A 72089-nucleotide genomic window follows, 5' to 3' on the forward strand; every position below is an offset into this window, starting at 1 on the left:
CCTGGGGCTGAAAGATTTATTGGCAAAAGAGTTACATGGAATATTGGCAAAAGCCGTATCACCATCTCAGGTCCTAGAGACTGAGAAGGGAGATATGGAGATTTAAAGGAAGGAAGAAATGGGACTTTTGTTTGTTTTGGCAATGTACTATTTTTATTAGGGTGGAGTAAGTTAGTATCACTATTAAGTATGGATGTATTTTTTATTTAATTTATTTTGTGGTTTCAAACCGTCCAGTTGGTGGCGGCAATACAACTTTTGGATGTAGTCTGCCATAAAACCCACAGAAGAAGAAGAAGATGGCGCTGTTGCATTGTGGTAGTTGGGGAACAGGAACTTCCGTGTAGGCGCGCAACATTCTTCAGAACAAAGCAAACGACAGGACTGTGCTTTCCGTTTCTCTTTATTACTACAGGTATGTAATAGCACTTTTAAACTGCCTAATATCGAAATAACGTCAGAACATGTTAGATAACAAATCAGTAAAGGTATTATCACGTTTGGGAAAGGTTTTGTGTAATGTTTGTGTCAGTCTGAGTGATTGAAGAACGTGATAAAATATATTTTACAAGCACACTGCGCGGCGTCCATTACACGTTTTCAATTGTGAGGCTTTCCAGGTTCGTATATAGGTCAGTGCGTTTCGCCTGGGCATGTTCAGTACAAAAACGTTTTGGAAAGTTGCAGATAGAAATACCCCGAATAGAAGTGACATGATTCAATAGAATCAGAGGCATGTTTGCTCTACATAATACATTTGTATCTGATCGTGGCCAACGTCTCCGTCCTCCTGCTGGACGCAGCCCTGGTACCCGCTTGTCCCTATGTATGTGGAGCTAGTCATAATAATGATTAACCACAATAGTGGAATTTGCGGTTCGCCCTCAAAATAAAAGGCCCTCATTGAAAGTGATGCAAACTGATACAAAATATTGGAATCATGTCAAACGTTGTTACTTGATTTAAAATGAATTACAAAAACTAATTATTTTGAAAATAAACGGGGAAAAACGGTTGAAATCCCACTGTTTCCCACAATTCTCAAGAGTTTATACAAATATTAGCATCTTAGCTCTTATTGCAGGACTTTGACTGTGAAAAATCACCTTCCCAGTCAGTCTATTGCAGGGGTACTCCAGTACTATTTGAGAAGGTCCGGTCAAACAAATTTCCTAGGTGGCAAAGGTCCGGAGGGATATTGTCATTTATTGGCACAGTAACAAACCCCCAACTTGTGACCCCAAACTGTTCACAACCCTCTTGTTGGCGGAGAGAACATTTAGCAGTTTTAAAGCTAATATCCCGTAATTCTACACATTTTACGACAGGGCTGAGATGTTTTGTTGTTGCTGTTTTTAAGCAATTCTACATGTTTCCATGTCTTATGTGTGTTTATATGATACCAGGGGTTGAAGCCCAACCAAAACAGTATTATTATATAATTATTTTGTGACCTGTGGTCCATATTGACCCCGTTCTTGGTCCTTACCGCGTTACGCCAGTTGAGTATGCTGTTTGTATTGGACATTCATATTGCACTGTACAGCCCTACCTATGTATTGTTCAGCCTACTCAGTGACACCCACAGAACACAACTATGTAGAGTTTACACAAATATTAGCGTCTTCACTCTATTGTAGGACTCTGAAACCACTGTTGTCCGGGAGTTTAACCCTGTCAGCTAAATTGTCATGATAATCAGTGGTTTCAAGTTTGTCTCTGTACATTTTTGACGAGATGATCATAGCAAAAAATTAAATACTTCTGCATTTCCCGCTGTGCAAATGCATTGTTTCTCATTGCAAATAGGCTCAGGATAACTCCTGATAAAGTTGGGTAGCTGATAGGCCTTTTCAGAGCTTAAATAGCCAAAATGATTAGTCACAGGGCTCCCGAGTGGCGCAGCGGTCTAAGACACTACAGAGCCTGGTTTGATTCCAGGCTGTATCATTATCCGGCTGTGATTGGAGTTCCAATCAATTGGCCCAGCGTCGTCCGGGGTAGGCCGTGATTGTAAATAATAATTTGTTCTTAACTGACTTGGTCCAAACATTGGGTCAAACATTAGACCGGATCAAATCTGAACTAATCACTCAGACATTAGGCAGGTTTCCATTGACCCAGCTGCATTCGACAAAAGCAATGTTGCTAAAATAATCTTTGCGACGTGTAATGGAGACGGCAGAAATAGGAGAAATGTTCTAAAGCTCGACAACATTTTTAATCGTTTAACTTTTGTCAAAGTTTCTTTATTCTGAGACACAAGATAGTTACATGAAAACACACCCTAGAGGGCAATTGTTGTATCTATTTTCTATGTAAACTTTTTCTAAATGTCCAGAAAAAGAACACTGGACAAGTTATTGGAAACATAGCAACTGTTTCACAAGATTGGAAAGTACAGTACAGCAGAGTACAGGAAAGAGAAGTTTAGTTCAGTACAGTACAACAGTACAGAGGACAGTACAGTATAACGTACTGTATTGTATTCTACTTTAATGTACTATGTTTGGGCTGGGCTATATGGACTAAAAATCATACAGCTGTATCTTGAGTTTTTTTAAAATTCAATATACAGTGAGGGAAAAAAGTATTTGATCCCCTGCTGATTTTGTATGTTTGCCCACTGACAAAGACATGATCAGTCTATAATTTTAATGGTAGGTTTATTTGAACAGTGAGAGACAGAATAACAACAAAAAAATCCAGAAAAACGCATGTCAAAAATGTTATAAATTGATTTGCATTTTAATGAGGGAAATAAGTATTTGACCCCTCTGCAAAACATGACTTACTACTTGGTGGCAAAACCCTTGTTGGCAATCACAGAGGTCAGATGTTTCTTGTAGTTGGCCACCAGGTTTGCACACATCTCAGGAGGGATTTTGTCCCACTCCTCTTTGCAGATTTTCTCCAAGTCATTAAGGTTTTGAGGCTGACGTTTGGCAACTCGAATCTTCAGCTCCCTCCACAGATTTTCTATGGAATTAAGGTCTGGAGACTGGCTAGGCCACTCCAGGACCTTAATGTGCTTCTTCTTGAGCCACTCCTTTGTTGCCTTGGCTGTGTGTTTTGGGTCATTGTCATGCTAGAATACCCATCCACGACCCATTTTCAATGCCCTGGCTGAGGGAAGGAGGTTCTCACCCAAGATTTGACGGTACATGGCCCCGTCCATCGTCCCTTTGATGCAGTGAAGTTGTCCTGTCCCCTTAGCAGAAAAACACCCCCAAAGCATAATGTTTCCACCTCCATGTTTGACGGTGGGGATGGTGTTCTTGGGGTCATAGGTAGCATTCCTCCTCCTCCAAACACGGCGAGTTGAGTTGATGCCAAAGAGCTCAATTTTGGTCTCATCTGACCACAACACTTTCACTCAGTTCTCCTCTGAATCATTCAGATGTTCATTGGCAAACTTCAGATGGGCCTGTATATGTGCTTTCTTGAGCAGGGGGACCTTGCGGGCGCAGCAGGATTTCAGTCCTTCACAGCGTAGTGTGTTACCAATTGTTTTCTTGGTGACTATGGTCCCAACTTTTGTGTTTCTGCCATATGCGAATAATCGCACCAACTGTTGTCACCTTCTCACCAAGCTGCTTGGCGATGGTCTTGTAGCCCATTCCAGCCTTGTGTAGGTCTACAATCTTGTCCCTGACATCCTTGGAGAGCTCTTTGGTCTTGGCCATGGTGGAGAGTTTGGAATCTGATTGATTGCTTTGTGGACAGGTGTCTTTTATACATGTAACAAACTGAGATTAGGAGCACTCCCTTTAAGAGTGTGCTCCTAATCTCAACTCGTTACCTGTATAAAAGACACCTGGGAGCCAGAAATCTTTCTGATTGAGAGGGGGTCAAATACTTATTTCCCTCATTAAAATGCAAATCAATTTATAACATTTTTGACATGTGTTTTTCTGGATTTTGTTGTTGTTATTCTGTCTCACTGTTCAAATAAACCTACCATTCAAATTATAGACTGATCATTTCTTTGTCAGTGGGCAAACGTAAAAAATCAGTAGGGGATCAAATACTTTTTTCCCTCACTGTATCTTAATTTTGTTTTTCTCTAAGTAAGCATTGTACAATTATAGGTCAAATACACTGCATTTCAAACAGTCAGCTATAATCTAATGAATTCAGGGCTTTTGAAGTTATACCTAGGCTAAATATAAGCCATCCACAACCAATAAGACACACTAATTATTTTATAAAAAATAGTTTAACCTGCTTTTTTGGGGGGCATTAATCACTGATCTGGCTTTCAAGTTGGTCTCTGAAAATTCATTTTTTTGTTACAAATTGACTAACTTATTGTAGCAGGCATTAGGCCAGGGTTTTTCAATTCTGGTCCTGGAGGGCCGAAACACCTCTGTTTTTCATTCTCTCCTTCTAATCAGGGCCTAATTCAGACCTGGGACACCAGGTGAGTCCAATTAACTACCAGGTAGAAATAAAAAACAGAAGTGTTTCGGCCCTCCAGGACTGGAATTGAAGAACCCTGCATTAGGCTATAGAAAAATGAACACAGGTCTCATCAACAATCTCTCAAGCCCACGTGCTAGTGATTAACCAGCTAATCTTTATAATTTAAGTTTAGCCAACTTGGATCTATTTGCTAACAAGGATGAACAGTTGAGTTGTTATGAACACACCATTCTGTCTGTCTCCAACTGTTTGCATGTTAGCCTGTCCACTTTGTTCAGATGTTGAAATCAAGTGGCCTAGCTTATTTCTCAGAATGAGAACGAGTTGCCAATTCCTTACAGTGGATTCAGAAAGTATTCAGACCCCTTCCCTTTTTCCATATATTCAGACACATTCAGTTGTTTCTATCTTTATCTATAATTGTTACTATGGTGTGAACGTGAAATACAATTGGTTTGTGTTTTTTTACAGTGAAGATAAGGTTATTAAGGAAAATAGCTCATAGTGCTGCCTAAAACAAACTGTAACCTTGTCCTAAATAGTTTTTGAGTCATTTATTCATTTCTGCAGTTGCTTTGTGTCATTTTTGTGCACTTGTCTAATGTGAATGAATGTTGTTTTGTCATTGATTAGCTACCTGATCTGTTGAAATTAGGTAATTGAACAAGAAGAAATATAATATCTTTTTTGAGGATAAAGAAAGTTCCAGAACTGTCAAGACTGTTGTCTGTTTCTCTTTATTACTACAGGCCGACTAGGATTAAGTCTGAGGCCTGTAACATCAACAGTGAGGACAAACCCAGCCTTCCTCTCTCCTTCCACACTGAGTCCAAACCTACAGTCACTGGGTCCTGATTGACAGTCGAGTCCAGTTTGCACCGCAGGTACCAGAGATGGCATCAGTGAAGCTGGAAGACTGCAGTCAAACACTGGAGCTGAATGTCAACATTAAAGATGAAGAAGAGGAGGAGAAGATTGGGAAATCTGTTTCTCATGGTAAGAGCAGGTTCATTCCAACTTCCCACTGTGCATGAAAAGTTGCAGTACAACTGTTTCATTTACATTTTAGTCATTTAGCAGACGCTCTTATCCAGAGCGACTTACAGTTAGTGAATACATTATTTTTTTTTATACTGGCCCCCCGTGGGAATCAAACCCACAACCCTGGCGTTGCAAACACCATGCTCTATCAACTGAGCTACATCCCTGCCGGCCATTCCCTCCCCTACCCTGGACGACGCTGGGCCAATTGTGCGCCGCCCATGAGTCTCCATGGAGACACCAGTATAGTCTGTTTTGGAATGGGTGGCCAGTAATAAACTGGCCCTGAACATCTAAAACTAAGAGCATTGTATTTGGTACAAATCATTTCCTAAGTTCTAGACCTCAGCTGAATCTGGTAATGAATGGTGTGGTTGTTGAACAAGTTGAGGAGACTAAATTACTTGGCATTACCTTTGATTGTAAACTGTCATGGTGGGAGGCAAAAAAAAACATATACAGTGGGGAAACAAAGTATTTAGTCAGCTACCAATTGTGCAAGTTCTCCCACTTAAACAGATGAGAGAGGCCTGTAATTTTCATCATAGGTACATAATAATAATAATAATAATATGCCATTTAGCAGACGCTTTTATCCAAAGCGACTTACAGTCATGCGTGCATACATTTTTGTGTATGGGTGGTCCCGGGGATTGAACCCACTACCTTGGCGTTACAAGCGCCGTGCTCTACCAGCTGAGCTACAGAGGACCACATGTCAACTATGACAGACAAATTGAAGAAAAAAATTCCAGAAAATCACATTGTAGGATTTTTAATGAATTTATTTGCAAATTATGGTGGAAAATAAGTATTTGGTCACCTACAAACAAGCAAGATTTCTGGCTCTCACAGATCTGTAACTTCTTCTTTAAGAGGCTCCTCTGTCCTCCACTCGTTACCTGTATTAATGGCACCTGTTTGAACTTGTTATCAGTATAAAAGACACCTGTCCACAACCTCAAAACAGTCACACTCCAAACTCCACTATGGCCAAGACCAAAGAGCTGTCAAAGGACACCAGAAACAAAATTGTAGACCTGCACCAGGCTGGGAAGACTGAATCTGCAATAGGTAAGCAGCTTGGTTCGAAGAAATCAACTGTGGGAGCAATTATTAGGAAATGGAAGACATACAAGACCACTGATAATCTCCAAAATGATCATAAGAATGGTGAGCAAAAATCCCAGAACCACACGGGGGGACCTAGTGAATGACCTGCAGAGAGCTGGAACCAAAGTAACAAAGCCTACCATCAGTAACACACTACGCCGCCAGGGACTCAAATCCTGCAGTGCTAGACATGTCCCCCTGCATAAGCCAGTACATGTCCAGGCCCGTCTGAAGTTTGCTAGAGTGCATTTGGATGATCCAGAAGAGGATTGGGAGAATGTCATATGGCCAGATGAAACCAAAATAGAACTCTTTGGTAAAAACTCAACTCGTCGTGTTTGGAGGACAAAGAATGCTGAGTTTCATCCAAAGAACACCATACCTACTGTGAAGCATGGGGGTGGAAACATCATGCTTTGGGGCTGTTTTTCTGCAAAGGGACCAGGACGACTGATCTGTGTAAAGGAAAGAATGAATGGGGCCATGTATCATGAGATTTTGAGTGAAAACCTCCTTCCATCAGCAAGGACCTTGAAGATGAAACGTGGCTGGGTCTTTCAGCATGACAATGATCCCAAACACACCGCCCGGGCAACGAAGGAGTGGCTTCGTAAGAAGCATTTCAAGGTCCTGGAGTGGCCTAGCCAGTCTCCAGATCTCTACCCCATAGAAAATCTTTGGAGGGAGTTGAAAGTCTGTTGCCCAGCGACAGCCCCAAAACATCACTGCTCTAGAGGAGATCTGCATGGAGGAATGGGCCAAAATACCAGCAACAGTGTGTGAAAACCTTGTGAAGACTTACAGAAAACGTTTGACCTGTGTCATTGCCAACAAAGGGTATATAACAAAGTATTGAGAAACTTTTGTTATTGACCAAATACTTATTTTCCACCATAATTTGCATATAAATTCATTAAAAATCCTACAATGTGATTTTCTGGATATTTTTTTCTCATTTTGTCTGTCATAGTTGACGTGTACCTATGATGAAAATTACAGGCCTCATCTTTTTAAGTGGGAAAACTTGCACAATTGGTGGCTGACTAATTACTTTTTTCCCCCACTGTATATATATGTATGTGGGGAAAAAATGGGGGATTGGAAGTGATGCAGGCAATTAGATTGATGGAAGTTACAATCTATCTGCAATATTAAAGCTGATCTACCCCCACATAAAATAAAAATGGTATAAAAATAAATAAATAAAAATACCTATTTAAGCTGCAGCTGGCCCAGAACAGAGCGGCACGTCTTGCTCTTCATTGTCATCAGAGGGCCAATGCATGCCAAATTGTTTGCATAGTCAACTTACACACAGCTCTGACACACACACTTACCCCACCAGACATGCCACCAGGGGTCTTTTCACAGTCCCCAAATCCAGAACAAATTCAAGAAAGTGTACAGTATTATATAGAGCTGCTATTACATGGAACTCCGTTCCATCTCATATTGCTCAAATAAACAGCAAACCTGCTTTCAAAAACAGATAAAGCAACACCTCACGGCACAACGCCTCTCCCCTATTTGACATAGATCGTTTTTGTATGAATTGACAAGTAGGCTATGTGTGCCTTTTTAAAATGTTTTTATGTAGTTCTGTCCTTGAGCTGTTCTTGTCTATTATTTTGATGTATTATGTCATGTTTTGTGTGGACCCCAGGAAGAGTAGCTGATGCTTTTGCAACAGCTTATCGGGATCCTAATTAAATACCAAAGAACCAAAATACACAAATACCAGCATGTGTTTTATTAACTGGGCTATCTGGAGTGCTCAGAGAGTAGACTAAAGAAGTGACGTAGACAAACTGCCAGTAATTAGAACTTCTATGAAATTAGTCTGTGTAGTTCCTAGGCTTGGGTGGTATACTGGATACCAGGTTATTTGGAAAAAGCCACTGGATGGGTTTTCAGTACAGTTGAAACTGTTTCTTTGAAGTTTTTATTTATTCATTTGAATATTTGTAGCTACTTATTAAGTAAATACCTGCAGTCAACTTGTGTAATACGTTATGAGTTAAAGAACATTACGTCACATTATTATGTAGTTTACGGTAGTCCCCAGTCAACGAGAAGAGACCGGAGCCTTGTGAGTAACTCTCTGTCGTGCAGCATGTGCCAGGTGATCTAATTACAGTATGAAATTCACAACTAAATGTTTGCCAGCTAGATATCTTATAACTATTAAGTAAACTTTCTACAATGTGTTAAATGCTCTGCAGTTGCCCATTTGGTTTGCTAATTTAGTAGTTAGTTAGCTATCTAGCTAAGTGGATCGCTTCTTCCAAAATCAAGCATTCGCTTGGTAACAGCAGAGAAATCCCCTCCTGGATCAAGAGCCTTGCTAACAGCAGAGAATCCCCTCCTGGTTCAAGAGCCAAACTGTGAGAAGCATTTGAGTTACTTGTATAGTTGAGGTCAGCAACTGTACAAAATGTTCGCAATGCACTCGTTAGCATTTAGTTATCGTTCTCTATGATGTTTCCTTAGTACTAGTTAGCATTTTGTTAGTATTCTGCTTAGTAACGTTTTTTGGGTTTTGAATATTAGTACTATTTAAATAAAGACCTGTAGTCAACTTGTGCACTAGGTAATAGATAAAGCACATCGCGTTCATAATTTTGCCCGTTAGATAATTTTTCATTATGAACCTTTTTCATTATGAAGCATTCTGTTAAGTTCTGAACAAACTAAAACAGACATCTAGGAAAGCTCAAACTAAGTTTATTCACCCACAGGGTCAAACAGCTGCAAAGACAAAGCATGATTACACAAGCACATATATTTATAACCTCCTACTCAACTCCTTACATATCTAGACAGCCAATACATCTCTGATGCTAGTCAGGAACTTCATTGGTTCTTCTCACTGGTGTAGTCATGGCCCTGCCTGATGCTAGAACCTTCGTGGGCGTGAAAGTGTATGCGTGTGAGATTGGACTGTAGTAGGAGGGTCGTTGTGGTGGGCCCCTCTGGCCCCCCTCCCAGAGGTTTCTACTCACTTCATCTGTTGACATGACCTCGAGCCGGATTCCTTGCTCCTCCCTAGTTCCGCAACTGGCCTGCCTTATCAGGAACTGAAACTAGACTGTTGCCCTTTGCCTCCCTCCTTAGCAACAGAAGATTAATTCTGCACTTCCCCTTGTCTCCCTCAGTATCTTTACATACACCAAGTTCCTATCCATCCTTCATTGACCCCAACATATACAGTGCCTTCGGAAAGTATTCAGACCCCTTGACTTTTTCCATGTTTTGTTGTTATTTTGCCCTCGTCAATCTACACTACCCCATAATGACAAAGAAAAAACAGGTTTTTAGACATTTTAGTTAGATTATAAAAATAAAAAAAATGGATTCAGTACTTTGTTGAAGCATCTTTGGCAGCGATTATAGAGTATTTTTTGGTATGACGCTACATGCTTGACACATCTGTATTTGGAGAGTTTCTCCCATTCTTGTCTGCAGATCCTCTGAAGCTCTGTCAGGTTGGATGGGGAGCGCTGCTGCACAGCTATTTTCAGGTTTCTCCAGAGATGTTAGATCGGGTTCAAGTCCGGGCTCTGGCTGGGCTGCTCAAGAACATTGAGACTTGTCCCGAAGCCACTCCTGTGTTGTCTTGGCTGTGTGCTTAGGGTCGTTGTCCTGTTGGAAGGTGAACCTTCGTCCCAGTCTGAGGTCCTGAGCACTCGGGAGCAGGTTTTCATCAAGGATGTCTCTCTGTACTTTGCTCAGCTCATCTTTGCCTTGATCCTGATTAGTCTCCCAGTCCCTGACGCTGTAAAACAACCCGACAGCATGATGCTGCCATCACCATGCTTCACCTTAGGGATGGTGCCAGGTTGCCTCCAGACATGGCACTTGGCATTCAGGCCAAAGAGTTCAATCTTGGTTTCATCCAACCAGAGAATCTTGTTTCTCATGGTCTGAGAGTCTTTAGGTGCCTTTTGGCAAACTCCAAGCGTGCTGTCATGTGCATTTTACTGAAGATTGGCTTCCGTCTGGCCACTCTACCATAAAGGCTTGATTGCTGGAGTACTGCAGAGATGGTTGACCTTCTGGAAGGTTCTCCCATCTCCAGAGGAACTCTAGAGCTCTGTTAGTGACCATCGTGTTCTTGGTCACCTCCCTGACCAAGGCCCTTCTCCCCCGATTGCTCAGTTTGGCCGGGCGGCCGCTCTAGGAAGAGTCTTGGGGGTTCCAAACTTCTTCCATTTAAGAATGATGGAGGCCACTGTGTTCTTGGGGACCTTCAATGCTGTAGACATGTTTTGGTACCCTTCCCCAGATCTGTGCCATGACACATTCCTGTCTTGGGGCTCTACAGACAACTCCTTCGACCTCATGGCTTGGTTTTTACTCTGACATGCTCTGTCAACTGTGGGACCTTATATAAACAGGTGTGTGCCTTACCAAATCATGTCCAATCAATTGAATTTACCAAGGATTGGCTCAAATCAAGTTGTAGAAACATCTCAAGGATGATGAATGGAAACAGGTTGCACCTGGGCTCAATTTCGAGTCTCATAGCAAATGTTCTGAATACTTATGTAAATAGGGTAGTTCTGTTTTATTTTTAATATATTAGCAACATAAAAAAAAAAACTGTTCGCTTTGTCATTATGGGGTATTGTGTGTAGATTGCTGAGGATTATTTCTTTTTTAATCCATTTTAGAATAAGGCTGCAACGTAACAAAATGTGGAAAAGTCAAGGGGGTCTGAATACTTTCTGAATGCACTTGTTAGCAGTTGATGTTTTTCTTCAATAACACAGACCCCAAAGCAAATCAGGGGGAGAAAAATATATTTATTCAAAAAAGAACCAATCATTGTTATGCTGGAAAGTAGATTGTAGATGTTTATTCTTCCCTGTCCTCAGTGTTTTCTCCACCGAACATTTTTGGTTTCAAAATAACAAAGCAACTCTTGATTCATTAGCGTAAACAATAAATAAACCGTTCCATTTCGGAAATGTCATTCACGAATCAATGCAACTGTTTTTTGTCTTAGCTGTAATAAAGGCTTAACAATAAAACGTTACAACAGACTCTCTGGTACGCTTATCATTTATTTAGTATTTAGTTTGCTTCAACCTGTCAGACAAGCTCAGTGCATATGGTGGATTTGATTACCTGGATGTGCGTATATACTTCAGCTTTTGTATTTGATTTGATTTGATTAAAACACACCATTCACCCTCTGAATGGCACACATACACAATCCATGTCTCAATTGTCTCAAGGCTTAAAAGTCCTTCATTAATCTGTCTCCTCCCCTTCATCGACACTGATCTGAAGTGGATTTAACAAGTGCCATCCATGAGGGATCATAGCTCTCACCTGGTCAGTCTATGTCATGGAAAGAGTTCATAATGTTTTGTACACTCAGTGCATATCACACCAATTGACTTTTTTTTAAATGCTGTTCACACAGGTGACATTGAGACATTCTCTACATCCAGAGAGCAACAGCTGGAAGATCGCAGAGCTAAGAGGTCTCACCACTGCCCACATTGTGAGGAGATTTTCCCAATTCTATCAAAGCTAAAAATACACACAGGAGAGAATATGTATTGTGGAAAGAGCTTCACAACATCACAGGCTCTGACAGTTCATCAGAGAGTGCACACTGGAGAGAAGCCTTACTCCTGCTCTGAATGTGGGGCAAGTTTCTCTCAACCTGGCAACTTAAAAAAACATGAACGTATACACACAGGAGAGAAGCCTTACTCCTGCTCTGACTGTGGGGCAAGTTTCTCTCAACCGGGCTCCTTAAAACAACATGAACGTATACACACAGGAGAGAAGCCTTACGCCTGCTCTGACTGTGGGAAAAGTTTCTCTCAACTGGCACCTTAAAACAACATGAACGTATACACACAGGAGAGAAGCCTTACGCCTGCTGTGACTGTGTAAAATGCTTCACAACATCAACTGAGCTAAAAGTTCATCAGAGAACACACACAGGAGAGAAGCCTTACTCCTGCTCTGACTGTGGGAAGGGTTTCTCTCGACTGGGACACTTAGAAAAACATGAACGTATACATACAGGAGAGAAGCCTTACTTCTGCTCTGACTGTGGCAAGAGTTTCTCTCAACTGGCACCTTAAAATCACACCAACGGATACACACAGGAGAGAAGCCTTACTCCTGCTCTGATTGTGTAAAATGCTTCACAACATCATCTCAGCTAAAAGTTCATCAGAGAACACACACAGGATAAAAGCCGTTTTCCTGCTCTGACTGTGGAAAGATTGTATCTCAAATGGGCCATTTAAAAAGACACAAAGGTAAACATAAAGGAGAGAAGCCTTACCACTGATCTGACTGTAGAAAATGTTTTAAAACAACAGCTGAGCTAAAAGGTCATCAGAACACACAGGAGAGAATCCTTACTTCTGCTCTTAATATGGCAAGAGTTTATACTGATTGGGCAACGTAAAAACACACCAACGTAACATAAGAAGTGGTAGTGGATTGGATCAAATGAAGAAAGCATTTTAAAAAGACACCAATGTATAAAGGTGAAGTCCTCATCAGTTCTCTCAGACCAGCTAAGATTAGTCACTCCACTTAATTCTCATCTCATAAAATAATTGGCAACGTTGAATTGGATCAAATGAAGAAAGCGTAGGACACTATTGTAATCCTATTGTTTCTCACTGTGAGAGAACTGTGCAGAGGAAAGGGAGCGTTGTAGAATGTTAGCCTCTCTTTACTTTACTGACCTTGTCAGTTTTGCTGTGCTTAGATAGCTTCTTCTGACCTTGGATTTGCCCTTAGGGTTAAATCCTCTTTTGAGGCATCTTATAATGGAGTCTGATGGTTGACTGGGTGGTACTGCTTCCCTCTGCAGTTTTCTGTGGGAAATGAGCTAGTAGACACAACATACACTGAGTGTACAAAACATTAAGGACACCTGCTCTTTCCATGACATAGACTGACTAGGTGAACCCAGGTGAAAGCTATGATCCTTAATGATGTAGTTGTGGTGTATTTATTATGGATCCCCATTAGCCTTCAGCAGAAAACAAGAAACTGCCGTTGCAGTGGGCTAAGGAATGAAAACACTGGAAATTTTGAAAAACATTGCCTGGTCTGATGAATCCCGTTTCCTTTTTTAGTACAGAACATAGAAACGCGCAATTTTCACATATGTTGATGTTGGGGTGGTGCTGGAGATGATGAACATGGAGTTGAAACATTTACAAATGTCCCTATCAGGCAAAAACAAAAGGAGGGTGGTTGGTCGGAAAATGGACCAACTGGCTTGTTGGAGAAGTGGCATCCTATGACGATGCCACATTGAAAGTCAATGAGCTCTTCAGTAAGGCCATTCTACTGCCAATGTTTGTCTATGGAGATTTTATACACCTGTCAGCAAAGTGTGTGGCTGAAATAGCTGAATCCACATACTTTTGTATATATAGTGTACTTTGCATGTTAGTATGTTAATTAATGTTAAAAACAACAAATACTTTGCATGTTAATTAATGTTTAAAACAACAAATTGGAATTCGTAAAATATCATACATATCGCAAATTTGTAACATTGAACGAATTCTAATTCGTAAGATACTATATCCTAGAAATCGTATTACATTACATTGGCCTATGAATGTAACATAACATACTGTATCATACTATATTGAGTGGTATATTTTTTTGTAACATATAGTAAGTTTTTCTCTGACACCAAGTTGTCCCTCTGCAGTATTCTGTGGGAATGAGCTCATAGACACATGTATCAGATAGAGATGGTGTGATGATCAGTTTTCACCATTACTTTGGGTGGATTAGTTTTTACTACGTCACTTTTGTTTAATGATACACAGGCTATGAAACGACTACATGTGTTTATTAAATTGTCTTTTAAAACTAGATTCATTCTTTTTGTCATTGATAAATATATTTGGATAACTGTAATGAACGTAATTGATCTGGTAATGAAAAATAAACATTCTACATGAATTTGTGCTGGTCAACCTTTGTTTTTTGGTTTATCTATACAGAAAATACAATGGTTTTGTTTAATTCATGGCATTCAAAATAATGTACATGTCTATTATCTAGTCAAACACACCTTTACACATCACCATTGGGACAAGCCTATTTGCTACAATGCATACAAATAGATGTTTTGCAGTATAAAGGACTTACATATGTTTCTTATTAAATAACAGTGAAATAAAATGGGGGGAAAAGTAGTGTCATTTTAAAGTGTTTTATACGGTACCAAAGTCCAGGGACAGCATTACCACAACAAATCAACAATGACCCACTTACTATTGGGGAATGGAACCAGAGAGGAAGATTGTGTTACCTTTCTCACACCACAATAGTATTCATCTCAACAGACCCTTTCCATCCCCCATTGTTGGAGCTCAATATATGCAAAGGACTATATTGAGGGTCAGACTGTTGTAATGTCCAGTTGATTATGTAAATAGTCTTGTTACGGTGTAGTTACACATAAACCCCATAAAAGGAAGTGTTACCGAAAATAGTATTGTAGAACTCTGGTATTGATGGGCCATTTGAGGGTGAGTCATTGACATTTATGAACAGTAAGAGCTGTGAACTCACCTGTGATGGCCCACGTCTATCACAACCTTTCCTACTGTGTTAGTAGAACCACAGCATTTTAGGCAGCCATTGTTCCAAATGTGTTCATGCATACAGTACAATGGGAGGGGGTGTGGCATGCAGAGGGGAGGACCAGCAAGAAAAATAACACCCCAATGCCCCAGGGCATTGATTGGGGACATTGCCCTGTGTGCCGCCTTTCGGATGGGACGTTAAACGGGTGCCCTGACTGTCTGCGGTCACTAAAGATCCCATGCTACTTATCGTAAGAGTAGGGGTGTTAACCCCAGTGTCCTGGCTGAATTACCAATCTGGCCCTCATACCACCATGGCCACCTAATCATTCCTAGCTTCCAATCGGCTCATTCATCCCACATCCTCTCCGCTGTAACTATTTCACAGGTTGTTGCTGGAAATGAGAATGTGTTCTCAGTCAACTTACCTGGTAAAATAAAAAATATTTTACTTGAACATGAATGTGCACAGTTCAAAATATATCTCCAGTCAATGTTGTTGCTATCACTTGCCCCCAAAATAAAGCGTACCATCTGGGTTAACTTGGTTGAGTGTATGAAAACCGATCTAATACAAGTGTCTATGTATGAGGATGACTCAACACTATACATGTCAGCTACTACAGAGACTGAAATGACTGCAACACTTAACAAAGAGTTGGAGTTAGTTTCAGAGTGGGTGGCAAGGAATAAGTTAGTCCTCAATATTTCTAAAACTAAAAGCATTGTATTTGGGACACATCATTCACTAAACCCTAAACCTCAACTAAATCTTGTAATAAATAATGTGGAAATTGAGCAATTTGAGGTGACTAAACTGCGTGGAGTAACCCTGGATTTTAAACTGTCATGGTCCAAAAATATTAATTTAATTAACAGTAGCTAAGATGGGGAGAAATATGTCCATAATAAAGCGCTGCTCTACCTTCTTAACAGCACTATCAACAAGGCAGGTCCTACAGGCCCTAGTTTTGTCACACCTGGACTACTGTCACGTTTCAGTCGTAAGAAGCAGACCAAGGCACAGCGTGATATGCGATACATCTTTTAATGAGTACTTTACAAAATAACAAAACAACAAAACGATACGTGAAGTCCTAGGTTAATACACCAACACAAACCTTACAGAACAAGATCCCACAATTAACTGTGCCAAACAGGCTGCCTAAGTATGGTTCCCAATCAGAGACAACGAGAATCAGCTGCCTCTGATTGGGAACCACCCTGGCCAACATAGATCCACACGATCTAGAACATAAACCTAGAAAACTAAACATAGAAACTAACACCCTGGCTCAACATTAAAGAGTCCCCAGAGCCAGGGCGTGACAGTACCCCCCCCAAAGGCGCGGACTGCGACCGCGCCAACCAAACACCACAGGGGAGGGGCCGGGTGGGCATTCCGCCTCGGAGGCGGATCCGGTTCCGGGCGTGACCACCCCTCTCTCTCTCGCCCTCGTGGTCTGGCCCTGCTGACCGGAGCTGGACTGAACACCGGTGGAGCGGATTACTCTGGCTCTGGCGTGGAGCAGCTGACCGGTGCCGGACCAGGCACAGGTGGAACAGGCACGGACCGTGCCGGACTGACGACGCGCACCACTGGCTTGGTGCGGGTAGCAGGAACGGGCCGGACCGGGCTGACGACGCGTACCACTGGCTTGTGCGCGGTAGCAGGAACGGGCCGACCGGCTGACGACGCCGCACCACTGGCTTGGTGCGGGAGCAGGAACGGGCCGGGCCGGGCTGACGACACGCACCACTGGCTTGGTGCAGGAACGGGCCGGGCCGGGCTGGCGACGCGCACCACAGGCTTGGTGCGGGGAGCAGGAACAGGCCGGACCGGGCTGGCGACGCGCACCACAGGCTTGGTGCGGGGAGCAGGAACAGGCCGGACCGGGCTAGCGACGCGCACCACTGGCTTGGTGCAGGGAGCAGGAACAAGCCGGACCGGGCTGGCGACGCGCACCACTGGCTTGGTTCGGGGAGCAGGAACAGGCCGGGCTGGGCTGGGCTGGCGACGCGCACCACAGTCTTGGTGCGGGGAGCAGGAACAGGCCGGACCGGGCTGGCGACGCCGCACCACTGGCTTGGTGCGGGAGCAGGAACAGGCCGGATCGGGCTGGCGACGCGCACCATTGGCTTGGTGCGGGGAGCAGGAACAGGCCGGACCGGGCTGATGACGCGCACCACAGGCTTGGTGCGGGGAGCAGGAACAGGCCGGACTGGGCTGACGACGCGCACCACTGGCTTGGTGCGGGGAGCAGGAACGGGCCGGACCGGGCTGATGACGCGCACCACAGGCTTGGTGCGGGGAGCAGGAACAGGCCGGACCGGGCTGGCGATGCGCACCACAGGCTTGGTGCGAGGGACAGGAACAGGCCGGACCGTACTGGGAACACACACCACTGGCCTTGTGCGGGGATCAGGAACGGGCCGGACCGGACTGGTAACACACCCCAGTACCTCTCGCCGTGCCTCTACACTCTCCTTCCCCCTCATGACCAATGGCCCCCGTAACCTGGTGGCCTCCTCTCCTAGTCCACAAACTCGCCCTGTAGCTGCCTCCAGCAGCCCCGTCGTCCATGCCGTGTGCCCCCCAAAAAAATGTATTGGGGTTGCCTCTCGCCTGTCCGACGACGGCACGGTTGGCGCCGTACCTCCTCTCTCGCCAGGGCTTTAACTTTTGCCCATGGCCCTTTGCCCGCGAACATGTCCTCCCAAGACCACCATTCGCCCACCTGGGACATCGCCAACTTCTCCAGTTCCTTTCCCGGTGTCTGCTCCTGAACACGCTGCTTGGTCCTTCTTTGGTGGGATCTTCTGTCACGATCGTCGTAAGAACCAGACCAAGGCGCAGCGTGATATGCGTACATCTTTTAATTAGTACTTTACAAAACAACAAAACGATACGTGAAGTCCTAGGTTAATACACCAACACAAACCTCACGGAACAAGATCTCACAATTAACTGTGCCAAACAGGCTGCCTAAGTATGGTTCCCAATCAGAGACAACGAGAATCAGCTGCCTCTGATTGGGAACCACCCTGGCCAACATAGATCCACACGATCTAGAACATAAACCTAGAAAACTAAACATAGAAACTAACACCCTGGCTCAACATTAAAGAGTCCCCAGAGCCAGGGCGTGACAACTACTGTACAGTCGTGTGGTCAGGTGCCACAAAAAAGGACTTAAGAAAATTGCAATTGGCTCAGAACAGGGCAGCACGGCTGATTAATAATATGCATGTCGATCTCTCATGGCTCAAAGTGGAGGGGAGATTGACTTCATCACTACTTGTGTTTATGAGAGGTGTTGACATGTTGGGTGCACCGAGCTGTCTGTTTGAGCTACTGGCGCACAGATCGGGTCACCCATGCGATACCTTACAAGACATGCCACCAGAGGTCTCTTCACAGTCTCCAAGTCCAGAACAGACTGATCTCTCATAGTCTGTTCTGGACTTGGGGACTGTGAAGAGACCTCTGGTGGCATGTCTTGTGGGGTACTACATAGAGCCATGACTACATGGAACTGTATTCCACATCAAGTAACTGATGCAAGTAGTAAAATAAGATTTTAAAAACAGATTTTAAAAAACACCTTATCGAACAGCAGGGACTGTGAAGCAACACAAATATAGGCGCAGACACATGCACACACACGATAACATACGCACTATACACATACGTACACATGGATTTTTGTACTGTAGATATGTGGTAGTGGTGGAGTAGGGGCCTGAGGGCACACAGTGTGATGTGAAATCTGTGAATGTATTGTAATGTTTTTAAAATTGTATGAACTGCCTTAATTTTGCTGGACCCCAGGAAGTGTAGCTGCTGCCTTGGCAGGAACTAATGAGGATCCATAATAAATACAAATACAATTCCCAGATGAAGAATAAGACACTATTTCAAAGCATAGTACATGTAATGTTAGCCAAGTACAATGTAATTACTAGTTGTTATACAGGAATTAGCTAGTTAAAATGAAGTGTATCTTTAGGAGTACTTGTACTTAATGTGTACAGTACATTACCCATCCTGACAACCTGGCCCTCAATTTAAAGCTTGTGGAAGTGACATCCAAGTGGGAGAATAAATACACTAGTATACCACTGATAGAAGAATTTGGTAAAGAGCGTCTGCTAAATGACGTAAATGTAAATGTAATGACTAATTATTACACTTCGATTCTTTGTGAAATGTGTTAGAATCATAAAACTACAATCTGATAATGTGTTTAGCTTAGTTAGAAGTAAAACAAGGGCTTTGGCTTATTGTTATATCTATGCAAGCAGAATGCAACTGTGAAACCAATAACAGAAAACAGGATGTGGAACTAGACACTGAGAAGCATGTCCCCACCGTATGTGCCTGTATAAGATGCATATTTGCCCAGCAACAGAGTATTTGTGTCTTCTGAAACCAGTGTGAAATAGATCCAGGAAGAAACAATAGGTTGCTGTGCAGCTAGCAGAGAAATATGACAGTTGCCTAAATATGGGCTAGGAGCTTTCTCATTGGCCCACTTAGGGGCGTAGTAGAGGTATACAAAACGTTGTGCATTGTATGATTTTCAGAGCTCTCAATGAATAAAGAATGACCATTGCAGTAAGGGGTCTGTTGAATTTATTTAAACTAGAGATTTATACCTCTGGGAATTATTCAAAGATTTAAGAAGTGTTTGACTTCAACCATTGAGATAACAAAATTCTCGTGACAACCACAGAGTATCTGTATAGGAAAATCATTAAGAGCAAACTGTGCTGCCAATCACAGTGTAGGGCGCGACATTTTGCGGGTGAGGAGAGCTCGTTAGAGGATGCTTGCATTGAAGAGCTGGGCATTGTGTTATGACCTGCATTATCTGAATTAGGCCCACAGAATTATACCTACGGAGGAGCGGCTTCTATGGAGGAACTTTGAATGTCTTTGAACTTCAGAGTTGGTTTAACGTTGGACCAGAGCAAATGTTAGCTAGCTAGCTAACAACCTTGTTTGTGCAGTGCAGTGCAGCACTAGAATTAAAAACAGGTCTTACCTTTTTGTCGTTAATAAATCCAATGTGAAACGTGGTGACTATAGTATCCTTAACTAGCATTGAAAAAGTTAATCCATTCTTCTCAAATTAAACATATCTCCCTAATTTCTGAATCATGCTTGTAACATTGTCAGTAGGATACAGTAACCTATGCTTCAGAGGGGAGGAGCAGGTAGTTTCCACACGCACACCCACTGGCAAAGGTTTCCATTCCAGCTGGAAGGCAGAAACTGGAATACATTTCTAGAGTGAGCTTTCCCAGCTAACAAAATTACGTTCCAGGGCGTGACCAAAGTTATTTTAGTCCCTACATAAGTCATGATAACGTTATTGTGAAACGTTCCTTCTACGTAGCTGTGGTGTCCGCTTATGTCCCAAGTCTTTTCAGGACGTATAAATGTGGGGAATTTTAAACCGTTAAATATGTGTATTTTTAAGTGAACCTCATAATGTTGCTAATCGTCAGAAAGTACGTTGAGAGCCCCATAAAATGCAGTTTCTGGTAACCACTGGGAACGTAACTTTCGTACGTAACAGTGTGATGGGGACAAGGACATTCCGGCTGGCCAAACCCTCCCCTAACCCGGACAATTGTGCATCACCTCATGGGTCTCCCGGTCGTGGCTGGCTGCGACACAGACAGGTATCGAACCAGCATCTGTAGCAATGCAGCTGCGATGCAGTGTCTTAGACCACTGCACCACTCGGGAGGACCCTTAAGACACGTCATTTAATCTACCCTGAACATATACACAGTATCCTGTCGGTAGGTGTCCACTGACGAAATATGCAAAATGCCAGAAAATAAGTTATTTTTTTACATAAACTGTATCACAATAGATTCGTGAACAAAATCACAGCAAAAAGCTCACAAAATAACAAGTCAGTAAAAACATGAACACTGCACTCCAATCAAGAACTGTAAAACTGCTTAAAGCTAAAAGTGAATAACTATGTTATGTTTATTCAGGTGCTGCTGCTCCATCCTCATCCACAGTCTCTTCCTCGACCCGCTCCTGGAAGTCAAAATAACACAAAATGGTCATTATTTTCCTTAAACAAATTATCAAAATGCCGGTTTAACGTCGACTCCCTACTACATTCCTTTTTTACTAGCACAATCATTTAGCTATATTGACCGACTGGATTAAAGTGAAGTAAAAAGGCCATTATCCTCTATGGCCTCCATAACTTGGTTCAGAGCAGTCCTGAACTCTGTACGGATCATCTCCAGTTCCCCATTATCCTCTATGGCCTCCATAACTTGGTTCAGAGCAGTCCTGAACTCTGTACGGATCATCTCCAGTTCCACCATTATCCTCTATGGCCTCCATAACTTGGTTCAGAGCAGTCCTGAACTCTGTACGGATCATCTCCAGTTTCACCATTATCCTCTATGGCCTCCATAACTTGGTTCAGAGCAGTCCTGAACTCTGTACGGATCATCTCCAGTTTCACCATTATCCTCTATGGCCTCCATAACTTGGTTCAGAGCAGTCCTGAACTCTGTACGGATCATCTCCAGTTCCACCATTATCCTCTATGGCCTCCATAACTTGGTTCAGAGCAGTCCTGGACTCTGTACGGATCATCTCCAGTTTCATCATTATATTATTATTAGTTTTGCTGCAAGTAGTGTGACAATACAAGCCATGAGTACCAGGCAGGACATGGATCAAGGCCATGTGAAATACCTCGATCAAAATATCAACCCTTCATATATATTAGTAGTATTGGTAACCATGTATCTGCTGACAGCCAAACAATTTGGAATTGATGTTGACAATACAAGAGAAGCAACATGTTGTAACATATAGGCACATATAACTTGTGTGTGAAACATTGTATTGTATTCTTATGATTGGTAGGGGGTTATTATGTCTGAGTGAATGGGCTGCTTCTACTTTAACATCATGCTGTGTGACTTGTCTTTCTGTCGCCCTATGCGTTTTACATAAAGTCTCCTACATGGAGTGTCTGCTTCTCCGTCGGCTTCTCTGTCTGCTTATCGGTCTGGCCGTCTGCTTCTCTGTCGGCTTATCGGTCTGGCCGTCTGCTTCTCTGTCAGCTTAATGGTCAGGCCGTCTGCTTCTCTGTCCTTTATCGGTCAGGCCGTCTGCTTCTCTGTCGGCTTATCGGAACTACAGAGTTGGTTTAACGTTGGAACAGAGCTAATGTTAGCTAGCTAGCTAACAACCTTGTTTGTAAAGTGCAGTGCAGCACTATAATTAAAAAGAGGTCGTACCTTTTTGTCGTTAATAAATCCAATGTGAAACATGGTGACTATAGTATCCTTAACTAGCATTGAAAAGGTTCATCCATTCTTCTCAAATTAAACATATCTCCCTAATTTCTGAATCATGCTTGTAACGTTGTCAGTAGGATACAGTTACCTATGCTTCAGAGGAGAGGAGCAGGTAGTTTCCACACGCACACTCACTGGCAAAGATTTCCATTCCAGCTGGCAGGCAGAAACTGGAATATGTTTCTAGGGTGAGCTTTGTTGCGATTTTTGTGGGACTGGAGAAAGATACCCGGAAAGGAAAATAAGGTTTGTCGTAGTAAATATAAAATGTTATAGCTTGGTCTGACTAAAATGTTGTGCATGACCCATTCTGTGTTAGGAGCTTGTTTTCAATCAATGCTCTTCCTATGCGAGAACAATGGACAGAGGACCATCTCTTGTCAAGGACAACACCCATGCCTCCAGGCCACAATCTATGTGGCTCCCCACGAGTTCTTTTGACACAAACAATTCTCTGTGGAAACTATACTTCTTTCTACTGGTCGGGTGCCTAGGGCAGAGGACTCTGCCGTGCACAAAATGGGGCTTCTGCTCTGGACAGAGCAGACGCGCCTCCTACGCCTCGGGAACTAATCAAGGGACTAGAAGAAGGACCCCTTTCATTGTGTTGCATGGTATAAAGTAATGCTGAAAACTCTGTTTTTTTATCCCTTTTCAACTGTCTCCATAAGAGGCAACTGAATGGGTCCATGCATGTAGCTTGAGCAGTACCAGCTATCTCTGTTGTTTAATAAACTGCCTTTTGCTTAAGCATATTCCTCTCTGTCTAGCGTCGTTGGTTTGTACTTCCTCTCCTTATGGTTCCACCAACAGGTTATTACCTGGATTACATGCTTTTAAAATAACTGTGCTGTTCCTAAAAAGTATAGGACACTTTTTCCGGTTCTTTCCCTTAACCGGTTCCAATCCTAGAGAAATTATGTGGATGAAGGTCATGCTTAGGCTAATAAACTATAAAGGGAAATAAATTGCTACAGTTTACACTTTTTTTTTTAGCAATTTAATGAAATGTTGTAATCTGATCTCGGAATGCACGGACCGTTAGTAGTGGGGGAACAGGAAGTTCCGGGCAGGCGGCACCATTCTTCACAATAAAGAAAGCGTCTGAACTGTGTACTCGAGAAGATATAACCTTTGTGTCCGTTTCTATTTATTGCTAGAGGTATGTAATAGCACGTTTAAACTTTCTAATGTCGAAAGAACATACCATGCTAGGTAACAAATCCGTTAAGGTATTATCACGTTTGTTAAAGGTTTGATGTGTTATTTTTGTGTCAAACCGAGTGAGTGAAAGAACGTGATAAAAACTATTTTACAAGTCACATAGCTAGAGACTTTGGGTTTGTCTGAGTGAATGTACATACTTTTCTCATGTTAGTTTAATAAATAATCAATTTATTTGAGATTTTGAGTTCGTTTTGCATGTTATTGGTTTTGTGTAAAATTCCCAAGCTGGTAAAATGGCGGAGCCCTCTCGGTCAGCGTCAACGGACTTCAGTGAGGACAGTGCGGGTGCATCAGAGACAATTTCACGGTCGCACTACTGTTTTGAAGCTGAATGTAATGATTATCAGTTTTCTACATGTGTACTAATATTCAGACACATTCTGTTGTTTCTGTCTTTATCAATAAATGTTGCTATGGTGTGAACAGGAAATACAATTGTTTTTGATTGAAGTAATACAGTGAAGACAATGTTTAAGGAAATTAGCACACAGTGCTGTCTAAAACAATCTGTAACCTTGTACTAAATGGATTTTGAGTCATTTATGCATTTATCTACTATAGGTTAGGTATTAGCTCAAAAGTATTGTGGAGCTCCTGCACCTTAATATAAACAGTACCGGCACCCAAAACGAGTATTAGCACCTATTTCAGTCCAAGTAAAGCACTAAATTAGATAATTGAACAAGAAAAATGTGAAAATATTTTTAGAGTATAAAGAAAGTGCCAGAACTGTCAAGACAATAACTTTTTGTGTCTGTTTCTCATTGTTACTACAGGACGACTAGAATTAAATCTGAGGCTGGTAACATCAACAGTGAGGACAAACCCAGCCTGCCTCTCTCCTTCCACACTGAGTCCAAACCTACAGTCATTGGGTCCTGATTGTGACAGTGGAGCCCAGTTTACTGCAGGATCCAGAGATGGCATCAGTGAAGCTGGAAGACTGCAGTCAAACACTGGAGCTGAATGTCAACATTAAAGATGAAGAAGAGGAGGAGAAGATTGGGAAATCTGTTTCTCATGGTAAGAGCAGGTTCATTCCAACTTCCCACTGTGCATGAAAAGTTGCAGTAGAACTGTTTCATCATGAACTGTTTCAATGAGAAGGTAGATGTTATTTCATGCTACTGAGACTTGCATGAATGACACCAGTATAGTCTGTTTTGGAATGGGTGGCCAGTAATAATCTGGCCCTGAACATCTAAAACTAAGAGCACTGTATTTGGTACAAATCATTTCCTAAATTCTAGACTTCGGCTGAATCTGGTAATGAATGGTGTGGCTGTTGAACAAGTTGAGGAGACTAAATTACTTGACATTACCTTAGATTGTAAACTGTCATGGTCAAAACATATAGATTCAATGGTTGTAAAGATGGGGAGAGGCCTGTCTGTAATAGATGCTCTTCTTTTTTGACACCACACTCTAAAAAGCAAGTTCTGCAGGCTCTAGATTTGTCTTATCTTGATTATTGTCCAGTCGTGTGGTCGAGTGCTGTAGACAATTACATTGATGGAAGTTACAATCTATCTGCATATTAAAGCTGATATACCCAATTTGTAAGTCGCTCTGGATAAGAGCGTCTGCTAAATGACGTAAATGTAAATGAAAGAAGAGGAGAAGAAGATTGGGAAATCTGTTTCTCACGGTAAGAGCAGGTTCTATCTAACTAAGTTTGTTGGACATGATTTGGAAAGGCACACACCTGTCTATATACAGTGCATTCGGAAAGTATTCAGACCCCTTGACTTTTTTGACATTTTGTTACATTACAGCCTTATTGTAAAATTGATTAAATAGTTTTTTCCCCTCATCAATCTACACACAATACCCCATAATGACAAAGCAAAAACAACAACAACTGAACAATCATATTTACATAAGTATTCAGACCCTTTACTCAGTACTTTGTTTAAGCACCGTTGGCAGTGATTGCAGCCAAAGTCTTAATGTGTATGACGCTACAAGCTTGGCACACCTGTATTTTCATATCGAAAATAGCATCAGATATTTCAACACCATCCAATTCCTTTTCCAGATCCAATTTAGTGTCTTCTGAAGTAGAGGGAAAATCAAGACCTGACTAGTTAAGTTCTCGGGAGATTCAGAGTTGTAAAGTGTGTTGTAGTAGGAAGCAAATGTTTGGTTTATTTCTACAGGATCCATTGATAATTGTCCTTGAAAATTATGAATTGCATTAAAGGCTGAATTTTACTTCTTAATGTGCCAGGGCAGCAATTTACCAGGTTTTTCACCTTGACCATAGAAGGACTGTTTCAGCCTAGTTAAGCTGTTTGCAGCCTTAGAGGTGGGAAGTTCTTCATACTGAGCTTTAAGACCAAATCATTCCTTGTTTACTTCTACTGAGTTATCCAAAAAAGCTTCCCTCTCCAATTCTCTCATTTTGCTCTCCGTCTCTCATTTTCTGATTTATTAGATTTGAAACTGGTAAAACGTATAATTTGCCCTCAAATATGTGCTTTGAAAGCCTCCCATCTGGTACTCGCTGACGTTTGGTCAGTGTTCAATGTCAAATAAACATCTATAGGCACTCCAACGTAATGTAAGAACTCTGGGTCCTGTAACCATCTGGGATGCAAACGCCATCTAGAGGATCCTTTTACTAGTTTTGTATCCCTATAGAATAATGACACAAGGGAATGGTCATTCAAAACAATAGTATCATATCCATTTCCTGCTACATTGGGAAGCAATGAGCAAGAAACTAAAAAGTAGTCTACATGAGAATATGATTTAAATGTTGACGAGTAACATGAAATATATTCTCAAAGAATTTGGGATTATCATCATTAGGACCATAAACATTAACCAGATTAATATGCTCATTCAAAAGAGTTCCCTGTATCAAAATGTATCTACCAGCTGTATCAGTTATAATAGTATCCACTTGAAACGGAACAGATTAGTGAATTAAAACCATAACACCATGAGAATGAGAGGAGGACCAGGATGCTATTACTTGCCCTTGTCATCTCCTGCATACTTTAAGTAGCTCATCCTTCAACAAGTGAGTTTCTTGTAGGAACACAATAGATGAATGAAGTTGTTTAAGCCTAGTAATAACCTGTTTTAAGCTTGGATAGTTTACAAACTCCACGGACATTCCACTAAGTAAATTTAAGTTTAGCATTTGAAGTCATTTAACCAAAGATGTAAACATGGAATAAGCTATAGTATAAAGGCATATCTAAAATATGTTTAGTAACCACAAGGACCGCAGGAATATTTTGTAGTGAGGAAAATATGTAAAGATCTGTTGGAAGAAACAAACATAAATCTATCCTAACAACACAGGGTCTTTTGCTAGTAGCCTATATAGTAGCCTAAATATCACAACAAAAGGCCACTCTAGCAAGATGATATGTGAAATATCACGTAGTATTTGTTTGAAAAGTAGCAAAGAATAGCTCCACCTAAAACAGTAACGCTAGTTAGTGAAGCCTGAGACTAACGTTAACGTTACAGTATGGACCGTCCAAAATAGTGGTAGATGATCCACAACACAGGGTCTGTTGCTAGTAGCTACCAAGTAACAATATGGCCCATACGTATAGCGTTAACGTAGTATACCATGATACGTTTATAAACCTGAAAAAGTATCAAAGATCAGAAATGAACAGCCTACGTGAGAAAAAGAGAGATCATTGAATATGTGCAATGTTACCCAAAGGCCCTTTGCACGTGATGTTAGGCTTGCACCTGAGTGTCAAACATTTTAGTCCAAGGATATGATCGAAAGGCCTCCATCATTCTTAAATGGAAAAAGTGTGGAACCACCAATCATTTTTCTAGAGCTGGCTGCCCGGACAAACTAAGCAATCGGGGGGAAAAGGGCCTTGGTCAGGGAGGTCACCAAGAAGCCAGTGGTCACTCTGACAGAGCTCCAGAGTTCTGTGGCGATAGGAGAATCTTCCAGAAGGACAACCATCTCTGCAGAACTCCACCAATTCGTAAGGAACTCCCAAACCTGGTTGTCTAGGTTTTAATTGTAAGGAAAAACCAAAAACCTGCAGATACAAGTCCCTCCATGGAATGAGTTTGACACCCCTGGTCTAAACAATATAGCACCTCATCTAGTGTAGCCGCTGAAAAATATGTCCAGGTCTAAAACCAGATTGGAAGAAATGAAAACCACACTCTGTGGAATATTCTTTCAGTTTTAATGTAGTGACCTTAATTGATCAATCAAGTACAAGGGAGGAGTGAAAACCCGCAGCCACTCGGTCCTCCGTGGAATGAGTTTGACACCTGTGGTTTAGACCATAAAAATCATTGCGCTGCTTTATTTATTGACCTGTCGAAGGCATTTGATACGGTTAATTATTTTTTACTTTTTCTAAGGTTGTCTGAATTAAGCCTAGATCAGACATCTTGCAATTGGCTCAATAACTATCTAACGGACATAATGTGTGCTGGCTTAAGGACGTTTTCAAGTCTAGATTCATCAATAATATGAAAGGTGTGCTGCAGGCAATGTTCCCTCTAAACTGCGCAGCCGGGCACTTCCTCCAGGACTGCAGAGAAGAAGAAATGCCGTGCCGCGCAGAGACGCAAGAGATTGAATTTAACTGAGTTCGCCTCATTATTTTGCACTATATAGATCAACGTTTTTTCTGTGATCGAATCGATATTATATCAGCCCCTTTTCAATGCAACAAACCAAAAAATATATAACTTTGCAAGATTAAGTCTGTGATGTTGTTGTAGGCAGAGCCAGGCCGAACCGAGTAGAATTCTATTGGCGGGAGTAGCCCACTAGCGGTCTTTCAACCACCCGCGAGTGAATGCGCAGTTCAGATCAGACCGCAGAGCCGCGCGTCTGCACATTTGTTGATGTTCTTTGCTTGTTAGCGAGTTATCAGCCCAGTGTTGTATTTTGAGACAGGCTTGAATATGCAAATAAGCCAATAAGCAGAGGGGTAGCCTACATTGTCTAATTCTCTGTATGGTAATAATAATTAATATTATTTTGTAAAGTGGTTTCTTGCATCATACAACACAGTACAATTTAGAGTCACCTATTTGGCACATGGTGTTACAAACCAAGTTTTAAAAAAATCAAGAATTCATGTCAAGCCCTTCATAATGTAAAAACGTGTTTTAAAGTATCCTGCAATGTAGGCCTGCATTGAACACCACATATAGGCTACTGTAGGCTATATCATAGAAATAAAAAGCTATCTAAAACTGGAAGAGTACAGCCTCAGTGTTCACTGGAAACGCGCCCGGGAAGTTGCGCAAAAGTCTCACAGCCTTCAAGTTTCCGCTCATAAGACCTACAATTTGCTCAGTTGCCAAAAAAACTAGGTAGAGAAATAAATCCTGTTTCACTTTGGAAAGTAGAAGGAAGATTGTTCAAGCAACGCTTCTCCCAGTGCTTCATTATGGTGATGTAATCTACAGTCATACAGCAGCCTCTGTTTTAAAACCTTTAGCACTGTGTTGTATCACTGGGGAAAATGTTCATATAAAAGTTAAATAAAAAATATGCCTTTTGAACACGGCACCCAAATATACATTTTTGACTAGAAACATTTTAAATGAGCCAATTTCTCTTCTATATTATTTATCTAGTCAAAACATGTCACTACACCTCGGCAGGTAGCTTAGTGGGTAAGAGCGTTGTGCCAGTAACCGAAAGGTCGCTGGTTCTAATCCCCGAGCCGACTAGGTGAAAAATCTGTCGATGTGCCCTTAAGCAAGGCACTTAACCCTAATTGCTCCTGTAAGTCGCTCTGGATAAGAGCGTCTGCTAAATGACTAAAATGTAAATGTAATACACATCACCATTGGGACAATCCAATTTGCTAGTCCCCATTATTTTCTATAATGCATATGAATAGATGTTTTCAGTATAAAGGACTTAGACTTTTATAGGTTTTCTTCTTAGGTAACAATTGAATAAAACATCAAATATATTATTTGTATTTTTTTCTTCCATTTTAAAGTGTTTCCACTTACTAATTTGTAAGTCGCTCTGGATAGAAGAGCGTCTGATAAATGACGTAAATGTAAATGTATTATTGAAGTTCAGGCTGTTGTAATGTCCAGTTCATTATGTGAATAGGATTGTAGAACTCTGGTATTGATGGTCCATTAGAGGGTGATTCATTGATATGAATATTCAGAGTGAAAGAGCTTAGAATTCACATGTGATGGCCCACATCTAACACATTATTTCCTGTTGTGTTAGTAAGGACCACAACATTTTAGGCAGCAATTGTTCAAATCTGTCCAGAGTTTACAGATTAACAGTGAGTACAAACCCAGCCTGCCTCTCTCCTTCCACACTGAGTCCAAACCTACAGTCAGTGGGTCCTGATTGTGACAGTGGAGCCCAGTTTACTGCAGGATCCAGAGATGGCATCAGTGAAGCTGGAAGACTGCAGTCAAACACTGGAGCTGAATGTCAACATTAAAGATGAAGAAGAGGAGGAGAAGATTGGGAAATCTGTTTCTCATGGTAAGAGCAGGTTCTTTAGTGATCATATATATAGAACACCTCACCTGCGACTCATGAAAATACTTACATTTAATTAATGAAGTCTACTAAAATGTTTATCTGACACCATAAAGACGATTAAAATATGCAAGCATGCATTAGGCAATGAGTTGATGTTGACTAGCAAGAATTGGTCTGATATTGGAATACTAAAGGTAAATAGATTTAATGACATTGTAAAATTAACGATTCACTTACATTTTTTAAATTTTCAGAGGATCTAGGGTTATGTGCCTTGCTCAAGGGCACATCGACAGATGTTTCACCTAGTCTGCTCGGGGATTTGAACCAGCAACCTTTCAGTTACCTTCTGCCCAAGGCGTGAAGCCTAAGTTACAAGTCAATACTGACATTAAACAAAACATTAAGTATCTAAACATGATCAGACAGGAAGAGAGTAGCTTAGTGGGTAAGAGCGTTGTGCCAGTAACCGAAAGGTCGCTGGTTCTAATCCCCGAGCCGACTAGGTGAAAAATCTGTCGATGTGCCCTTAAGCAAGGCACTTAACCCTAATTGCTCCTGTAAGTTGCTCTGGATAAGAGCGTCTGCTAAATGACGTAAATGTAAATGTAACAAAGAATCCATAGCTTGTGTCATGGCCCATAGCTCATGGGATAGAGAGAATCCATAGCTTGTGTCGTGGCCCATAGCTCATGGGAGAGGGGTAGAGAGAAAGACAGTGTACACTGAGTGTATTAAACATTAGGAACACCTGCTTCTTTCCCTGCCATAGACTGACCAGGTGAAAGCTATGATCCCTTATTGATGTCTCTTGTTAAATCCACTTCAGTGTAGATGAAGGGGAGGAGACGGGTGAAATATTTATTTGTGCATGTGTTTCATTCAGAGGGTGAAAAAAATATTTAAGTGTCTTTGAACAGGGTATGGTAGTAGGTACCAGACGCACCCGTTTTAGTGTGTCAAGAACTGCAACACAGTTTCCCGCAGTTTCAAGAACGGTCCACCACCAAAAGGACAGACAACTTGACACAACTGTGGAAAGCATTGGAATCAACATGGGCCAGCATCCCTGTGGAAGGCTTTCGACACCTTGTAGAGTCCATGCCCTGAAAAAGTGAGGCTTTTCTGAGGGCAGAAGGGGGTGCAACTCAATATTAGGAAGGTGTTCCTAATGTTTTGTACACTCAGTATATTTCTCACCACAGCAGGTCAAGAACAAAAGAGAAAGACACATTGAAGCTAAGACCCTTTTAGAACCATTTGACCATGTTTGGATTCAAAATCGGACTTGTTGATCAACAACATTACTGTTGAGTTAACTTCCAATCAGATATCAGACCTACAGTATGTTCTCACAACAGGAGCTCAGAGTGGGGGATGGGGGATGGTGAGATAATGCATCATTCAGAATGGGGGATGGTGAGATAATGCATCATTCAGAACGGGGGATGGTGAGATAATGCATCATTCAGAATGGGGGATGGTGAGATAATGCATCATTCAGAATAGGGGATGGTGAGATAATGCAGCATTCAGAATGGAGGATGGTGAGATAATGTATCATTCAGAATGGAGGAGGGTGAGATAATGCATCATTCAGAATGGGGTTGGTGAGATAATGCATCATTAATAATGGGGGATGGTGAGATAATGCATCATTCAGAATGGAGGATGGTGAGATGTATCATTCAGAATGGGGGAGGGTGAGATAATGCATCATTAATAATGGGGGATGGTGAGATAATGCATAATTCAGAATGGGGGGATGTGGGGAGCAACACAGAGAAGGCTGAATTCCTGAGAAGACAGTAAAACCTTTGGGTTGATAAAAGAGAAGTCTGGGGTTGGGCCCGCCACTATAGTACTATCTACATCTAGGAGTTATCTCCAAAAGTAAGACCTCCATAAGTTCATTCTGTCATTCTGACACCCCTGAAGAACTCAACACAACAAAGCTTGATTTATCGTTGTGCATGAAAAGTTGAACTGTTTCGATGATAAGATAGATGTTCTTTCATGCTACTGAGACTTGCATGAATGACACCAGTATTGTCAGCATGTGTTTTATTAACTGGGCTATCTGGAGTGATCAGAGAGTAGACTAAAGAAGTGAAGTAGACATACTGCCAGTGTTTTGAAGTTCTATGAAATGAGTCTGTGTAGTTGCCAGGGTTGGTGTCAATTCCATTTAAATTCCAGTCAATTCAGGAAGTACACTGTCATTCTAATTCCAATTCTCTTCAATGTTTTTCAATCAGGAAAATTGGTTTACTGGAAACACCTTTCCTCTTTTGACCTCACCCTTTCCCAGTCCCCTCCCACTGCGTGACCCCATCTTCACTAGAGGCTGTTCTCCTACTAATCTCACTGCAACCCCCTCCAAGTCTCTGACCCCTACTTTGTTTCCTTTTCTCTCCATCTCTCTCCTCCAACCTACCCACTCAGCCCTAACCCAGATGGTCATGCTCCTCCCACTCAGCCCCTAACCCAGATGGTCATGCTCCTCCCACTCAGCCCCTAACCCAGATGGTCATGCTCCTCCCACTCAGCCCTAACCCAGATGGTCATGCTCCTCCCACTCAGCTCTAACCCAGATGGTCATGCTCCTCCCACTCAGCCCTAACCCAGATGGTTATGCTCCTCCCACTCAGCCCTAACCCAGATGGTCATGCTCCTCCCACTCAGCCCTAACCCAGATGGTCATGCACCGCCGCAATCTTCGCTCTCTCTCTCCCGCTTCTCTCCCCTATTTTATCCTATCCTCTCTCATGACTCTGACTTTGCCTCCTGGACCCTACTCTACTCCCTTTCTGCACCCTTTGGCTTTCACTGTCCCCTTTCCTCCCGGCTGGCCCGACCTTCCCCTCCCTCTCCGTGATTGAGTGACTCACTGCGTGCTAAGAGAACAAGGCTGCGGGCAGCTGAGTGGAAATGGAGGAAAACTAAACTTCCGGAGGACCTATCATCCTTCCACTCCCTGCTCTCTGCTTTCTCTTCTTCTGTATCAGCTGCTAAATACACTTTCCTCAAGAAACCAACACTACTCCTCTGACCTCAAAAACGACAGACCTTTATCCCTTCTTTCTTTTCTAAAACACTTGAGTGTGCTGTCTCTGACCAACTCTCCTGTAATCTTTCTCAGAACGATCTTCTTGACCCTAACCAGTCAGGTTTCAAGGTGGCTCATTCAACTGAGGGTGCTCTCCTCAGTGTCACAGAGGCTCTCCACTGTGCCAAAGCTGACTCTCTCCTCTGTTCTCATCCTCCTAGATGTATGCCTTCGACACCATGAACCATCAGATCCTCCATTCCACCCTCTCAGGGTTCGTCATCTCAGGCTCTGCACTCTCCTGGATTGTATTCTACCTGGCAGGTCACTCCTACCAGGTGGTGTGGAGAGGATCTGTGTCTGCATCACGTGCACTACTGGTGTCCCCCAGGGCTCAGTTCTAGGCCCTCTCCTCACATGGTCTCTCCTATCATTGTTATGTGGATGCCACTCAACTAATCTTCTCCTTCCCCCCTTCTGACACCCAGGTGGCAACACGCATCTCTGCGTGCCTGGCTGACATCTCACATCACGTGCTCTCACTACTAGATCCGGCCCGCAAGAGCCAAATGTCTGGCCCACACTGACAGCATTGGCATTCACTTGTTATAATAAACATGAATTTAATATCCGCGGCTCTGCTTTATTTTGAAATTATCCCACACCTTGACCTGTGGCCTTTACCGCGTGCATACGTAAGACGTGCCTCGCGCGCTGCGTACTCGTCTCACTCGACTAGCTACCTAGTGTAGTGTCATACACACACAGTAGCTCGCAGCCGCTCGCCAGTTAACCCTCTTTCATCGAAAGGACTGACCACTTCCTCACAAAAAATATTAAATCCAGTCAAACCAACATGGCATTCGCCAAGATACGCAAGGTAGACCAGGAGAACCGTCAGTTCAAAACTGACTGGATTGAGAGGTATTGCTTTTTTTACCGGACCACAACAGTGCTAAGCCCACATGCTTAATATGCATGCAGACTGTAGCTGTAATCAAAGCGGACAATCTGAAGCGGCATTTTAACTATATTCATGCTGCCAGTTTTAATGCAAACTACCCAGAAAAATCAGTGACTTTTTGAGCTTTTTAACTGACAACAAGGTGATATCAGATGTTCCTTTTTTGTGTGACATCATGTCTCATCTAAATCACCTTAACCTGCGACTACAAGGCAAGAACCACACTGTTGCTGACATGTATGAGGCAATTGAAGCTTTCCGGTCAAAGCTGCACCTCCCGGAGAGAGACATTCATGGGAGAAAGTTGCACTTTCCACGTCAGCGTGAGCATTGTGAGAATAATAAAATGCAGGAAGATCCAGCAATGAAGGATTTTGTGTCCAGGCTGGCAGAAAACTTCAAGGAAAGATTTGAAAGCTCCCCTAAACTCTCAGCTGACATCCTTCTCTTCGTAAGACAGTCGTTTTCTGTGTCAGCTGACGGCCAGTGGACTGCAGAGGCCAAAAAGCTGGTGCCTTCCATAGATGAGGCTGCTCTTCAGATGGAAATCTTGGAGATGGGAACATCTGATTTGCTCAAAGCTCAATACAAGGATGCACTGGTGAGTGACTTTTGGATCAACGTGGTTCCCCAAGCTCGTTTTAAAAACACCAGAGATATTGCAATGCTCCTACTCACGATGTTCCCCTCAACATACATCTGTGAATCAGCATTTTCTTCAATGAATGCTATCAAGAGCCAGGACAGAAACAGACTCTCAGATTCACATCTTGGACAGTGCCTCAGGATTGCCACAACAGAATACAAGCCTGACATCAGAAAGGTTGCCTCATCCCGTAGCTCTCACTTCTCTCACTGATTGGTGAGTGAACCAGATCCAATTATTTTTTTGCTATTTTTCAATCTTCTTGTGGTATAATAATGATTACAATCATTTTACATTTACATTTTAGTCATTTAGCAGACGCTCTTATCCAGAGCGACTTACAGGAGCAATTAGGGTTAAGTGCCTTGCTCAAGGGCACATTTACGTCATTTAGCAGACGCTCTTATCCAGAGCGACTTACAAATTGGTGCATTCACCCTATAGCCTGTGGGATAACCACTTTCCAGAGGTGGATGAACGCAATGCCCTCGTTTGGGTGTAGGGACTGATCAGAGCCTGAAGGTACGGAGGTGTCGTTCCCCTCACTGCTCCATAGGCAAGCACCATGGTCTTGTAACGGATGCGAGCTTCAACTGGAAGCCAGTGGAGTGTGCGGAGGAGCGGGGTGACGTGAGAGAACTTGGGAAGGTTGAACACCAGACGGGCTGCGGCATTCTGGATGAGTTGTAGGGGTTTAATGGCACAGGCAGGGAGCCCAGCCAACAGTGAGTTGCAGTAATCCAGACGGGAGATGACAAGTGCCTGGATTAGGACCTGTGCCGCTTCGTGTAAGGCAGGGTCGTACTCTCCGAATGTTGTAGAGCATGAACCTGCAGGATCGGGTCACCGCCTTGATGTTAGCGGAGAACGACAGGGTGTTGTCCAGGGTCACGCCAAGGCTCTTCGCACTCTGGGAGGAGGAAACAACGGAGTTGTCAACCGTGATGGCGAGATCATGGAACGGGCAGTCCTTCCCCGGGAGGAAGAGCAGCTCCGTCTTGCCAGGGTTCAGCTTGAGGTGGTGATCCGTCATCCATACTGATATGTCTGCCAGACATGCAGAGATGCGATTCGCCACCTGGTTACTCGAGAAGGGGGAAAGGAGAAGATTAGTTGTGTATCGTCAGCGTAGCAATGATAGGAGAGGCCATGTGAGGATATGACAGAGCCAAGTGACTTGGTGTATAGGGGAGAAAAGGAGAGGGCCTAGAACTGAGCCCTGGGGGACACCAGTGGTGAGAGCACATGGTGCGGAGACAGCTTCTCGCCACGCCACTTGGTAGGAGCGACCGGTCAGGTAGGACGCAATCCAGGAGTGAGCCGCGCCGGAGATGCCCAGCTCGGAGAGGGTGGAGAGGAGGATCTGATGGTTCACAGTATCAAAGGCAGCAGACAGGTCTAGAAGGACAAGAGCAGAGGAGAGAGAGTTAGCTTTAGCAGTGCGGAGAGCCTCCGTGACACAGAGAAGAGCAGTCTCAGTTGAATGACCAGTCCTGAAACCTGACTGGTTTGGATCAAGAAGGTAATTCTGAGAGAGATAGCAAGAGAGTTGGCTAAAGACGGCGCGCTCAATAGTTTTGGAAAGAAAAGAAAGAAGGGATACTGGTCTGTAGTTGTTGACATCAGTGGGATTGAGTGTTGGTTTTTTGAGAAGGGGTGCAACTCTCGCTCTCTTGAAGACGGAAGGGACATAGCCAGCGGTCAAGGATGAGTTGATCAGCGAGGTGAGGTAGGGGGAGAAGGTCACCGGAGATGGTCTGGATGAAATAACCATTTCATATTTAATAGCATGTTTCCTACTAAATATGCTACACAGCTTAAATAAAAGTAAATGGCATCCAACTAGTTAGTACAATTTAAAACTTAATACACAGCAATAAAAAAAGAATACACAAATAAAAGCTAAATAATTATATTGTCACATTAACACAAACACTTTTGGTTGTTAACAGCTTGATATTATTTGGTTCACATATTTTAAAAGTTAAAAAACTAATGTGGCATATTCTGATAACACATTTGAAAAGTACCTAACTAAAGATCTCTGTCTGTCTGTGTTTGTCCTTCTGTCTCTTCTCTTAGAAAGAGCGCCTGAACGCAGATATCCAAAGCATGGGTGTTCCAGACAGAAGTGGGCACTGTGTGTGTGTGTGTGTGTGTGTGTGTGTGTGTGTGTGTGTGTGTGTGTGTGTGTGTGTGTGTGTGTGTGTGTGTGTGTGTGTGTGTGTGTGTGTGTGTGTGTGTGTGTGTGTGTGTGTGAATGTGTTTGCTGGACTTTTTGTTTGCTGACTGTTTGCACAGAATATGCTCCAGGGGCATTTCATAATTAAATAGTTGGTTTTGGACAAATTTAGTGTTTTTCATTTTTCTCTTATGTGACTCCTAACACCACTTCTAATAATTATAAAATCACAATAGAAGTGAAAACTGATAAAACATAAAACTGTCGCCAAAAAAACAAACATGTTGGCCCTCGGCTTGGCATGCCTGACCAAATTTGGCCCTTTTGGAAATCTAATTGGGGAACCCTCTGCTCTACAACATCCGTTGAGCAAGACCTTTCCTACATCCCATCGCAAGCGCCACGTTCTGCCACCTCTGGTCTCTTGGCCCTCCCACCCCTATGGGAGGGCAGCTCCCACACATCCCAGTCAACGCTCTTCTCTGTCCTGGCACCCCAATGGTGGAACAAGTTTCCCCCTAAAGTCAGGACAGCGGAGTCCCTGCCCGTCTTTTAAACACATCTGAAACCCTTCCTCTTTGTAGAGTATCTTAAATCCCCCCCACACACACACTTTTGTTTTCCCACGAGAACTGACTTTGCTGATGAATACTTTCTTGAGAGAAAATGTAATTGACACGATTGTGATGCGTTGTTGTCTCACCTAGCTATCTGAAGATGAATGCACTATTGTAAGTCACTCTGGATAAGAGTGTCTGCTGAATTAGTCCAATTTAAAAATGTGAATTGATATGGAATTGACCCCAACCCTGATGGTTACTAACCCTTGTGATAGTGAGTGGAGGATGATATGGCTCGTAACACTTTAGAATAGTTTTATTCCCCTGTATTGTGCAGCATACTTATATTAAGCCATTTGTTACCCAGTACAGCCAGAAGAGGACTGGCCACTGCTCAGAGCCTGGTTCCTCTCTAGGTTTCTTCCTAGGTTCCTTCCTTCTAGGGAGTTTTTCCTAGCCACTGTGATTCTGCATTGCTTGCTCTTTGGGGTTTAGTCTCGGTACCTGCACCCTCAGCGGAGTCAACAAACACCGGAAGCATCCGTGTTTCAGGGAAAAGGCAGAGAGGAAGGCAAAGCCTGAAAACCGGAAGCTTCTGGTTTCTGTGGACCTCGTTTAGGTATTTATTTTGATACGTTAGGTTAGGGTATCTGTAAAGCACTCTGTAACAACGGCTGATGTAAAAAGGGCTTTATAAAATAAATGTGATTGATGTAAATCACACCAACTGACTGGTTCTTCTGATGTTGTTCACACAGGAGACCATGTTGAGACATTCTGTACATCCAGCGAGCAACAGCAGGAAGATCACAGAGCTAAGAGGTCTCACCACTGCCCACATTGTGAAGAGATTTTCCCAATTCTATCAAAGCTAAAAAATACACCTAAAAATCCACACAGGAGATAATCTATTTCCCTGCTCTGATTGTGGGAAGAGCTGTAAAATATCAAGGGATCTGGTACTCCTGCTCTGACTGTTGGAAGAGTTTCTCTCAACATGGCCACTTAAATAGACACCAACAAATACATACATGTGAGAATCTTCATCAGTTGTCTGACTAGCTAAGATTAAAATCATTCCATCACTTAATTCTCAAGAAATCGTAGCACACTCTATTGTAATCCTATTGTTTCTCACTGTGAGAGAACTGTGCAGAGGAAAGGGAGACATATTTACTGTTGTTCTGAAGCTGAACAAGACAGGACATTTAAATGAGCATCACAAAGCTAAATCTGACCTATTCACTAACATGTTTTGTCAGCATAAGCAGCTGTGAGACATGCTAGAGTACTGTAACATTATTGATCTACTGAATCATTGTAGTTGTTGGGGGTTATCTTTACAGTAAATATAATGCTTTTGTTCAATTCATGGCATTCAAAATAATATATGTTTTATTTATCCACTCAATACATGTCACGACACCTCTACACATTGGTACAAGCCAATTTGCTAGTCACCAACGGTTCCTGGGGCTGAAAGATTTATTGGCAAAAGAGTTACATGGAATATTGTCAAAAGCCGTACCACCATCTCAGGTCCTAGAGACTGAGAAGGGAGATATGGAGATTTAAAGGAAGGAAGAAATGGGACTTTTGTTTGTTTTTGCAATGTACTATTTTTATTAGGGTGGAGTAAGTTAGTATCGCTATTAAGTATGGATGTATTTTTTATTTAATTTATTTTGTGGTTTCAACCCGTCCAGTTGGTGGTGGCAATACAACTTTTGGAAGTAGTCTGCCATAAAACCCACAGAAGAAGAAGAAGATGTCGTTGTTGCATTGTGGTAGTTGGAGAACAGGAACTTCCGTGTAGGTGCGCAACATTCTTCAGAACAAAGAAAACGGCGGGACTGTGATTTCCGTTTCTCTTTATAACTACAGGTATGTAATAGCACTTTTACACTGTCTAATATCGAAATAACATGTTAGATAAGAAATCAGTCAAAGTATTATCACATTTGGGAAAGGTTTTGTGTAATGTTTGTGTCAGTCTGAGTGATTGAAGAACGTGATAAAAAAATATTTTAAAGCACACGGCGCGGCGTCCATTACATGTTTTCATTTGTGAGGCTTTCCAGGTTCGTATATAGGTCAGTGCGTTTCGCCTGGACATGTTCAGTACAAAAACGTTTTGGAAAGTTGCAGATAGAAATGCCCTGAATAGAAGTGACATGATTCGTTAGAATCAGAGGCATATTTGCTCTACATAATACATTTGTATCTGAATGTGGCCAACGTCTCCGTCCTCCTGCTGGACGCATCCCTGGTACCCGCTTGTCCCTACGGATGTGAAGCGGGCCACAAATTCAGTGTTGCCAACTCCTCAGTAAGGAAAAAACACCCTAAATATGTTTAGAACTATAAATGAACTTTCTAATGTCGATTCTTGTTTTTTTGGTGATGCAACCAGTCAGGGTGGTGCAGCTGTAGAATAGTTTGAGGATCTGAGGCCAAATCTTTTCAGTCTCCTGATGGGGAATAGGCTTTGTCGTGCCCTTATACAAATGTTAGCGTCTTCACTCTATTGCAGGACTCTGAAACCACTGTTGTCCAGGAGTTTAACCATGTCAGCTAAATTGTCATGATAATCAGTGATTTCAAGTTTGTCTGTACATTTTTGACGAGATGAATATACATTTTTTTAATACTTCTGCATTTCCCACTGTGCAAATACATTCCTGATAAAGTTGGGTAGCTGATAGGCCTTTTCAGAGCTTAAATAGCCTAAATGATTAGTCACATGGCTCCTGCGTGGCGCAGCGGTCTAAGACACTACAGAGCCTGGTTTGATTCCGGCTGTGATTGGAGTCCCAATCAATTGGCCCAGCTTCGTCCGGGTTAGGCCGTCATTGTAAATAAAAATTTGTTCTTAACTGACTTGGCCCAACCATTGGGTCAAACATTAGACCAGACCAAATCTGAACCAATCACTCAGACATTAGGCAGGTTTCCATTGACCCAGCTGCATTCGACAAAAGCAATGTTGCTAAAATAATATTTGCGATGTGTAATGGAGATGGCAGATATAGGAGAAATGTTCTAAAGCTCGAAAACATTTTTAATCGTTGGACGGGTGGGTTTTTCTTTTGTCAAAGTTTCTTTATTCTGACAAGTGAGGATTGAAACAGTGTTTTTTAAATAAATGATTGCCAAATCATTTTGACGGTACAGGGTGAGTCATTACGTCCAGCTGTTTTTATCGACACAGGATAGTTAAATAGAAACACACCCTAGATGGCAATTGTCGTATCTATTTTCTATGCAAACTTTTTCTTAATGTCGAGAAACAAAGCACTGGACAAGTTATTGGAAACATAGCTACTGTTTCACAAGATTGGAAAGTACAGTACAGCAGAGTACAGGAAAGAGAAGTTTAGTTCAGTACAGTACAGCGTATAGGACAGTATAACGTACTGTATTGGATTCTACTCAACATTTTTTGTTGGCAATAATCACTGATCTGGCTTTCAAGATGGTCTATGAAAATGCAATTTTTTGTTACAAATTGACTAACTTATTGTAGCAGGCATTAGGCTATAGAAAATGAACACAGGTCTCATCAACAATCTCTCAAGCTCACATGCTAGTGATTAACCAGCTGATCTTTATATTTCAAGATTAGCCAACTTGGATCTGTTTGCTAACAAGGTTGAACAGTTGAGTTGTTATGAACACACCATTCTGTCTGTCTCCAACTGTTTGAAAAGCATGTTAGCCTGTCCACTTTGTTCAGATGTTGAAATCAAGTGGCCTCCCTTATTTCTCAGAATGAGAACGAGTTGCCAATTCCTTACAGTGGATTCAGAAAGTATTCAGACCCCTCCCCCTTTTTCCATATATTCAGACACATTCAGTTGTTTCTATCTTTAGCTATAATTGTTATTATGGTGTGAACGGGAAATACAATTGGTTTTGATTGAAATAATACAGTGAAGACAAGGTTATTCAGGAAAATAGTACATAGTGTTGCCTAAAACAAACTGCAACCTTGTTCTAAATGGTTTTTGAGTCATTTATGTGAATTTCTGAAATCTACTATAGGTTAAGTGCACTTACATGGTTTAATTTAAAGTGTGCAATTTGTGTCTAATGTGAAATTAAAATGGTTTGTTGTCAATGATTAGCTATCTGATCTAATATATTTTTAGAGAATAAAGAAAGTGCCAGAAATCTCAAGACTAACTTTTGTGTCCGTTTCTCTATATTACTACTGGACGACTCAGATTAAGTCTGAGGCCGGTAACATCAACAGTGAGGACAAACCCAGCCTGCCTCTCTCCTTCCACACTGAGACCAAACCGACAGTTACTGGGTCCTGATTGTGACAGTGGAGCCCAGTTTGCTAAGCAGGATCCAGAGATGGCATCAGTGAAGCTGGAAGACTTCAGTCAAACACTGGAGCTGAATGTCAACATTAAAGATGAAGAAGAGGAGGAGAAGATTGGGAAATCTGTTTCTCATGGTAAGAGCAGGTTCTATCTAACTATAAGTTATCTTTTTTTTGTCAAGCAGTGGCAAATATACAGCACCTACTCATTCAAGGGTTTTTCTTAATTTTTACTATTTTCTACATTGTAGAATAATAGTGAAGACATCTAAACTATAAAATAACACATATGGAATCATGTAGTAACCAAAAAAGTGTTAAACAAACCGAAATATATTTTTGATTTTAGATTCTTCAAAGTAGCCACCCTTTGCCTTGATGACAGATTTGCACACTCTTGGCATTCTCTCAACCAGCTTCACCTGGAATGCTTTTCCAATAGTCTTGAAGAAGTTCACACACATGCTGAGCACTTGTTGGCTGCTTTTCCTTCACTCTGCGGTCCAACTCATCCCAAACCATCTCAATTGTGTTGAGGTCGGTTGATTGTGGAGGCCAGGTCATCTGATGCAGCACTCCATCACTCTCCTTCTTGGTCAAATAGCCCTTACACAGCCTGGAGGTGTGTTGGGTCATTGTCCTGTTGAAAAACAAATGATAATCCCACTATGCCCAAACCAGATGGGATGGCGTATCGCTGCAGAATGCTGTGGTAGCCATGCTGGTTAAGTGTGCCTTGAATTCTAAATAAATCACCAGCAAAGCACCATCACACCACCACCTCCATGCTTCACGGTGGGAACCACACATGTAGAGATCATCCGTTCACCTACTCTGCATCTCACAAAGACACTGCGGTTTAAACTAAAAATCTCAAATTTGGACACATCAGACCAAAGGACAGATTCCCACCAGTCTAATGTCCATTGCTCATGTTTTTTGGCCCAAGCAAGTCTCTTCTTCATGTTGGTGTCCTTTAGTAGTGGTTTCTTGCAGCAATTCAACCATGAAGGCCTGATTCACGCAGTCTCCTCTGAACAGTTGATGTTGAGATGTGTCTGTTACTTGAACTATGTGAAGCATTTATTTGGGCTGCAATTTCTGAGGCTGGTAACTCTAATGAACTTATCCTCTGCAGCAGAGGTAACTCTGGGTCTTCCTTTCCAGTGGCGGTCCTCATGAGAGCCAGTTTCATCATAGTGCTTTATGGTTTTTGCGACTGCACTTGAAGAATCTTAAAGTAATGATGGACTGTTGTTTCTCTTTGCTTATTTGAGCTGTTCTTGCAATAATATGGACTTGGTCTTTTACCAAATAGGCCTATCTTCTGGATACCACCCCTACCTTGTCACAACACAACTGATTGGCTCAAGCACATTAAGACATTCCACAAATTAACTTTTAACAAGGGACACCTGTTGATTGAAATGCCAAGAGTGTGCAAAGCTGTCATCAAGGCAAAGGTTGCCTACTTTGAAGAATCTCATATATAAAATATATTTTGATTTGTTTAACAATTTTTGGGTTACTACATGATTCCATATGTGTTATTTCATATTATTATCCTATGTAGAAAATAGTAAAAATAAAGAAAACCCCTGGAATGAGTAGGTGTCCTAAAACCTTTGACTGGTACTGTATGTGAATTTGGGAAAATCTACTATAGGTTAAGTACCGGCACCTCAAATATCTAGTGCTTGACCTCCTGTTCCTCTTATAGAATGTTAGCTCAACAGTATTGTGGAGCTCCTGCACCTAAATATAAACAGTACCGGCACCTATTTCAGTCCAAGTCAAGCACTGAATTAGATAATTTAACAAGAAGAAAGATAATATATTTTTAGAGAATAAAGAAAGTGCCAGAACTGTCAAGACAATAACTTTTTGTGTCCATTTCTCATTACTACAGGACGACTAGAATTAAATCTGAGGCCGGTAACATCAATAGTGAGAACAAACCCAGCCTGCCTCTCTCCTTCCACACTGAGTCCAAACCTACAGTCACTGGGTCCTGATTGCGACAGTGGAGCCCAGTTTGCTAAGCAGGATCCAGAGATGGCATCAGTGAAGCTGGAAGACTGCAGTCAAACACTGGAGCTGAATGTCAACATTAAAGATGAAGAAGAGGAGGAGAAGATTGGGAAATCTGTTTCTCATGGTAAGAGAAGGTTCTATCTAATTAAGTTTGTTGGACGTGATTTGGAAAGGCACACACCTGTCTATATACAGTGCATTCGGAAACTATTCAGACCCCTGGACTTTTTAGATATTTTGTTACGTTACAGCCTTATTGTAAAATTGATTAAATTGTTTTTTCCCCTCATCAATCTACTCACAATACCCCATAATGATAAAGCAAAAACAGGTTTTTATCAATTGTTGCAAAAAACAACTGAACGATCACATTTACAAAATGACTTTCTACTCTGCGAGTGGGAAGTGTCTAAACCAGAGGAGTGATCTAGATGAGGATCAAGAGTGCAATTAAAGTCCCCTGCCATTAGGACTTTACCAGGAATGGAGGCTATCATTAGAAATACATTCTCAAAGAATTTGGGATTATCATCATTAGGACCATAAACATTAACCAGATTAATATGCTCATTCAAAAGAGTTCCCTGTATCAAAATGTATCTACCAGCTGTATCAGTTATAATAGTATCCACTTGAAACGGAACAGATTAGTGAATTAAAACCATAACACCATGAGAATGAGAGGAGGAACAGGATGCTATTACTTGCCCTGGCCATCTCCTGCATACTTTAAGTAGCTCATCCTTCAACAAGTGAGTTTCTTGTAGGAACACAATATATGAAGTTGTTTAAGCCTAGTGATAACCTGTTTTAAGCTTGGATAGTTTACAAACTCCACAGACATTCCACAAAGTAAATGTAAATGTTTCATTTGAAGTCATTTAACCAAAGATGTAAACATGGAATAAGCTATAGCATAAAGGCATATCTAAAATATGTTTAGGAACCACAAGGACCGCAGGAATATTTTGTAGTGAGGAAAATATGTAAAGTTCTGTTGGAACAAACAAACATAAGTCTATCCTAACATTAAAACACTGAACGCCATTCCACTGTCTCCCTAACCGAGACACCCAACGCTTCCTCTCCCACCTCCCCCTAATCATAGAGTGTAGCCTGGTGGACGACTGATCCATTAAAGAGAGCAGTCTAACCTAAGCGACGCTAAACAAAACAAAGTGTCTCCTGCCTTCTCTCGGCCATTACTTCTCACGAACAAAACAAAAGGCTTATCTTGCAAGATGTTGTGTGAAATATCACAACAAAAGGCCTATCTAGCAAGATGATATGTGAAATATCACGTAGTATTTGTTTGAAAAGTAGCAAAGAATAGCTCCACCTAAAACAGTAACGCTAGTTAGTGAAGCCTGAGACTAACGTTAACGTTACAGTATGGACCGTCCAAAATAGTGGTAGATGATCCACAACACAGGGTCTGTTGCTAGTAGCTACCAAGTAACAATATGGCCCATACGTATAGCGTTAACGTAGTATACCATGATACGTTTATAAACCAAAAAAAGTATCAAAGATCAGAAATGAACAGCCTACGTGAGAAAAATAGATATAATTGAATATGTGCTATGTTACCCAAAGGCCCTTTGCACATGATGTTAGGCTTGCACCTGAGTGTCAATCATTTTAGTCAAAGGATATGATCAAAAGGCCTCCATCATTCTTAAATGGAAGAAGTGTGGAACCACCAATACTTTTTCTAGAGCTGGCTGCCCGGACAAACTAAGCAATAGAGGGAGAAGGGCCTTTGTCAGGGAGGTCACCAAGAAGCCGGTGGTCACTGAGTTCCTCTGGTGGTGGGAGAACCTTCCAGAAGGACAACCATCTCTGCAGCACTCCACCAATCAGGCCTTTATGGTAGAGTGGCTCGACGGAAGCCACTCCTCATGAAAAGGCACATGACTGCCCGCTGGGAGTTTGCCAAAAGACACCTGAAGGACTCTCAGACCATGAGAAACAAGATTCTCTGGTCTGATGAAGCCAAGATTGAACTCTTTGGCCTGAATGCCAAGCGCCATGTCTGGAGGAATCCTGGCACCATCCCAACAGTGAAGCCTGGTGGTGGCAGCATCATGCTGTGGGGATGGTTTTCAGTGGCAGGGACTGGGAGACTAGTCAGGATCGAGGGAAAGAGGAACGGAGCAAAGTACAGAGAGACCTGAAAAATAGCTGTGTGGCGACACTCCCCATCAAACCTGACTGAGAGCTTGAGAGGATCTGCAGAGAAACTCATTACATTTACATTTTAGTCATTTAGCAGACGCTCTTATCCAGAGCGACTTACAAACTCCCCAAATACAGGTATGCCAAGCTTGTAGCGTCATACTCAAGAAGACTTGAGTCTGTAATCACTGCCAAAGGTGCTTCAACAAAGTACTGAGTAAAGTCTGAATACAGTTTTTTATTATTATTATTTTTGCAGAAATGGTGTCATAAAACGTAGCGGTCAAACAGGGAAATGGTTCCAATAATTTTTCCTTTTTATTCATTTTAGAAACACTTAAAATAATGGCTGTGTTTCGTGTAGGCTTACCCTGGCGTGACTTTTAGCAATATTCGGCTCTATTTCCTCTCAGATTATGAAACGCTAATTATCATCGAAGTAGACATCATGCAAAACAACAAATCACTGCAATCTCCTGCACGTCATCTCTAGTTGACACCTTTGCTAACAGGTATTGTGTCAATTTAAAACTTGTACAAGACAGTTCACAGAATTGACCATTTAAATAAATGTATCCTATTTATTCATTACTAAATTTAGCTAACATTAGATAGTTAACCCAGAGATCCTTACCTTTGACTCGATTCGGCAATTTTGTCCAGATCATCATGGCATTTGTAGTTCTTTATGATAGCTACATTAGCAGCTAATTACCATTTCATTTTTGTAGGGGTAAATACAGGCCAATATATTGATAAAAGTCACCTTGTCCTAGAGAGATTCACACGGTTATCAAAACGCCACGCCAGGATAAGCCTACATGAAACACAGCCCTTATTTGAAGTGTTTCTAAAATCCCCTATGGGAGAAATTAATAATAATAGAAATGAATGGTGGGAAAATGATTGGAACCATTTCCCTGATTGACTGCTAGGTTTTATGGGTATTATCATTTATACTGTGGTACTCCATTGGTGTGTAGCTAGCCGAAGCTAGTGGGGTGTGGATGAGGTGAGACACGTGGTAAGATGCCGGACAAGAAAAAAGTGGAATGGGGGATTGCAGTGGGGGATGCACAAACCTTCTGGAAGATCTGATGAAGGAGAAGATGAAGGATGAGGACAAAGGAGAAAAGTGGATTATGTTTTGAGTGAATATGGAATGGAAGATCTCACTGAACTTTTAGAAGATCTACAGGAGGAAAGTGAACGTGACGAGAGTGAGGATGAATTAACTGTGGTGGCAGGTGCAGTGATGACCGCTGAGAAGGAGCTGAGTGTAGAGGGAAGCAGTGTGGTGAGGGAGGTTATCGTCTAGTGTATAAAGAGGGATACGTCCTCCAGTAGCTCAGAGATGGAACCTGGTGAGAGTGAGGATGAATTACCTGCGGTGAGGAACTCCGAGTTCGGGCCTCGTTCCAAGGATGATTCTGGCCCAGTGGGAGTGAGATGTGTAGAGAGAATGAATCCAAATGTGGTGTCAGGTTAGGTGGAGAAGAGGTTGGGGACTGTTGAGTTGGTGAAGGTAACTAACTCTGAGTGGACTCGTGATGATTTATTGTTCCTCCTCTGTCCAGAGGGAGCGGGTGCTGCGGATTACGTGATTAGAGACAGGAATTGTGACTTGAATTGCTCTCCGGAACAGGGTGGCATTGAAAGGAGTGATAACGGGGTTAGGTTTAAGTGTTGAGGATGTGCAGTTGAAATGGAAGATTCCAGGTGTCTGTGACACCCTCCGTTTGGTGAGATCTAGATCTGGTGTAGAGCGTGGGGAAGCAGAGAATACATTATCTGTCATGCTGGATTTTGATGCATAGTCTCTGCCAGATAAGATCAAGGTAGGAAGTGTCAGTTATCCCGTGAGCGATTTTGTTCCGTAAATACTACAGTGTTTTAGGTGTGAATTTTATGGGCCTGTTGCAGCAGTGTGTAGGCGTGAGATGCCTAGATGTGACAAGTGTGCAGGAGGGCATGAGATGAAGAAATGTGTGGTATCGGTGGAGAAAATTCTGTGTGTTAGTTGTGGGGGTGCTAACGGGCTGGAGATCTGAGGTGTCAGGTGAGAGAAAGACAGATTGTGGTCCTCTATAGCTCAACTGTAGCTCAATTGGTAGAGCACGGCACTTGTAACGGGTAGTGGGTTCGATCCCCGTGACCACCCATACGTAAAAATGTATGCGCACATGACTGTAAGTCGCTTTGGATAAAAGCGTCTTCTAAATGGCATATTATTATTATTAGATTGAGGTTGCCAGGGTTACAGTAGTACGGAAAGTGTTGTAGCAGAAGCAGTGAAGAGAGTGGTAGAGGAAGATGAGTACAGGGTGAGGGATCTTGAGAGGATTCCTGTGAGTAGGCAGAGACCAAGAGAGAGTGATGGGAGGAATGTGTGCTTCAGTAAGGTGGGCTTTTTAGCATTTATAGCAATGGTTGTCAATTGTACTGCAGAAATGGATCAAAAGTCCCAGAAAATAGAGGCTGTGGTGGCAGCGGCAGAGAAGTACTTGGGATTGCGAGGATTTACTGCAGAACAGCTGCAGGGGGTGTTGAGTGGTAGTGGTCTGGCGTAGGACTAGATGGTGTTAAATAGTGGAATGGGGTGGTGGGTTTTTGTCGTGGAAAATCAACACGAAGGGACTCAAAGTCAAATGAGTCCCTTGTTGGAGAGGTTCCAACAAACGTAAAAGCACTATAGTACACGTCGGTCAGGAGCTCTGCCGGGGCAGTCCCGTTAGTTGTCCTATATACTGCTTACTCAGACAAGTTATATTTGCATGATTTTAGCTTTATTAATAATTAATTAATCGTTAACATTTGGTTCCTGCATGTGACCGACCAATACCTCACAAGGCTTCTTCTCTCCAAGCTGAGACCTTGAAACTGAGATATCCCTTTTGGATCCCAGAACAATGTTCTGGGCGTACTGCCAATTGGTCTGAGGAGGTCAGTCATCTGCATGAACCAAGAACATTATCCTCAAATTTTTTAGAGCAGGCTAATACTGCAATTTGGTATTAATTACCGTATCAATGAATTTAATGTATATAGGCTCTGAATGGCCTCACACACCAGTACAGTAGGTGGCAGTGTATGCACCTAAAAGTTGAATGCGCTCCGCCAACCAAATCCCGAAGAATAAGGATGGAGAATGTGAAAAAGGAGCAGCGTTCATCTTTATTATTGATGTTTGATGAAGAGTATCTACCACCCTATGTAAAGCTGGGATATATAATATACCCCATAAGAGAGTTTGTGTAAAACCTGATGCAATGCAAGAAATGTAAAAAGTTTGGCCACATGTCAAGTGTTTGCAGACGGAAGGAATATGTTATTGAAGAGTATTTTAATGTAAAATGTTGTAACTGTGGTGGGGGTCATATTCCTGAATTCCCAGAGTGCCCTGTTAGGGTGAAAGAGGTTGAGGTGTCAAGGATCAGGGCTGTACAGCAAATCTCCTATGTGGAGGCGGTGAAGAGAGTTATAGTAGCAAGAGGCCACAGTTCTGAAGAAGATATGGCGGTGAATGCACTGCAACCAGTTGCAAATGTTGTACGTCAATCAAGTGATCTGGATACACTTATTTTGAAGGTGGATTTTTTAGTATTTATAGCCACAGTTATTAATTTTACTGCACAATAAGTCCAAGAAGCTGGACATCATTATATCTGTAGCTGAGAAGTTTTTGGGCCTCCAAGACTTCACGGCAGAAGCCCTGCAAGGTCTACTGTAGCCAGAAAATTTTCCACCCTCACAGGATCCTTCTGAGCCTGTGTAGGGACCTGATTAGAACAGAAAAGCAGGCTGATTTAGTTCAATTTTTAATATAGTTATTGATAGTTTGTATGATTTTTTTTGAAATACTGTATACACTGAACAAACATATAAACGCAACATGTAAAGTGTTGGTCCCATGTTTCATGAGGTGAAATAAAAGATCCCAGAAATGTTCCAGACACAAACTTATTTCTAAAATGTTGTGCACACATTTCTTTACATCACTGTTAGTGAGCATTTCTCCTTTGCCAAGATAATCCATCCACCTGACAGGTGTGGTATATCAAGAAGCTGATTAAATAGCATGATCATCATTACACAGGTGCACCTTGTGCTGGGGACAAGAGTAGCTGAATAGGTTCTTGGCAGCATCTAATGGGGATCCCTAACAAATACAAAAATGCCACTCTAAAATGTGCAGTTTTTTCACACAACACAATGCCACAGATGTCTCAAGTTTTGAGGGAGCATGCAATTGGCATGCTGATTGCAGGAATGTCCACCAGAGCTGTTGCCAGAGAACGTTAGGTTAATTTCTCTACCATTAGCTGCCTCCAATGTTGTTTTAGAGAATTTTGCCCAACCAGCCTCACAACTGCTGACCACCGTGTAATGGCGTTGTGTGGGCGTGCGGTTTGCTGATGTCAGTGTTGTGAACAGAGTACCCCATGGTGGTATCGGGGTTATGGTACAGTGCGGGAAAAAAGTATTTGGTCAATAACAAATGTTTCTCAATACTTTGTTATATACCCTTTGTTGGCAATGACACAGGTCAAACATTTTCTGTAATTCTTCACAAGGTTTTCACACACTGTTGCTGGTATTTTGGCCCATTCCTCCATGCAGATCTCCTCTAGAGCAGTGATGTTTTGGGGCTGTCGCTGGGCAACACAGACTTTCAACTCCCTCCAAAGATTTTCTATGGGGTTGAGATCTGGAGACTGGCTAGGCTACTCCAGGACCTTGATATGCTTCTTACGAAGCCACTCCTTCGTTGCCCGGGCAGTGTGTTTGGGATCATTGTCATGCTGAAAGACCCAGCCACGTTTCATCTTCAATGCCCTTGCTGATGGAAGGAGGTTTTAACTCAAAATCTCACGATACATGGCCCCATTCATTCTTTCCTTTACACGGATCAGTCGTCCTGGTCCCTTTGCAGAAAAACTGCCCGAAAGCATGATGTTTCCACCCCCATGCTTCACAGTAGGTATGGTGTTCTTTGGAAGCAACTCAGCATTCTTTGTCCTCCAAACACGACGAGTTGAGTTTTTACCAAAAAGTTCTATTTTGGTTTCATCTGACCATATGACATTCTCCCAATCCTCTTCTGGATCATCCAAATGCACTCTAGCAAACTTCAGACGGGCCTGAACATGTACTGGCTTAAGCAGGGGGACACGTCTGGCACTGCAGGATTTGAGTCCCTGGTGGCGTAGTCTGTTACTGATGGTAGGCTTTGTTACTTTGGTCCCAGCTCTCTGCAGGTCATTCACTAGGTCCCCCCGTGTGGTTCTGGGATTTTTGCTCACCGTTCTTGTGATCATTTTGACCACCGGGGTGAGATCTTGCGTGGAGCCCCAGATCGAGGGGAGATTATCAGTGGTCTTGTATGTCTTCCATTTCTTAATAATTGCTCCCACAGTTGACTTCTTCAAACCAAGCTGCTTACCTATTGCAGATTCAGTCTTCCCAGCCTGGTGCAGGTCTACAATTTTGTTTCTAGCGTCCTTTGACAGCTCTTTGGTCTTGGCCATAGTGGAGTTTGGAGTGTGACTGTTTGAGGTTGTGGACAGGTGTCTTTTATACTGATAACAAGTTCAAACAGGTGCCATTAATATAGGTAACGAGTGGAGGACAGAGGAGCCGCTTAAAGAAGAAGTTACAGGTCTGTGAGAGCCAGAAATCTTGCTTGTTTGTAGGTGACCAAATACTTATTTTCCACCATAATTGGCAAATAAATTCATAAAAAATCAAAAAATGTGATTTTCTGGAAAAAAAATCTCAATTTGTCTGTCATAGTTGACGTGTACCTATGATGAAAATTACAGGCCTCTCATCTTTTTAAGTGGGAGAACTTGCACAATTGGTGGCTGACTAAATACTTTTTTTCCCCCACTGTATGGCATGGCGTAAGCTACAGACAACTAATACAATTGCATTTTATCGATGGCAGTTTGAATGCACAGAGATGCCATGACAAGATCCTGAGGCCCATTAAATACTTATTTCCCTCATTAAAATGCAAATACATTTATAACATTCTTGACTTGCGTTTTTCTGGATTTCTTTGTTGTTATTCTGTGTCTCATTGTTTAAATAAACCTACCATTAAAATTATAGACTGATCATGTCTTTGTCAGTGGACAAACGTACAAAATCAGCAGGGAATCAAATACTTTTTTCCCTCATTGTACATGGTTTGACACCAGTATTGCCAGCATTTGTTTTATTCACTGGGCTATCTAGATTGATCAGAGAGTAGACTAAAGAAGTGAAGTAGACAAACTGCCAATGTTAAAGAGTGTGTAGTTACTAACCCTTGTGATAGTGAGTGGAGGATGATATGGCTTCTACATCTGCAAGGCTTGCTCTTTGGGGTTTCAGGCTGGGTTTCTATAAAGCACTTTGTGACAACTTCTGATGTAAAAAGGGCTTCATAAAATACATTTGATTGACATGTATATCACACCAACTGACTGGTTCTTCTGTTGTTGTTCACACAGGAGACCATGTTGAGACATTCTCTACATCCAGCGAGCAACAGCAGGAAGATCACAGAGCTAAGAGGTCTCACCACTGCCCACATTGTGAGGCGAGTTTCTCAATTCTATCAAAGTTAAAAATACACCTAAAAATACACACAGGAGAGAATCTGTATTCCTGTACTGACTGTGGAAAGAGTTTCTCTCAACTGGGCCACTTAAAAAAACATGAACGTATACACACAGGAGAGAAGCCTTACTCCTGCTCTGACTGTGGGGCAAGTTTCTCTATTCTTGGCAACTTAAAACAACATGAACTTATACACACAGGAGAGAAGCCTTACTCCTGCTCTGACTGTGGGGCAAGTTTCTCTATTCTTGGCAACTTAAAAAGACATGAACGTATACACACAGGAGAGAAGCCTTACTCCTGCTCTGACTGTGGGGCAAGTTTCTCTATTCTTGGCACCTTAAAAAAACATGAACGTATACACACAGGAGAGAAGCCTTACTCCTGCTCTGACTGTGGGAAGAATTTCTCTCGACAGGACGGCTTAAAATTACATGAACGTATACACACAGGAGAGAAGCCTTACTCCTGCTCTGACTGTGGGAAGAGTTTCTCTCAACTGGGCCCCTTAAAATTACATGAACGTATACACACAGGAGAGAAGCCTTACTCCTGCTCTGACTGTGGGAAGAATTTCTCTCGACAGGACGGCTTAAAATTACATGAACGTATACACACAGGAGAGAAGCCTTACTCCTGCTCTGACTGTGGGAAGAATTTCTCTCAACTGGGCACCTTAAAATCACATGAACATATACACAGGAGAGAAGCCATACTCCTGCTCTGACTGTAAGATGAGATTCTACATGTCTGGCAATTTAAAAAGACACCAACGTATACATAAGAAGTGGTAGTGGATTGGATACACTATTGTAATCCTATTGTTTCTCACTGTGAGAGAACTGTGCAGAGGAACGGGAAAGTTGTAGAATTTTAGCATCTCTTTACTGATCAGTGTGCACCTTGTCAGTTTTGCAGTGCTTAGATAGCTCCTACTGTAAAGATAATGAGAGGTCTAGGATATTGAGGAACCACGAGTACATGCATCCATGCCGTGTGTCAGCATTGCAGGATGGTGGTGGTGTGGGGTGGGATTTCATGGCAGACATTGGGCCCCTGAATAAAAGTGGAGAAACGTTTGAATGCCACAGGATATCTAAAAATCATTGTCAATCAGATGCATCCCTTCATGGCAGAAGTTATCCATCTGCAAATATATTTTTTCAGCAGGATTATGCCCCATGCCACAAGGCTTGTCCAGGAATGGCTCCACGAACACGAATGTGAATTCGGGTTACTGCAGTGGCCTGCCGAGGCACCAGATCTCAATCCAATTGTGCATCTGTTGTAGGAGATGGAACGAGCTATTCTGAGTAGAAATCCACTGCCAGACAACTTGACACAACAGTGGGAAGCATTGCAGTCAACATGGGCCAGCATCCCTGTGGAACGCTTTCAACACCTTGTAGAGTCCATGCCCTGACAAATTGAGGCTGTTCTGATGACAAAGACTATCAGCTGTTTAGAAATGACAGGTCCAGAGAGGGGATGCGAGGAGGGGGTGTGGCTATGTATGTGAATCACAGTATGCAGGCAAAGAGAAGAATAACTGACCTAGAGAAAGAAGAGTTTGAGTGTCTTCAGCTCCATCCTAAACAACACCCCAGCTCAGTTTCATCTCTGGTAGTGGAGTGCTCTAACATCCACCATGGGCACATGACAAAACACTGCAGCAGAACACTGTGGATTATCTCATAATCACTGTCCATGTGATCAGGATGTCCTCTCCCCAAATGGGTCTCATCCTGTGTGGAGACTTTAATCACATGCCCATCAAGATGCTGACAAACTCCCATCCAGACATGAAACAAGTGGCCAAAGACAAGACCACAGAGGGGACTCCATCCTAGATCTGATCAACACAAACCACTGTCCTTGCCCCTCTCGGATCCAGTGATCACAAATGTCTGCTGTTCTCTCCAAACACAACATCAGGAGGGAGAAGAGAGGTGCAGTGGAAAAAAATGACATCTGGTAACCCAGAACAGAAAGGGAGACCTTTGCACGATGTATGGCCAGTACTGACTGTTCTGCCATATATGAGGTGGAGAGCATCAATGCAAAGGTGGAGACGTTCAACTCCTGCATTCAAACTGCACTTGATGTATGCATGCCAATAAGAAAAAAGAAAACAACAACACTGGACCAGCCCTGGATGACTGAAAGAATAAAGGCTGCCATCAGGAAAATACAGAATATTTTCAACAGATGGGGAGAAACAATGACATGGAGAAAATACAGAAACACAGTGCAAATGCTTATCAAGGAAGCAAAGACAAGCTACTACAAAACTGAAATCCAGGACCTAAAGAAGAAAAACCCTAAGGAATGGTGGGACTTCATTAACAAAGGACTGGGACCAAAGAAAACATCAGGAGGGAGAATACAGGTCAAAGGAATTGAAGACGACAACGTGGCTGATGTTTTGAATGGCTTCTTTGCTGAGGCATGGACAAGCACCACACCTCTTACCATCTTCCCCCTGCCCATGTCTACAAGGCAGGTTGAGCTGTGCAGCATTGGCCAGTTAAAGCAAGCTCTGACTAGACTCAGCCCACGTAAAGCATGCAGAAGATCTAGCCCCTGTCATCAAACACATTGTTAACACCTCCTACTGGCAGGGGACAGTTTTATCTAAGTACACGAATCAGTATGACTACCTCCCAAAGCAAGGTGGCGTGGTTTCACCATATCTGTTTCTCCTTCACATGTCCACCCGAAAAGTTGTCTTCAGTGACACTCTGGACACTGGGTATGCAGACGATGTAGGGCTGTCCCGAGCCATACCATTAACCAGCATCCAAGAGGACACTTCCATGGGCTTGGAGATACAGCAGCTGGAAGAGTGGGCCACATCCAACAACATGTGCCTGAATTAGAAAAAGTCTGTGGAAATTCAGAAATGTTTTTATAAAGACCATCCACAACCTGCACCACTAATCCTAGGAGGACAGGAAGTACCAGTGGTAACAACAACCAGGTATCTTGGTTTTCATCTAGACCCTAACCTCAGTGGTGACACCTGGAGCAGTCAGTGAGAAAGGCCTCAAAATGCCTTTTTGACATATCTTGCCAGAAATGTCCTACTGAAGATCTGGTCACAGTCTATACTACACTGGCCAGGCCTTGTCTGGAATACGGTGGAGTGCTGTTAGTTGGATGCAGTAAAAAGCAGCAGGCCCAACTAGACAGGGTGCAGAGGAGGGCCTTGAGGATCATCTCCAGAGGTAGATCAGTCCAACCACAGCTCCCGTCACTGCAGAACAGGCGAGAACAGGCTGCAGTGCACCTGGTGAAGGACATGCACACTCTTGACCATCCACTGAATGACCTGCTCCCTCCAAGAAGAGGTAACTGCACCACCAGGCTCCTGAGAAACAGCCACAAGCTGTCCTGTATAACTTGCCCGTACAAACCGCTTGCGAAACGCCACTCTACCCACTGCTATCAGACTGCATAATAACTCCAGCTCTTAAATGGTTTCCCCCCCCCCCAAAAAATGTAACATTTTAAATTTTAAATTTCCATCTTGAAAAATGTCCTGTAATGTTTCAAGTGTTCTGTATTCTACTTATGTCACGTATTGTGTTATGTATTTAACAGGTAGCCTAGCGGTTAAGAGTGTTGGGCCAGTAACTGAAAGGTCGCTGGTTTGAATCCCGAGCCAACTAGGTCAAAAATCTGTCATTGTGGCCTTGAGCAAGACAATTAACCCAATTGGTCCTAAAAGTCGCTCTGGATAAGAGCATCTGCTAAATTACAAATATGTAATGAAAAATCATGTTTGTACATGAATTTGTGCTGGGCAACCTCTTCTTCTCTTGTGCATAAATATAACAAAGTGTTTAAAGTGAAATAGTTAGTGTCTATACAGTGCATTCTGAAAGTAATCAGACCCCTTGACTTTTTCAACAAAAAAATACGTTACTGCCTTACTGTAAAATGGATTTAAAAAAAAATATATATGTAATCCCTCATCAATCTACACACAATACCCCATAATTACAAAGTAAAAACAGGTTTAGACATTTTTGCTAATTTATTAGAAATAAAAAACAGATACCTTATTTACATAAGTATTCCAGACCCTTTGCTATGAATCTCGAAATTTTGCTCAGGTGCATCCTGTTTCCATTGATCTTCCTTGAGATGTTTCTACAACTTGATTGGAGTCCACCTGAGATAAATTCAAATGATTGGACATGGTTTGAAAAGGCACACACCTGTCAATGTAACATCCTACAGTTGACATTGCATGTCAGAGCAAAAACCAAGCCACGAGGTCGAAGGAATTGTCCGTAGAGCTCCGAGACAGGATTGTGTTGAGGCACAGATCTGGGAAGGGTACCAAAAAATTTCTACAGCATTGAAGGTCCCCAAGAACATATTCACCTCCTCTATTCTTAAATGGAAAAAGTTTGAAACCACCAAGACTCTTCCTAGATCTGTCCGCCCGGCCAAACTGAGCAATCAGGGGAGAAGGGCCTTGGTCAGGGAGGTGACCAAGAACCCAATGATCACTTTGACAGAGCTCCAGAGTTCAGCCCGCTTGGAGTTTGTCAAGAGGCACCTAAAGGACTCTGACCATGAGAAACAAGATTATCTGGTCTAATGAACTCTTTGGCCTGAATGCCAAGCGTCACGTCTGGAGGAAACCTGGCACCATGCCTACGGTGAAGCATGGTCGTGGCAGTATCATGCTGTGCGGATGTTTTTCAGAGGCAGGGACTAGGAGACTAGTCAGGATTGAGGGAATAATGAACAGAGCAAAGTACAGAGAGATCCTTGATGAAAACCTGCTCCAGAGCACTCAGGACTTCAGACTGGGGCGAAGGTTCACCTGGCCCAGCCAGAGCTCAGACTTGAACCCAATTTAACATCTCTGGAGAGACCAGAAAATAGCTGTGCAGCAATGCTCCCCATCCAACCTGATAGAGCTTGAATGGATGAAACTCCCCAAATACAGGTGTGCCAAGCTTTTAGCGTCATACCCAAGAAGACTCAATGTTGTAATTGCTGCCAAAGGTGCTTCAAGAAAGTACTGAGTAAAGGGTCTGAAAACGTATGTAAATTTGATATTTCCGTTTTTTAATTAATAAATTAGGAAAACGTCTAAAAACCTGTATTTTGCTTAGACATTATGGGGTATTGTGTGTAGATTGAGGGGAAAAAACTATTTAATCAATTTTATAATATGGCTGTAACGTAATTAAATGTGGAAAAAGTCAAGGGGTCTGAATACTTTCAGATTGCACTGTATATAGCCGAGCTATCATTGACTAGGTATTGGCACCCCATGTATATAGCCAAGCTATCATTGACTAGGTATTGGCACACCATGTACAGTGGGGAAAACAAGTATTTGATACACTGCCGATCTTGCAGGTTTTCCTACTTACAAAACATGTAGAGGTCTACAATTTTTATTATAGGTACACTTCAACTGTGAGAGACGGAATCTAAAACAAAAATCCAGAAAATCACATTGTATGATTTTAAAGTAATGAATTTGCATTTTATTGCATGACATAAGTATTTGATACATCAGAAAAGCAGAACTTAATATTTGGTACAGAAACCTTTGTTTGTAATTACAGAGATCATACGTTTCCTGTAGGTCTTGACCAGGTTTGCACACACTGCAACAGGGATTTTGGCCCACTCCTCCATACAGACCTTCTCCAGATCCTTCAGGTTTCGGGGCTGTCGCTGGGCAATACGGACTTTCAGCTCCCTCCAAAGATTTTGTATTGGGTTCAGGTCTGGAGACTGGCTAGGCCACTCCAGGACCTTGAGATGCTTCTTACGGAGCCACTCCTTAGTTGCCCTGGCTGTGTGTTTCGGGTCGTTGTCATGCTGGAAGACCCAGCCACGACCCATCTTCAATGCTCTTACTGAGGGAAGGAGGTTGTTGGCCAAGATCTCGCGATACATGGCCCCATCCATCCTCCCCCTCAATACGGTGCAGTCGTCCTGTCCCCTTTGCAGAAAAGCATCCCCAAAGAATGATGTTTCCACCTCCATGCTTCACGGTTGGGATGGTGTTCTTGGGGTTGTACTCATCCTTCTTCTTCCTCCAAACACGGTGAGTGGTTTACACCAAAAAGCTCTATTTTTGTCTCATCAAACCACATGACCTTCTCCCATTCCTCCTCTGGATCATCGAGATGGTCATTGGCAAACTTCAGACGGGCCTGGACATGCGCTGGATTGAGCAGGGGGACCTTGCGTGCGCTGCAGGATTTTAATCTATGACGGCGTAGTGTGTTACTAATGGTTTTCTTTGAGACTGTGGTCCCAGCTCTCTTCAGGTCATTGACCAGGTCCTGCCGTGTAGTTCTGGGCTGATCCCTCACCTTCCTCATGATCATTGATGCCCCACAAGGTGAGATCTTGCATGGAGCCCCAGACCGAGGGTGATTGACCGTCATCTTGAACTTCTTCAATTTTCTAATAATTGCGGCAACAGTTGTTACCTTCACACCAAGCTGCTTGCCTATTGTCCTGTAGCCCATCCCAGCCTTGTGCAGGTCTACAATTTTATCCCTGATGTCCTTACACAGCTCTCTGGTCTTGGCCATTGTGGAGAGGTTGGAGTCTGTTTGATTGAGTGTGTGGACAGGTGTCTTTTATACAGGTAACGAGTTCAAACAGGTGCAGTTAATACAGGTAATGAGTGGAGAACAGGAGGGCTTTTTAAAGAAAAAACTAACAGGGCTGTGAGAGCCGGAATTTTTACTGGTTGGTAGGTGATCAAATACTTATGTCATGCAATAAAATGCAAATTAATTACTTTAAAATCATACAATGTGATTTTCTGGATTTTTGTTTTAGATTCCGTCTCTCAAAGTTGAAGTGTACCTATGATAAAAATTACAGACCTCTACATGCTTTGTAAGTAGGAAAACCTGCAAAATTGGCAGTGTATCAAATACTTGTTCTCCCTACTATATATAGCCAAGTTACCATTGCTCATTGTGTATTAATTTCTCATGCTACAATCTTTTTCCTAATATTATAATTGTTGTATTGTGTTCTCCATTGTTGGTCAACATTTCACTGTTAGTCTACACCTGTTGTTTACCAAGCATGTGACAATTAAAATGAAATGACTACGTATTTAGTTAATTGTCTTCTAAAACTATACTGAAAAAATGACATGTAAAGTGTTGGTCCCATGTTTCATGAGCTAAAATAAAAGATGCCAGAAATTTTCCAGAAGCACAAAAAACGTATTTCTCTCAAATTTGGTAAACAAATTTGTTTCCATTTCTGTTAATGAGCATTTCTCCTTTGCCAAGATAATCAATCCACCTGACAGTTGTGGCATATCAAGAAGCTGATTAAACAGCATGATAATTACACAGGTGCACCTTGTGCTGGGTACAATAAAAGGCTCCCAAATGGTTGGGCCTATGCCTTCCCCTTAGGTCCTAATTAATGTACAGTGGGGGAAAAAAGTATTTAGTCAGCCACCAATTGTGCAAGATCTCCCACTTAAAAAGATGAGAGAGGCCTGTAATTTTCATCATAGGTACACGTCAACTATGACAGACAAATTGAGGGGAAAAAATCCAGAAAATCACATTGTAGGATTTTTAATGAATTTATTTGCAAATTATGGTGGAAAATAAGTATTTGGTCACCTACAAACAAGCAAGATTTCTGGCTCTCACAGACCTGTAACTTCTTCTTTAAGAGGCTCCTCTGTCCTCCACTCGTTACCTGTATTAATGGCACCTGTTTGAACTTGTTATCAGTATAAAAGACATCTGTCCACAACCTCAAACAGTCACACTCCAAACTCCACTATGGCCAAGACCAAAGAGCTGTCAAAGGACACCAGAAACAAAATTGTAGACCTGCACCAGGCTGGAAAGACTGAATCTGCAATAGGTAAGCAGCTTGGTTTGAAGAAATCAACTGTGGGAGCAATTATTAGGAAATGGAAGACATACAAGACCACTGATAATCTCCCTCGATCTGGGGCTCCACGCAAGATCTCACCCCGTGGGGTCAAAATGATCACAAGAACGGTGAGCAAAAATCCCAGAACCACACGGGGGGACCTAGTGAATGACCTGCAGAGAGCTGGGACCAAAGTAACAAAGCCTACCATCAGTAACACACTACGCCGCCAGGGACTCAAATCCTGCAGTGCCAGACGTGTCCCCCTGCTTAAGCCAGTACATGTCCAGACACGTCTGAAGTTTGCTAGAGTGCATTTGGATGATCCAGAAGAGGATTGAGAGAATGTCATATGGTCAGATGAAACCAAAATAGAACCTTTTGGTAAAAACTCAACTCGTCGTGTTTGGAGGACAAAGAATGCTGAGTTGCATCCAAAGAACACCATACCTACTGTGGAGCATGGGTGTGGAAACATCATGCTTTGGGGCTGTTTTTCTGCAAAGGGACCAGGACGACTGATCCATGTAAAGGAAAGAATGAATGGGGCCATGTATCGTGAGATTTCGAGTGAAACCTCCTTCCATCAGCAAGGGCATTGAAGATGAAACGTGGCTGGGTCTTTCAGCATGACAATGATCCCAAACAATGCCCGGGCAACGAAGGAGTGACTTCGTAAGAAGCATTTCAAGGTCCTGGAGTAGTCTAGCCAGATCTCAACCCCATAGAAAATCTTTGGAGGGAGTTGAAAGTCTGTGTTGCCTAGCGACAGCCCCAAAACATCACTGCTCTAGAGGAGATCTTTATGGCGGAATGGGCTAAAATACCAGCAACAGTGTATGAAAACCTTGTGAAGACTTACAGAAAACGTTTGACCTGTGTCATTGCCAACAAAGGGTATATAACAAAGTATTGAGAAACTTTTGTTATTGACCAAATACTTATTTTCCACCATAATTTGCAAATAAATTCATTAAAAATCCTACAATGTGATTTTCTGGATTTTTTCTCCTCATTTTGTCTGTCATAGTTGACGTGTACCTATGATGAAAATTACAGGCCTCTCTCATCTTTTTAAGTGGGAGAACTTGCACAATTGGTGGCTGACTAAATACTTTTTTTCCCCCACTGTATGTTTGGTGTTATCGACTGGTGAGCGGGATTGTCCTCCCTGCGTGGAGTTTATGTTCATTTGTTATTTACGAGTAAAGTACGTTGTCTACTAGCTCTGTGTCCTGCGCCTGACTCTGTCCTACCGCTACACCCTGACGCCTGACACTGTACCCCTACCTACATGTACAAATTACCTCGACTAACCTCTACCCCCGCACATTGACTCGGTACCGGTGCCCCCTTTATATACAGTTGAAGTCAGAAGTTTATATACACTTAGGTTAGAGTCATTAAAACTCATTTTTCAACCACTCCACAAATTTCACAAAGTGAAATAAAAAAAAATTTAAAAAAATGTGTGCACTCACTAACTGTAAGTCGCTCTGGATAAGAGCGTCTGCTAATTGACTAAAATGTAAATTACACATTATTTAACAATTACATTTTATTATGTGAGAAAGACAAATGAGATGATCGTAAACTACAGGAAAAGGAGGGCCGAACACGCCCCCATTAACATCGACGGGGCTGTAGTGGAGCGGGTCGAGAGTTTTAAGTTCCTTGGTGTCCACATCACCAACAAACTATCATGGTCCAAATACACCAAGACAGTCGTGAAGAGGGCCCAACAACGCCTTTTCCCCCTCAGGAGACTGAAAAGATTTGGCATGGATCCCCACATCCTCAAAAACGTATACAGTTGCACCATCGAGAGCATCCTGACGGTTGCATCACCGCCTGGTATTGCAACTGCTCGGCATCTGACCGTAAGGCGCTACAAAGAGTAGTGAGTACGGCCCAGTTCATCACTGGGGCCAAGATTCCTGCCATCCAGGACCTATATACTAGGCGGTGTCAAAGGAAGGTCCAAAAAATGGTCAAAGACTCCAGTCACCCAAGTCATAGACTGTTCTCTCTGCTACCACACGGCACACGATACCAGAGCGCCAAGTCTAGATCCAAAAGGCTCCTTAACAGCTTCTACCCCAAGCCATAAGACTGCTGAACAATTAATAAAATGGCCACCCAGACTATTTGCTTTGACCCTGCTACTCGCTGTTTATTATCTATGCATAGTCACTGTACCCCTACCTGCATGTATAAATTACCTGGACTAACCTGTACCCCTGCAAATTGACTCGGTACCGGTACCCCCTGTATATAGCCTCATTATTACCTGGACTAACCTGTACCCCTGCAAATTGACCAGACCCCCTGTATATAGCCTCATTATTACCTGGACTAACCTGTACCCCCGCACATTGACCGTACCGGTACCCCCTGTATATAGCCTCATATTACTGGACTAACCTGTACCCCAGCCCATTGACTAGGACCGTGCCCCCTGTATATAGCCTCATTATTAACTGGACTAACCTGTACCCCTCCACATTAACTCGGTACCGGTGCCCCCTGTATATAGCCTCATTATTACCTGGACTAACCTGTACCCCCACATTTATTGACCTATCGAAGGCATTTGATACAGTTGATCATTTCTTACTTTTTCTAAGGTTGTCTGAAAATAAGCCTAGATCAGGCATCTTGTAGTTGGCTCAATAACTATCTAACGGACACAATGTGTGCTTGCTTAATGACATTATCAAATCTAGATTAATCAATAATACGAAAGGTGTGCTGCAGGCAATATTCCCTCTAAACTGCGCGCACTTCCTCCAGGACTGCAGAGAAGCCATGCCGCGCAGAGACGCAAGAGATTGAACTTCACTGAGTTCGCCCCATTATTTTGCACTATATAGACCAACGTTTTTTCTGTGATCGAATCGATATTATATCAGCCCCTTTTCAATGCAACAAACCAAAAAATATATAACTTTGCAAGATTGAGTCTGTGATGTTGTTGTAGGCAGAGCCAGTCCGAACCGAGTAGAATTCTATTGGCGGGAGTAGCCCACTAGCGGTATTTCAATCACCCGCGAGTGAATGCGCAGTTCAGATCAGACCGCAGAGCCGCGCGTCTGCACATTTGTTGATATTCTTTGCTAGTTAGCGAGTTATTAGCCCAATTATACATAAGTATAGGTCAGCAATGGGGAATTACTGCTTCCTACAAGAGAACAAAACGTGTAGGCTACATTTCAAGCTGTCTTTGAAAAACCAGTCAGATAAAAAGCTTATGTCTTAATTAAAGAGGCAGTGTTGTATTTTGAGACAGGCTTGAATATGCAAATAAGCCAATAAGCAGAGGGGTAGCCTACATTGTCTAATTCTCTGTATGGTAATAATAATTAATATTATTTTGTAAAGTGGTTTCTTGCATCATACAACACAGTACAATTTAGAGTCACCTATTTGGCACATGGTGTTACAAACCAAGTTTTTAAAAAATCAAGAATTCATGTCAAGCCCTTCATAATGTAAAAACGTGTTTTAAAGTATCCTGCAATGTAGGCCTGCATTGAACACCACATATAGGCTACTGTAGGCTATATCATAGAAATAAAAAGCTATCTAAAACTGGAAGAGTACAGCCTCAGTGTTCACTGGAAACGCGCGCGAGAAGTTGCGCAAAAGTCTCACAGCCTTCAAGTTTCCGCTCATAAGACCTACAATTTGCTCAGTTGCCAAAAAAACTAGGTAGAGAAATAAATCCTACTTCACTTTGGAAAGTAGAAGGAAGATTGTTCAAGCAACGCTTCTCCCAGTGCTTGATTATGGTGATGTAATCTACATCCATACGGCAGTTTCTGTTTTAAAACCTTTAGCACTGTGTTTTATCACTGGGGGAAATTTTCATATGAAAGTTACATTAAAAAATGCAATATAAATACAAAATATGCCTTTTGAACACAGCAACCAAATGCTTTTTTTTTACTAGACACCTTTGAACTGAGCCAATTTCTCGTCTATATTATTTATCTAGTCAAAACCTCCTGAGTGGCGCAGTGGTCTAAGGCACTGCATCGCAGTGCTAACTGTGCCACTAGAGATCCTGGTTTGAATCCAGGCTCTATCGCCGCCGGCCGCGACCGGGAGACTCATGGGCGGCGCACAATTGGCCCAGCGTCGTCCAGGGTAGGGGAGGGAATGGCCGGCAGGGATGTAGCTCAGTTGATAGAGCATGGTGTTTGCAACGCCAGGGTTGTGGGTTCGATTCCCACGGGGGGCCAGTGTAAAAAAAATATATATATATGTATTCACTAACTGTAAGTCGCTCTGGAAAAGAGCGTCTGCTAAATGACTAAAATGTAAATGTAAATGTAAAAACATGTCACTACACCTCTACACATCACCATTGGGACAATCCAATTTCCTAGTCCCCATTATTTTCTATAATGCATATGAATAGATTTTTTCAGTATAAAGGATTTAGACAGGTTTTCTTCTTAGGTAACAATTAAATAAAACAACAAATATATTATTGGTATTTTTTTTCCATTTTTAAGTGTTTCCACTTACTATTGGGGAGTGGAATTAGAGAGGAAGCTTGTGTTACCTTTCTCACACCACTACAGTATTCATTTCAACAGACCCTTTCCATCCCCCATTGTTAGAGTTCAATATATGCCCAGGACTATATTGAGGTTCAGGCTGTTGTAATGTACCATTGATTATGTAAATAGTATTGTAGAACTCTGGTATTGATGGTCCATTTGAGGGTGATTCATTGATATGAATATTCAGAGTGAAAGAGCTGAGAATTCATGTGATGGCCCACATCTAACACAATATTTCCTGTTGTGTTAGTAAGCACCACAGCATTTTAGGCAGCAATTGTTCAAATCTGTCCAGAGTTTACAAATTAACAGTTAGTACAAACCCAGACTGCCTCTCTCCTTCCACACTGAGTCCAAACCTACAGTCACTGGGTCCTGATTGTGACAGTGGAGTCCAGTTTACTGCAGGATCCAGAGATGGCATCAGTGAAGCTGGAAGACTGCAGTCAAACACTGGAGCTGAATGTCAACATTAAAGATGAAGAAGAGGAGGAGAAGGAAATCTGTTTCTCATGGTAAGAGCAGGTTCTTTAGTGATCATATGTACAGTACACCTCACCTGCTACTCATGAAAATACTTCAATTTATGTATTAACAAAGTCTACTAAAATGTTTATCTGACACCATAAAGACGATTAAAATATGCAAGCAAGCATTAGGCAATGAGTTGATGTTGACTAGCAAGAATTGGTCTGATAGTGGAAAACTAAAGGTAAATAAATTTAATGACATTGTAAAATTAACGATTCACTTAAAAAAAAAAAAATTTCAGAGGATCTAGGGTTATGTGCCTTGCTCAAGGGCACATTGACATATTTTTCACCTAGTCTGCTCGGGGATTCAAACCAGCAACCTTTCAGTTACCTTCTGCCCAAGGTGTGAAGCCTAAGTTACAAATCAATACTGACATTAACGAAACATTAAGTATCTAAACATGATCAGACAGGAAGAGAAAGACAAAGAATCCATAGCTTGTGTCATGGCCCACAGCTCATGGGAGAGGGGTAGAGAGAAAGACAGTGTACACTGAGTGTATTAAATATTAGGAACACTTGCTTCTTTCCCTGCCATAGACTGACCAGGTGAAAGCTATGATCCCTTATCGATGACTCTTGTTAAATCCACTTCAGTGTAGATGAAGGGGAGGAGACGGGTTAAAGAAGGATTTTTTGTGTATGTGTTTAATTCAGAGGGTGAATGGGCAAAATAAAAATATTTAAGTGCCTTTGAACAGGGTATGGTAGTAGGTACCAGACGCACCGGTTTGAGTGTGTCAAGAACTGCAATGCAGTTTCCCGCAGTTTCAACAGTTTCCCGTGGATATCAAGAATGGTCCACCACCAAAAGTACATCCAGCCAACTTGACACAACTATGGAAAGCATTGGAGTCAACATGGGCCAGCATCCCTGTGGAAGGCTTTCGACACCTTGTAGAGTCCATGCCCTGACAAAGTTAGGCTTTACTGAGGGCAGAAGGGGGTGCAACTCAATATTAGGAAGGTGTTCCTAATGTTTTGTACCCTCATTATATTTCTCACCACAGCAGGTCAAGAACAAAAGAGAAAGACACATTGAAGCTAAGACCCTTTTAGAACCATTTGACCATGTTTGGATTGAAAATCGGACTTGTTGATCAATAACATTACAGTTGAGTTAACTTCCAATCAGAAATCAGACCTACAGTATGTTATCACAACAGGAGCTCAGAGGTGTGACAGAATGGGGGATGGTGAGATAATGCATCATTCAGAATGGGGGATGGTGAGATAATGCATCATTCAGAATGGGGGATGGTGAGATAATGCATCACTCAGAATGGGGGATGGTGAGATAATGCATCATTCAGAATGGGGGATGGTTAGATAATGCATCATTCAGAATGGGGGATGGTGAGATAATGCATCATTCAGAATGGGGGATGGTGAGATAATGCAGCATTCAGAATAGGGGGATGTGGGGAGCAACACAGAGAAGGCTGAATTCCTGAGAAGACAGTAAAACCTTTGGGTTGATAAAAGAGAAGTCTGGGGTTGGGCCCGCCACTATAGTACTATCTACATCTAGGAGTTATCTCCAAAAGTAAGACCTCCATAAGTTCATTCTGTCATTCTGACACCCCTGAAGAACTCAACACAACAAAGCTTGTTTTATCGTTGTGCATGAAAAGTTGAACTGTTTCGATGATAAGATAGATGTTATTTCATGCTACTGAGACTTGCATGGATGACACCAGTATTGTCAGCATTTGATTTATTAACTGGGCTATCTGGAGTAATCAGAGATTAGACTAAAGAAGTGAAGTATCGGACTAGGGGTGGCAGGTAGCTTAGTGGGTAAGAGCGTTGTAACCAAAAGGTCGCTGGTTCTAATCCCCGAGCTGACTAGGTGAAGAATCCCCGAGCTGACTAGGTGAAGTGTGCCCTTAAGCAAGGCACTTAACCCTAATTGCTCCTGTAAGTCGCTCTGGATAAGAGCGTCTGGCGAATGACGTAAATGTAAGTCGACATACTGCCAGTGTTTTGAAGTTCTGTGAAATGAGTCTGCGTAGTTGCCAGGGTTGGTGTCAATTCCATTTAAATTCCAGTCAATTCAGGAAGCACACTGTCATTCTAATTCCAATTCTCTTCAATGTTTTTCAGTCAGGAAAATTGGTTTACTGGAAACACCTTTCCTCTTTTGACCTCACCCTTTCCCAGTCCCCTCCCACTGCTTGACCCCATCTTCACTAGAGGCTGTTCTCTTACTAATCTCACTGCAACCCCCCTCCAAGTCTCTGACCCCTACTTTGTTTCCTTTTCTCTCCATCTCTCCTCCAACCTACCCACTCAGCCCTAACCCAGATGGTCATGCTCCTCCCACTCAGCCCTAACCCAGATGGTCATGCTCCTCCCACTCAGCCCTAACCCAGATGGTCATGCTCCTCCCACTCAGCCCTAACCCAGATGGTCATGCTCCTCCCACTCAGCCCTAACCCAGATGGTCATACACCGCCGCAATCTTCGCTCTCTCTCTCCCGCTTCTCTCGCCTATTTTATCCTATCCTCTCTCATGACTCTGACTTTGCCTCCTGGACCCTACTCTACTCCCTTTCTGCACCCTTTGGCTTTCACTGTCCCCTTTCCTCCCGGCTGGCCCGACCTTCCCCTCCCGCTCCGTGATTGAGTGACTCACTGCGTGCTACAGAACAGGGCTGTGGGCAGCTGAGCGGAAATGGAGGAAAACTAAACTTCCGGAGGACCTATCATCCTTCCACTCCCTGCTCTCTGCCTTCTCTTCTTCTGTATCCGCTGCTAAAGACACTTTCCTCAAGAAACCAACACTACTCCTCTGACCTCAAAAACGACAGACCTGTATCCCTTCTTTCTTTTCTAAAACACTTGAGTGTGCTGTCTCTGACCAACTCTCCTGTAATCTCTCTCAGAACGATCTTCTTGACCCTAACCAGTCAGGTTTCAAGGTGGCTCATTCAACTGAGGGTGCTCTCCTCAGTGTCACAGAGGCTCTCCACTCTGCCAAAGCTGACTCTCTCCTCTGTTCTCATCCTCCTAGATGTATACCTTCGACACCATGAACCATCAGATCCTCCATTCCACCCTCTCAGGGTTTGTCATCTCAGGCTCTGCAGTCTCCTGGATTGTATTCTACCTGGCAGGTCACGCCTACCAGGTGGTGTGGAGAGGATCTGTGTCTGCATCACGTGCTCTCACTACTGGTGTCCCCCAGGGCTCAGTTTTACATTTTTACATTTTAGTAATTTAGCAGACGCTTTTATCCAGAGCGACTTACAGTTATTGAGTGCATACATTATAATTTTTTTGTTTTTTATATGCATATACAGTGGGGAGAACAAGTATTTGATACACTGCCGATTTTGCAGGTTTTCCTACTTACAAAGCATGTAGACGTCTGTAATTTTTATCATAGGTACACTTCAACTGTGAGATATGGAATCCAAAACAAAAATCCTGAAAATCACATTGTATGATTTTTTTGTAATTAATTTGCATTTTATTGCATGACATAAGTATTTGATACATCAGAAAAGCAGAACTTAATATTTGGTACAGAAACCTTTGTTTGCAATTACAGAGATCATACGTTTCCTGTAGGTCTTGACCAGGTTTGCACACACTGCAGCAGGGATTTTGGCCCACTCCTCCATACAGACCTTCTCCAGATCCTTCAGGTTTCGAGGCTGTCGCTGGGCAATACGGACTTTCAGCTCCCTCCAAAGATTTTCTATTGGGTTCAGGTCTGGAGACTGGCTAGGCCATTCCAGGACCTTGAGATGCTTCTTACGGAGCCACTCCTTAGTTGTCCTGGCTGTGTGTTTCGGGTTGTTGTCATGCTGGAAGACCCAGCCACGACCCATCTTCAATGCTCGTACTGAGGGAAGGAGGTTGTTGGACAATATCTCGCGATACATGGCCCCATCCATCCTCCCCCTCAATACGGTGCAGTCGTCCTGTCCCCTTTGCAGAAAAGCATCCCCAAAGAATGATGTTTCCACCTCCATGCTTCACGGTTGGGATGGTGTTCTTGGGGTTGTACTCATCCTTCTTCTTCCTCCAAACACGGCGAGTGGAGTTTAGACCAAAAAGCTCTATTTTTGTCTAATCAGACCACATGACCTTCTCCCATTCCTCCTCTGGATCATCCAGATGGTCATTGGCAAACTTCAGACGGGCCTGGACATGCGCTGGCTTGAGCAGGGGGACCTTGCGTGCGCTGCAGGATTTTAATCCATGACGGCGTAGTGTGTTACTAATGGTTTTCTTTGAGACTGTGTTCCCAGCTCTCTTCAGGTCATTGACCAGGTCCTGCTGTGTAGTTCTGGGCTGATCCCTCACCTTCCTCATGATCATTGATGCCCCACGAGGTGAGATCTTGCATGGAGCCCCAGACCGAGGGTGATTGACCGTCATCTTGAACTTCTTCCATTTTCTAATAATTGCGCCAACAGTTGTTGCCTTCTCACCAAGCTGCTTGCCTATTGTCCTGTAGCCCATCCCAGCCTTGTGCAGGTCTACAATTTTATCCCTGATGTCCTTACACAGCTCTCTGGTCTTGGCCATTGTGGAGAGGTTGGAGTCTGTTTGATTGAGTGTGTTGACAGGTGTATTTTAAACAGGTAACGAGTTCAAACAGGTGCAGTTAATACAGGTAATGAGTGGAGAACAGGAGGGCTTCTTAAAGAAAAACTAACAGGTCTGTGGGAGCCGGAATTCTTACTGGTTGGTAGGTGATCAAATACGTATGTCATGCAATAAAATGCAAATTAATTACTTAAAAATCATACAATGTGATTTTCTGGATTTTTGTTTTAGATTCCGTCTCTCACATTTGAAGTGTACCTATGATAAAAAAATTACAGACCTCTACATGCTTTGTAAGTAGGAAAACCTGCAAAATTGGCAGTGTATCAAATACTTGTTCTCCCCACTGTATATATATATATTTCTTTCATACTGGCCACCTGTGGGAATCGAACCCACAACCCTGCCGTTGCAAACGCCATGCTCTACCAACTGAGCTACATCCTTGCCGGCCATTCCCTCCCCTACCCTGGACAAATTGTGCGCCGCCCCATGGGTCTCCCGGTCGTGGCCGGCTACGACAGAGCCTGGATGGCCCTCTCCTCACATGGTCTCTCCTATCATTGTTATGTGGATGCCACTCAACTAATCTTCAACCCCCTTCTGACACCCAGGTGGCAACACACATCTCTGCGTGCCTGGCTGACATCTCAGCTTGGATGTCGGACCACCACATCAAGCTCAACCTCAACAAAACGGAGCAACTCTTCCTCCCGGGAAAGACCTGCCCGCTCCAAGGCCTCTCCATCATGGTTGACAACTCCACGGTGTCCCACTCCCAGAGTGCAAAGAACCTTGGCATGACCCTGGACACCCTGTCGTGCTCTGCAAACATCAAAGCAGTGACTCGCTCCTGCAGGTTCATGCTCTACAACATCCGTTGAGTAAGACCTTTCCTACATCCCATCGCAAGCGCCACGTTCTGCCACCTCTGGTCTCTTGGCCCTCCCACCCCTACGGGAGGGCAGCTCCCACACATCCCAGTCAACGCTCTTCTCTGTCCTGGCACCCCAATGGTGGAACAAGTTTCCCCCTAAAGTCAGGACAGCGGAGTCCCTGCCCATCTTTTAAACACGTCTGAAACCCTACCTCTTTGTAGAGTATCTTAAATCCCCCCCACACTTTTGTTTTCCCACGAGCACTGACTTTGCTGATGAATACTTTCTTGAGAGAAAATGTAATTGATACGATTGTGATGCGTTGTTGTCTCACCTAGTTATCTTAAGATGAATGTACTATTGTAAGTCACTCTGGATAAGAGTGTCTGCTGAATTAGTCAAATTTAAAAATGTGAATTGATATGGAATTGACCCCAACCCTGATGGTTACTAACCCTTGTGATAGTGAGTGGAGGATGATATGGCTCGTAACACTTTAGAATAGTTTTATTCCCCTGTGTTGTGCAGCATACAGTGGGGGGAAAAAGTATTTAGTTATTGACAAATTGAGAGAAAAAAAATCCAGAAAATCACATTGTAGGATTTTTTATTAATTTATTTGCAAATTATGGTGGAAAATAAGTATTTGGTCACCTACAAAGAAGCAAGATTTCTGGCTCTCACAGACCTGTAACTTCTTCCTTAAGAGGCTCCTCTGTCCTCCACTCGTTACCTGTATTAATGGCACCTGTTTGAACTTGTTATCAGTATTAAAGACACCTGTCCACAACCTCAAACAGTCACACTCCAAACTCCACTATGGTCAAGACCAAAGAGCTGTCAAAGG

The sequence above is a fragment of the Coregonus clupeaformis genome, unplaced genomic scaffold (assembly GCF_020615455.1).
Source record: "Coregonus clupeaformis isolate EN_2021a unplaced genomic scaffold, ASM2061545v1 scaf0659, whole genome shotgun sequence".
Lineage (NCBI taxonomy): Eukaryota > Metazoa > Chordata > Actinopteri > Salmoniformes > Salmonidae > Coregonus > Coregonus clupeaformis.